Genomic DNA, 72,089 nt, shown 5'->3' on the forward strand with positions numbered 1-72,089 from the left:
TTTTATCATTTTCTCTTTCTGAGACAGTTAGTTCACTTTCTAAATTGCAGACATTGTTTTTTAAGATTTTTACAACTTTCTTGGATGATGTTAATTCATTTTTCAAAATTTCATTTCATTTTGAAATTCTTATGTTTTGTTACTTTATTTTTTTGACAAGTTTTTGAAAGTTTTTGAAAGTTTTGTATATTTTGATAGTAATCTGTAATAGGCTTCAGTAACTGAGTCTAAGTAACAAAAGTCTACCTCATTGGCAAAGTGTTCTGATGAGCTTTCAAGATCATTCACTTCTTTAATGCGTGTTCAAAACAACTATATGCTTTTCAAGTTTTCTATCGTTCAAACAAGATTTGATCGTTTAAGCCTTTCTGAAGAGATACTAAGTAATTCATAAAGGTATAATCGTTGGATGAAAATATCGTTTGGTACACACTATAAGAAAAAATGGAATTACATACAACCAAAATCCGTATATAAGACCTAAAATTCGTATATAACACTTGGTTACATACGGCTTACATACGGGCAAAAATTCGTATATAACTTATATACGGACAAATTGATGAACAAATCTTAGATCCCCGAAAATGGAGTCAAGAACTTGTTAACCCTCGGCAAGTGTAACCGAATCGTATCAAGTAATAAATCTGGTAAGACCAAGTATCGTTCTCCCAAAAGACTCACGGCCTAGACAGTTATGTGATTTATTGATGAATTAAGACTTGTGAAAAAATTGTTGTAAGTATCAAATGCAAAAGACCGAAAAGTAAATATGTATGCATGTATTGATCAATGGACAAGAAGAAACAAAACACGTGATTTGAATTATATGAATGAATATGTTGTTGGGGTTTATCAATTTCATCCTATCCACTCTCTTGTATTTAGGAATTCATCATTCTTTTCATTAATGTTAATGCCACTTTCTAAATTACTTAAAACTCGATGTCTCGGCGAAGAAAGCCTAATCATAATCACTAGTTTACAATGTCTTGTCTCCCTAGAAATTAATCATGCTATATAGTGAACAGAAGCTTAAAGGCAACCAACTATCATACTCCTATGTCTAGGTTGGTAATATACTTTTGGGAGAGATTCCTCAGATCTAGATTTCCCCGTATGTGTCCATTTCGACAAAACCAATAATCATGACATCGAATGAGTTAAACAATGCATGCTTTGAGCAAAGAGGAAAAACCCTAACTATTAATGAAAGAAAGCATGTATCATAAAGATGATTTTGAAGAACAAATTCCATACAAGAGAGTTTCTAAGGATTTACATTGATTCCCTAACAATAAAATAAGTTAGTTCACAATATTCATGGTGAAACTAGATGAAATACAATGGAAAAGTGAAGGATAGAACCCCAGAAAGTTGAGAAAGGAGCCTTAGCATCCAACATCCTCCTCCAAGGGGGTGAAAGAGTGTGTTTTTGCTTCGTTCCAGGCAACGATACAAACCCTAGGACGTCCTAAAGCTTATATACTATTCTAAAAAATATAGAAAAGTAGGCCCAAGCCCAGAAAAGTGCCGCTCAGTGGTAAATACCGCTCAGCGGTAGTAGCGCATTTCACTTCTTCCCCTCAGCGTCAGTTTTCCCCTCACCGGTTCCAACGGGTACTGAAAAGTGCCGCTCAGTGGTAATTGGCGCTGAGCGGTACTTGCTAATTCTCTTCTTTTGCACTTTTTGTGTCCTTTTTTGTCTCCATCTCTTTCCTACTTCACTTCTTTCATCAAATTCATCTCAAAACCTGCAAAAACAAGGAAATCAAGCATAAAACCTGTCCAACTCTGTTATTTCCAACAATTCAAAAAAATAATGAGTTCAAGCTAATTTCTAAGTCATAAAGGTTGTAATTGAAGTCAATTTTAAGTATAAAAATAACAGTTTTTCAACTGTTATCACAAATCCGTATGTAAGGTATATATGTTTATCCATACAATTATATATGAATATATATGTATATAATGGTACCAGAGAATGTAAATAAATGCCCTGCATGTAGTAGTACACCTGAACATGCACAATTCACACAACTAGACCTGAATATTATAAATTGCACATTGACAAATAAAACCAACCAGCAAACATTTCACATACACTTAATCCACAAAGAAGCATTGTACATGAATACATAAATATTTTTTACCTCAATATAAGTGCAACATAATAAATAAGTTGTAAACATTAGGTAAGTTCATAAACTGGTTCTGGTTTTAAATAAGTTCAAGAGTAATGGATATAAGTTTTGTAAAATGCCTAATAATCCCTATAATAATCATTTCCATCTTGTGGTTGTTGATCTGGTGATGGCTAGTCTGGAGGTTGTTATTCTGATTGGACATAATTGGGTGCCTTATTTTGAACTTGAGCATTTTAGAGGTTGAAAAATTCTTGTGCACCTGCGGCTACCGAAGGCGGAAGGTATTGCAGGATGGCGCCAATAAATCCTTCAACCCTTTGAAGTTGTTGATCACGGTGTTGTAATTGCGATTAAAGGTTAACAATTTCTTGTGAATTTTGTTGCTGAGTAGAAGAAGATGCATGTGTCTGTTGAATGTAACTATCGACACAATCATCTTGGGAACTGACATTTCCAATGTCGTATACACGTCCCTTGTATTTTCCATCAACAACCTCTAACCAACACCGGTTTCTCAATCTTTCCTCCTCCGCAAAGTCTAGAGGACTACATGTTGAGGCACCAACAGATGCAGTCTCAAATCTTATTTGAGAAAATTTTGCAAGAAATTGTTCCTGTTAAATGAATAAATGATTATCATTAAACGTAAGGTTTAAAATCCTTATACATAATATATAATACAAAATGTGATATAGTTAGTAGAAACTAACATGTATCCACCAAGAACTTTCATCAACAAATTCCCTTGTTGATTGACGAATATGTGTCTATTGAAAGATTTCGTCAACATGCATTGACCGACCAAGCTCCTGTGACTGCAAACAAAAAGAGTTGTTAATAAATATTTTTAAAGTTTATGATTAAAAATTTAAGAAATGAATTGCACAAGTCACATACCAAACAAATAGCATGGTCGTACATGCTAATAGATCCTCTAGTGTGCAAACAACCACCCTTTTCAAATGTTCGATTCTTCTTTGCCGTTTCACACTTTTGTCTATAAAGTGGCATGTTCCACTTTTCTAAAAGACCATTCCAAACATTGTCCCCCATCCAATCAAGTTTTTTCCCTTGAGTTTTATATTTTTTAGACATCTTTGAGACTCTACGAGATGCCTTTGTGTGAATTTTTTTTTTATCTTTTCCTCATCTTTAGGCTTCCATGAAACCTTTCTATGTTATATTAGAAATAATAGGTTTGAATAAGTAGGAGTGTTGAAATTGTTAGCAAAAATCAAAGATGAAGTTTTGATGATGAACAGATTTGCACAAGTCAAGATCCATAAAGACAAATTGAAGATCTCTGTATTTTATAAAGCTTTTATAATAATCAAAGTTGATGTAATAGTGCTCAAATATGTATTAGGGTTGATTCTTGTAATTTATATTTGATTTATTTACTGTTGAGAATCATCCACAAGCTGTTTTAATCGATTAAACCCAGTTTTAATCGATTAAAACGAGGCTGGCACTGAAAACCCAATCGCCCCTGTAATAATCGATTAAAGCTAATAATAATCGATTAGTTAATCGATTATTCCTGAGAATAATCGATTAACACTAGCCGTTGGGAGTTTCAGATTTGAAAAACTAGCCGTTGTACTCATTTTAATCGATTAATACTTGTGTTAATCGATTAAATGCGTTAGATGGCCCGTTTTCGAAGAATGGAAGGGTATTAGGCTGAGTCTATAAGATGGCTCACTCTTTATCTCAAAAACAACTCTTCCCTTGTGAAAAACATCTCTGAACTCTTTGAGAACTCTGTGAGATTGTTGAAGCTAAGGAAACTCTTGTCTGCAAAGTCCTGAAGTGCTACTGCGGTGAGGAGGAATAGCTTGTTCATCCTTGGTGTATCCGAGGAAGTGCCTGGAAGAGAATCATCCTTCGTGAAGCATTCGAAGGAGGTGGTCATCCTTTGTGAAGATTCAAAGGAAGTGTAAGTTCGTCTCTTGTGGTTTCAAGAGAGGTGGTATTTCTAAACTCTTACAAATTGTTTTTCTTTGTGATTAATATTTGTAACTGTTTTGTGTTAGTGAAAAAGGTTTATCTTGTTTGAGATAAGCGACTGGACGTAGGATCCGAGTGATCTGAACCAGGATAAAATCACCTGTGCAATTTTTCTCTTTCCCTTACTCTGTCATTTATATTTAATTATTGCCCAGTAAGAAAAATTAAGAGAAAAATAATAAAAGGCACAATAAAAGTATATAACCAATTCACCCCCCCCCCCTCTTGGTTTGTTCCACGCTAATAATTCCGTTGCAGCGATTCTAACAGAAATCTTTATAACATATATGTGTGGATGTGTAAGCTTATGAAAATATGCAATCAAATCAGAAAAGCAAATCAAATAAGAACTTAAGATATGCATATGATCAATCTTTATGTAGGTACCATGACAACCCAAAAGAAAGCTTGCAAAAGTGAAGGTTACTCATGGCTCTTCAGAAGCATCCATTAGCCTGTCCCATGCTTTGATACACTCAAAACCAAATCACCTAGTCCAAGAAGTTGAGTGGTCCCCTTTAATCCAAGAAGCATCCATTTAACAATATCTTTTAAACATTTTTTGTCATTAAGTTATTATTTTAGGAGAGTTTTGTAGTTTTGAATAAAATTAATAATAAAGGGAGAAGAGTATGTTTTGTTGCAGAAATTGGAGGGAGATTTGTTATTTAAAATGGTTAGTCTTTCGTGGAAGGTGTGTGGGAAAGAGGTCTCAGGCTAATTTCTCTACTTCTCATCCACCACACCTACTTTCAGCTACAAGTGAGCCATTCTCCACAAATGAAGATCCTAGTGTTCATCTATTTTAGAATACAAGGATAAGTAATTTAATGTAATGATTATTAGATAATAATAAGTAATAATGATGTTCTAGTAGTAGATTTTATGATTTAGAGATGAAAAGCTAAGATGTAAATCTATAAATTGTAAGTGTCACACAATGCGTTCCATGTATAGTTTGAAATTGAATTCCTTATTCACATGCATACCAATATATCTGCCATATATATTTATGCCATCTAGTATTTCATTATTCTTTTTATGTTTTAAAACACATGTGTCTATATTTATATTAAACACATCCGTGAAGGCTATCTATATTGCATATAAAAAAAGAAGAGGCTATTGAATTAATTGATATATAATTTCAACTTAGGAGCATTATATCTCTAAAGGGGATTAGAGCATACACCAATGATGGACAAATTTATGAACACCAAAATATGATGTCACAAACTTGTTTTACAATCGGCAAGTATGACCGAATCGTTCAAGTAATAAACTTGGTAAGACCAAGTATCGTTCTTCCCAAAGGACTCACGGCCTAGTTTAGTTGTGTGGTTTGTTGATTAGCTAAGACTTAAAGACGAAATATTTGGATTATATTATGCACAAGACGAAAATAAACATGTATGCATGAGGTTTTGATCAATGGCAAAAGCAAAAGATAAACACTTTCAATGAAATATATGTATGAATATGTTGTTGGGATTCAATTTCATCTTATCCACTCTCATATATTTTAGGAATTCAACATTCAAATCATCATTGTTAATGCCACTCTCTAAAGTACCTTTCAAGAAGGCTTCTCCCTAATTACGAGTTCATACGATTCCTAGCATTCCTAATAATTAGTTCATCAAGTGCAGGAGCTTAACGACAACCAATAGAATATTGGGAGAGATTCCCCGGATCTAGACTTCCCCGTACGTTCCCGTATCGACAAAATCAATAATCATGCATCAAATGAGTTAAACAACGCAAGCATTAAGCAAAGAGGAAAAAACCTAACTAATGATGAAAGAAAGCATAAATCTTAAATATAAGATGTAAAAACAAATTCCATATATGAGAGCTCCAAAAGATTACATTGATTCCCCAACAAACATACAAGGTTTAGTTCACCATATTCATGGTGAACCTAGATGAACAATAATGAAAGAATGAAAGAGATAGAAAAACCCGAGAAAGAGAAGAGGAGAGCTGTCACCATCTCCCAATCTACCCCCAAGGGGTGAAAAGAGAGTGTTTGCTTCGTCTTTGCCAAAGATACCTAACCCTAGGAAACCCTAAAGCTTATATATTATTCGTAAATTACAGAAAATTAGGTCCAAGCCCATAAAAGTGCCGCTCAGCGGTAAAGTACCGCTCAGCGGTGAGTGCGTGAGTAGTTTTCTCCCCTCAGCGGCCATTTTGCCCCTTAGCGGACCTCCCGTGACTTCCTGAGTGCCGCTCAGCGGTAAACTGCCGCTGAGCGGTACTTGCAGCTTCTCCTTTTGCACTTTTTGATGTCTTTTCTGATTCCATCTCTCTCCTTCTTCACTTCTTTCACTAAATTCACCTTAAAACTTGCACAAAAACACTGAAATCAAGCATAAACCTTTTCAGCTCTCTTATTTCTGAAAATATGAAGAAAAGCATGATTTCAAGCTAGTTTCTAAGTGTTAAAGGTTGCTTTTAGTATCAATTTAAGCATGAAAATAACAGTTTTTCAACTGTTATCACAACCCCAAACTTAGAACTTTGCTTGTCCTCAAGCAAACAAGATATAACTCAATCTTCAACCAATTCATATGATGGTTCACTTCATTCAAAAATCTTCTTTTCAATGATAAGTAAAAACTTCAATCAAACTTATGACCAAGATTTCAATCAAGATGTGCACATGCTTTAGTGTTCACAAAGTCATTTAAATTCCAACAAATGCTATTTTTCATGAATGATCAATCAATTAAGCATGGATGTTCATGTGTTCATGGAATATTTCCTCACTAGGTAAAGTGTTTCACTCACACACAAGTGTATAAGAGGTAATCACTCATTCACTCTACTATCACAATGTCACATGAATCAATTTTGCCTTTCATTTTACCATAATCAAAAACATTCACAAGCATGCATCATCACAAGGACTTTTCAATGGCTTATAATGTGGCTGGGCTAACAAGAAAATTGGTTTTTCTGGATCACAAAATCCTTGAGTTAAGAAAATCATAACAACACAATCATCTTATTCATTCCCAACTTTCTTTTGCCTTTGCATTGAGCTTTGCTTCTTTTTCTTTTCTTTTCTTTTTCTTTGCATATTCTTACTTTTTAGCTCTTAGCTCAATGCTTTTCCTTTTTCATGTTTTCCCAACAACCCCAAACTTGAACATTTAACAATATCACACAAGATCTTCTACTTAACTCAAGGTAAAGATTTTCAATCAAGGGTTTTCAGTGTATGTTCAAGGCTAAGGGTTCAAAGGATAGAACAATAAGTGTTCTCTTTTAGTGGGCTAATTTTATGAATTTGGCCAATAAAAAGGGTTCCAACAAACGGCCTTGATCATATGATGCAATACAAGCAATTGATTCAATCATAGAAAACCTGGGCAAAGTCATTCATGCTTTTAAAGTAATAGCATTCAATCAATAACAACTCTGGAGTTCAAAACCTCACATATAACTCATTCACATTTGACATACACATCCTGCTTAATCTCACAACCACAATCATGATATCCTGCATTTGTTCACAAAGCTTGTGAATCACCTGTATAAGCATTTCAATGTGCACATCATCTCAACCTCAATCAATCATAAGCATCATTCAGCATTACTTATCACACAATCTCAGTTAATAGCAAACCATCACAACAAACCAGGTGTTCAATAGAGTACATCAAACCCTAATCTAAAAACAAAAACCAATAAGTTCAGAAAACTTAAACCACAAAAGCATAATCATATGATAACATTTATCAGTAAATGCTATCTCAGCTCCTCATCAGTCTGAGCTGTCCTCTGTATCTTCCTCTTCCTCCTCATCTTCATCTTCTTCAAATGCATCATCATCAGCTTCATCTTCTTCCATCTCTCTAGCTGAAGCTTCAGCTGCTCCAGCTCCTCTCCATGCACTGGTTCCTCTGGCCAAGCTACCACATTATGGAATTCATCCATAGTCCACCTGTGGGCTGGAGGTGTATCATACATCCCCACAATCATCTCAGCAGTGGCCACCGGCCCTCTGTGAATGGACTGCAACTGAGCACCTATAAGAGACATATACATGTCCCTCATCTGGAATGGTTCTGCTTCATGTGTCTCAGCAGATGTCTGGCTCTGTGCTGGCCCTCTCTCTACGAGCACGGCGTGGTGGAACTGGCTGAGCTGTTTCCTCACCTCCACAGTACTGCCTGTAATAAGCCTCATCAATAGCTTTTCTTGGCCTCTCAAATGGTGGAGCAGAAGTGTCCACCCCAGCTATCTTGCAAAGATGAGTGATCAAAGAGGGATGTCCTAGTGGTGCTTTGTTGTTTGAGGTATTGGCGCACACACTAATCTCATCAGCTATCACCTGCCCAATATTAACATTCAAGTTTCTGATAACACAGTAGATGAATAGTGCCCTGCTGAGAGTAATATCTGACACATGTGAACATGGCTGAATGTTGGCATGAGAAAACGCCATCCAATACTTTGCAAGAGGAGTCAAATCTGTCCTCCTAATGTTAACCACTAAGCCAGATCGATTCCTTTGGAAGTGTCCTCCAGGTATACACAGTACTCTCTCCACATCCTCATAATCAGCACCTTCCTCCATGCAAAGAGCAAACTGTCATTGCTCACCAGCCCATACAGTATCCAAGAAGTTATTAATAGAATCAGGATCATACCTGATAGCATGGCCTCTGACATAGCCCAAATAATTCTCAGCTGGATAATCACCAATCTTCTTAGCATTGGTGTAAAATTCCTTTACCACAGCTATGTTGGCAGGTGCAGGATAGGTGGCTAGCTTTCCCCAGTCATTCCCTAACACTTGCTCTCCAAATTGAGGAGCAAAGTTAGGTATCATTCCAACCTTTCTCTCCATCAGAAGTCTCCTGTCCTGAACCACCCTAAAGTGTTTCACATGTTTCCTAAAGAGGAACCTGCTAGAATGGGGTTGCTCTGGTTCCTTTTCCTTTCTCTTGGTTGCCATGGTTTTCAATCTCTTTCCTGAAGAGGATGCCATTCCTACATTCAAACACACATACAAAACCACAGAACATGATGTTAATCATTAGTAAAACATAGAACACAACTCCTTTCGAAGCTAAACCATCGCTGAGGGCCAGAATTTCCCCTCAGCGCCACCAGTGCCACTTTCCAACACGCAAAAATTCAGAAAAACCAAATCTGGCAGAGTGCCGCTCAGCGGCAGTTTACCCCTCAGTGGTAACTCTGCAGATTTTTGAAAATCTTGTTTTAGAGCTGTCCTAACTCCACCCAAATGCAATTTTCAGTTTTCCAGTTCATAATCATGCAGTTTAATCGGTTCAAACATCAAATATATCATCAAATCATGCATAGAAATCAAAACCCCTAAATATTCATGCTTTGACAATCACATTCCAATTCAAGAACCCTAAAATGAACAAAATGCATTTTACTTACTTGGGTGGAGATACTAAATGCAATGAGAATGCTTCCAAGCTAAGATACTCTCTTCCAACCCCAAACTTGAATGGAACACTAGTGAAAAAGTGAGTGGAAGAGAAATTTTCTTAAGAGGAAAGAGTGAAAAGATGTGGAAAACCTTGGAGAAGGTATGTGGAAGTGTTTGTGCAGAGAAAAGCCTGAAAGTATTAGAACTTGCGCAGCTTAGGGTTTGAAAATACCCTAATGGGCTCGGGTTCCGCTAAGGGGAACTAAAGCCCATTCTGCGAGAGTACCGCTCAGCGGCACTTTCGTGATGTGCTCTTCTCCTTCTTTTCTTAACCTACGTGCCTCCCATACATGCCCCTCACTGGTTCCCTGCAAGTCAATGTTTAAAATGCTTATGCAAACCCTAACTAAAATAAACAAACAGAAATATTCAATCAACTGGGTTGCCTCCCAGGTAGCGCTTGTTTAACGTCACGAGCCTGACCCAAAATCCACCAACACCCATCAGTAGGTGCAAAATTTTCTTACCAACACCCATCAGTAGGTGTTACAAACATAGTATCCTTCAGTAGATACTTAACCACCTAGCATCCTTCAGTAGATGCTATCTCCAACAAAAATAATTACAAAAATAATGTTCACAAATTAAAAATTACAAAACCAAATCAAAAGTCTTTAAATCCACTGGTTTGCCACCCAGCAAGCGCTCTTTTAACGTCATTAGCTTGACCCAATAAAGTTCAAGTTCCATCTTCTTTATAGTTGATGTTGTCATTCCACCAACTCCTCAGCTGTTTCCTCTGAACTGTCTTGGTCCTTCTAGAATATGGAGACTCTATCTCTATCATCTCCTTCTCTTTAAAGCCCTTCACAACCCACAACTTGTTCTTGATTCTTACAGGTGAGCCAAGTTGGAGTCTTCTTTTCTCCCAGTCACTAGGAATTTCTCCTCTTCTTCCAATATTTTCTTCCTTGGGTACCTGAAACAACAAACAATAGTTACCTGAAACCTTGAGATTTTCATCTTTACGGCTAGTCATGGGTGCATCTTGAAATGCAGCTTTATAACTAGCTTCTTCCTCCTTTGCTTGCGTCTCATCTTTGAAGACGTCTACCACCACTCTTTCTTCTCTGTCCTGGAGCACCACTATACCTTCATTTACATCAATAATAGCTCTGGCCATTTTCATAAACGGTCTTCCAAGTATGATAGGTATCTTCTCTGTCTCCATCTTCATCACCACAAAGTCTGCCAAGAACTGGAGTTTGCCAACACAAACTATAATGTCCTCTACAATCCCACATGGCTCCTTTGAAGATCCATCGGCCATTACTATTTTAACCTTTACAGGTTTCACTTTAACATTGCCGATTTGCTCCAGTAAAGAATAAGGTATCAAGTTAACACTTGAACCTAAATCAAGGAGAGCTTTCTTCATCTTTTTCTTCCCTATGGTACAAGGGATAGAAAAACTGCCTGGATCTGTTGCTTTAGGAGGGAATGACTCTTTTTTAACAGTTATACACTCTTTTGTAGAGATTTCTTCATCAGATTTTGTGTAAACTGTGATTTGTTGTAGAATCTGTTCCCAAGGTGCTTCATTATCCACCATTCTGAATAATTCTGTGAAGTCCAGTTGTTTCCCTTGATGGATTGGAAAAGGAAAAGTACTTTTGCTCTCTATGTCTCTTCTCTCTTCTGTATCTAACTCAACTTTATCATCATCAACACTCTTTACCACCTTGCACTCTTCTCTGGGGTTAACCTCAGTATTAGCCCCAAAATTTCTATTTGGCCTTTCTTCCAATTTCTTGGTAATCTGACCCATTTGAATCTCCAAGTTATTTATAGCAGCTTCGGTGCTCTTTTGAGAAGATTCAGTTTTCTGTATGAATTGCTGAAGAGTTTCTTCCAACCTTGTTGATCTTTCATTAAGCATAGATAACCGTTGCCAAAAGGTGGGTTGCTGCTGCTTATTATATTGACTAGCTTGCCCAGTTTGTCCTTGACCAATGCTTGGGTGTGGTTTCCACCCTTGATTGTAATTCCCTTGATGGTATGGAAATTGATTGGCCATGAAATTAACGTCCTCTACAGCTTTAACTAGAAAGGCACATTGACCGTTGATATGGTCACCTCCACATAATGCGCACAACTGGGTTTGTACCTGTGCAGCAGTTTTCAACTCTTTGGGTAATTGTGCAAGAGTTTTAGTCAGAGTCTCCAGCTGTTGAGTTAGAATTTTATTTTGAGCTAGCAAGGCATCATGTGTTTGTAATTGGAGAACCCCTTTTTGTTGCATAGGAGCTCCTCTCTCACTGTGCAGCTCATTATCACTAGTAGCCATGTTTTCTATAATCTCTCTGGCTTCCTCTGGAGTTTTCCATTTAATATTGCCTCCTGCTGAGGCATGAAGCATCATCTTAGTTTGTGAACCAAGACCTCCAAGGAAAGTTAAGACTACTTCTTCTTCTTTGAAACCATGCATGGGCGTTTTTTGTAACAGGCTTTTATATCTGTCCCATGCATGCCCCAGTGATTCTTCCATGCCCTGCTTAAATGAAGAAATTTCTTGCTTGCCTTTTATCCTCTTTGATTGTGGAAAGTACTTGTTTAAAAACTTTGTTACCACTGCTTCCCACTCTGTGAAACTTCCTTCTGGGAAAGAATTAAACCAAAGTTTAGCATTGCCTCCCAATGAGAAAGGAAACAAACTAAGTTTGATCGCTTCATCTGGCACCCCATTAATTTTGACTGTGTTGCAAATCTCATTGAAGGTTGTGAGGTACTCATATGGGCTTTCATGAGATAACCCATTGAATTGGTTGCTTTTTACCAGTTGGATCAGTGCTGGTTTGACCTCCATGTTAGCTGCATTGACTCTAGGTCTAGCTATAATGTTAAAGTGCTGAGGTCCAGCTATATTGGTGTAGTCAGCAAGAGTTCTTCTGATATTATTGTTCTCCATATTTTCTGTGTTATGAACAGAACCTTGTGGTGATGGTTGTAACAGAGTTTCCGGAGGAGGGAAAAGTTCTCTAGATGTTCGGATTCTTCTCCTCCGTCTACTCTCGTCTAGACCTTCAAAAAGAAGTTCTGTTGTTTTCTTGCTCCTAGTTCGAATTGCCTCCTGCATACACAAGAACACAAAACCCTAGAATATTTGGTTAGCACAAAACGATATAGGAGAAGATAAAAACAGAAAACAGAAAAATACAAATAAAAACAGAAAATAAAAAAAAATAAAATCTAATCTAATCAAATAAAATAAAATAAAATCAAATAAAAACCGAAAAATAAAAAACAGAAAATAAAAATAGAAATTCAAAATCAAAGATAATCAATAAACACACAAATTAACCAGTTAAACCACGAGTCCCCGGCAACGGCGCCAAAAACTTGATGGACAAATTTATGAACACCAAAATATGATGTCACAAACTTTTTTTACAATCGGCAAGTATGACCGAATCGTTCAAGTAATAAACTTGGTAAGACCAAGTATCGTTCTTCCCAAAGGACTCACGGCCTAGTTTAGTTGTGTGGTTTGTTGATTAGCTAAGACTTAAAGACGAAATATTTGGATTATATTATGCACAAGACGAAAATAAACATGTATGCATGAGGTTTTGATCAATGGCAAAAGCAAAAGATAAACACTTTCAATGAAATATATGTATGAATATGTTGTTGGGGTTCAATTTCATCTTATCCACTCTCATATATTTTAGGAATTCAACATTCAAATCATCATTGTTAATGCCACTCTCTAAAGTACCTTTCAAGAAGGCTTCTCCCTAATTACGAGTTCATACGATTCCTAGCATTCCTAATAATTAGTTCATCAAGTGCAGGAGCTTAACGACAACCAATAGAATATTGGGAGAGATTCCCCGGATCTAGACTTCCCCGTACGTTCCCGTATCGACAAAATCAATAATCATGCATCGAATGAGTTAAACAACGCAAGCATTAAGCAAAGAGGAAAAAACCTAACTAATGATGAAAGAAAGCATAAATCTTAAATATAAGATGTAAAAACAAATTCCATATATGAGAGCTTCAAAAGATTACATTGATTCCCCAACAAACATTCAAGGTTTAGTTCACCATATTCATGGTGAACCTAGATGAACAATAATGAAAGAATGAAAGAGATAGAAAAACCCGAGAAAGAGAAGAGGAGAGCTGTCACCATCTCCCACTCTACCCCCAAGGGGTGAAAAGAGAGTGTTTGCTTCGTCTTTGCCAAAGATACCTAACCCTAGGAAACCCTAAAGCTTATATATTATTCGTAAATTACAGAAAATTAGGTCCAAGACCATAAAAGTGCCGCTCAGCGGTAAAGTACCGCTCAGCGGTGAGTGCGTGAGTAGTTTTCTCCCCTCAACGACCATTTTGCCCCTCAGCGGACCTCCCGTGACTTCCTGAGTGCCGCTCAGCGGTAAACTGCCGCTGAGCGGTACTTGCGGCTTCTCCTTTTGCACTTTTTGATGTCTTTTCTGATTCCATCTCTCTCCTTCTTCACTTCTTTCACTAAATTCACCTTAAAACCTACACAAAAACACTGAAATCAAGCATAAACCTGTCCAGCTCTCTTATTTCTGAAAATATGAAGAAAAGCATGATTTCAAGCTAGTTTCTAAGTGTTAAAGGTTGCTTTTAGTATCAATTTAAGCATGAAAATAACAGTTTTTCAACTGTTATCAACCAACAACTTGACTTCTTGGATTAGAGCATACATTAAAGGGGATCAGAGCATACATTAAAGGGGATCAAAGCATACACCAGAAGTTGATTAGGTCTTTGATGTACTCTAACAAAACAATCACCAGCAACAAAGCTTTTTCAATTTCAACAGCCTTGCACAAACTCAACATCTTATGCAGAAAGAAAGCGGATCAGATCTAGGCAAGCATAAAAATGCCACGAGGAAGGGAGCCAATGAGACAAGTTTCGCCCCAATAAATGTAAAGACCAAGGATCAAGGAAAAGATCAAAAGGATTATTTTAACTGGAATAGTTTAAGAATAAAAGCACATGATACACTGTGCAGAATTTCCTGAATCGACTGGTTGAAGAACATGGAAGCATTGACATTGAATGGCTGAGAGATGTTCCACTAGACAAAGCAAAGTAAGTCCAGTAGTTAACTAAACTACCTAATGAAATACTATTTCTCATACAATAAAGTCAACACTTATTGATTCTAGTGGTGAAACCAACATCTTGAACTCTGTCCATTCAGTAGTAAAACACACACAAGTGATGATACCTTTTTCCCAATAAGACAATATATTCATAATAAAAATGATTTGCACATACAAGGGATAATTTCTTAGTGTAAAAGGATTGGGATTGAAAAGTGTGTACCTTAAAATGGTCAAAGAAAACACCTCTATCTGACTTAGGGATTTGTCTCCATGTTAGCCATAGCTCATCAAACTGTTGCTTAATGGTGGCTGTGATTGCCTTCGATGTAGTTTTTGAAGGATAAAAACTAAACCAAAATTAAACTCAAACATTAGAATAATACAACAATGAATTGTCTATATATATTAATTGAGCTAAATTTTGTGTTACCCTCCTCCAACGGGTGTAATAATTGGACGACTGTTGAAACATTCTTCCACGTCATTGGCGGCTAAACTGGAATGTGGATCTGTATCCTTTGTACCAGGTGATGGTTCAATATTTATAGGAGTTGATGGGTTATAACCAACATTAGGAAAGAGTGATGCCAATCGATTAGTAGGCACTTGGTATGGAGTGGGTGTCAAGCCAAGCACTTCTAATGAAGGTGGAAGAGATGTACCAATGGAGGTAGGTGTAGATGTAGGAACTTGATGCGGAGTGGGAGACAAGTCAGGAACTTGTAATGGAGGTGGAAAAAATATACTAGTGGAGGTAGATGTAGGTGTAGATGACTGACTGCTTGAACCAATTTCATTATTGCTGAAGGTGGAAGAGGAGGGCCAAAACCACCTAATGTCATATTCTTGAACATAATAAATGAAATTATTGGTCATGGAAATGCACAACACATTGTATTAAACATATTCTATATTATAACTGCAACATAAATTAAATAGGATAATTCATAATAAAGATGATAATTTGGACCATCTATAATGTTAAAGTAGGCAAGGTTGTATGTTGCAAAATACAAGCCTAAAAAGCCTACTACATTGGAATACTACATTTCAAAAATGGACAGCATTATAAATGCAGCAAAAATAAGGAGGAACACGCCCTAACTCTATTTAGTGCTAGAACTTTGAAATTCATCTTCATTGTCATCTTCACCTTGTCCCTCTTCATTGTATTCTTCTGATTAAGTTATATCTTCATCCATTTGATCTTGAAATGATTAAATATTGTTGGGGTCCACTTCTTCAAGACCAACTTCTACATCTTGTAATCAGACAACTTCTTCAACTTCAATGACGTCATAACATGTGACATTTCCTCCACTTGGTATGGCACATCGACTTCTACATCATTAGAATCAATGCGACCTCTAGGCTTCGTCTTTATCTCAACACACCAACCTCGTTTATCTATGCGTGATGTAGGCTATGGTACGTAATACACTTGTTGTACATTATGTGCAATTATAAAAGGATCAAACAACACATATATTTTATCCATTCGAATATCCACAATGTCATAATTTGAATCTGATAACAGTTGAAAAACTATTATTTTTATACTTAATTTTGACATAAAAAACAACCTTTATGACTTAGAAACTAGCTTGAAATCATGCTTTTGTTTATGTTTTGGAAATAAGAGAGTTGGATGGGTTTTATGCTTGGTTTTCCTTGTTTTTGCAGGTTTTAAGATGAATTGAATGGAAAAAGTGAAGTAGCCAGAAGTTGGATTCAGAAAAGGAAGAAAAAGTGCATAAAAGAAGAGCCGCAAGTACCGCTCAGCGCCACTTTTACCGTTGAGCGGCACTCTGAAGTCCCGTAGTCACCGTTGAGGGGAAAAACTGCAGTTGAGCGTCAAATAGAAGAATCGCACTTACCGCTGAGCGGTAATTACCGCTGAGCATCATTTTAATGGGCCCTGGGCCACTTTTTTGTAATCTTTAGAAGGCTATATAAGGTTTCAGCCGAATTAGGTTTAGTATCTTTGGCCAGAATGAAGGAAAATCACACTTTCTTCACCCCTTGGAGGAGGATTTTGGATGCTCAAGCTCCACTCTTCAAATTCTAGGGTTCTATCTTTCATTCTTTCATTATTTTTCATCTAGTTTCACCATGATTATGGTGAACTAAACCTTCATTGTTGTTGGGGAATCAATGTAATCGTTTGAAACTCTCATGTATTGACTTGGTTCTTTAATCCATATGCTTTCTTTCATTAATTGTTAGGGTTTTTCTTCTATACTCTATGCATGCTTTGTTTAATTCAATCAATTGCATGATTATTGATTTTATTTGTATGGACACATATAGGTAAATCTAGACATGAAGAAATTCTCCCAATAGTAATATTGCCTAGACATAGGGATAGGAGGATTGGTTGCCTTTAAGCTTCTGTGAGAATGTAATGCATGAATAATTGCTAGGGCGACAAGACATTGTAAACTAGTGATTAGGAGTAGGCTTTCTTCACTGAGACATCGGGTTTAAGGTAAATTATAAAGTGGCATTAACATTAATGAAGAAAGATGAATTCTTGAATACATGAGAGTGGATAGGATTAATTGAAAACCCCAACAACATCATCATTCCATATATTTCAATCACGTTTTGCTTTTTTTGTCCAATTGATCAATACATGCATTCATATTTACTTTTTAGTCATTTCATTTAAATCTATAAGAATTCATTCACAAGTCTAATTTAATCAACAAATCACATAACTGTTTAGGCCGTGAGTCCTTTGGGAAACGATACTTGGTCTTACCATTTATTATTACTTGATACGATTCAGTTACACTTGCCTAGGGTTAACAGAATCCACCCTTATACCTACTCTAGATGGATCAAACCAATCGCAATAAAATAATACAATTTTCTTTTCAGTGGTAGTTGAATTGTATTCCAACTCATAGATGTGTTTAATGACACCATAGAAATCATCTTGACCTCCTTCTGTTAGCCCTTTAACATGAACCCCACTATTTATTGTCCTCTTGTCCTGGCTCCATGCATGGGTATGAAATTTGTATCCATTAGCAAAGAAGGTGTGTCATTGCTTTACACACCTTAAAGTAGCAAGTGATAAATCTCTAAGATGTTGGTTCCTCACACTTAAAGGATCGTTTTGAACCTACAACCATAAAGAATTAAGGAAGAAATGAATGTGTAAGAATGATTGGAAGTCGTACTTTTTTCATGAACCACAATGGGAAATTAGCATGTATGTATGCCGAACTGTTTGACTCAGATAATTGATAGGTATGTAAGAATGACCTGTCATCATGTATGACGAGATTGGATCAAAGATAATTAAATAAATCAAATGAAGTATTTGGGAAATATAATTGAATTTGGAGGCTTACTCAAGGTAAGGTTGAACTTCATTGCAATTGATCAAAACATGAAGATGAGTTGATCTCAATTCTTCATCACTTAACCAATGAGTTGATTCCTTCCTAGAATGACGACCAGGTTGGTCAAACACTGATAGTGTTGTCGTAAGGCTTTCTGTTTCAGTGTCTACTTCATTTCTACTGTTTTGTGGTGTTAACATGAAGTTTTTGAAATAGTGGCAACAAAAATGAGTAAATGTGATTCCTACTTCACTATAACACCATATAATATAATTGTTTGTTCATTCATTGTACCCACATATATAAATGTGAAATTATATTATACATCCTTTTTCAACTCTTTTGGTAGCTCTTCCACGTGATAAAATTAACAATCACTAATACAATATTACATGAATTCACCCAACACATTTAAACTATAATAAATTCATACAAATATTATTTATAATTATTCTTAATTTTTTTCGGGTCTTACATACTTGGCCTTTCCTTGGATACCATCTAGGTCTTTGAGGATACTTTCTTGTTATTATGCTTAGTAAGGTATATTTTCTTCATGAATAATTCTATTAAAGTACTATTGTCAACAATTTTTAGGAAAAACAAATAATAATAATAACTTGATCTGAGTTGCATTTTAAACTTCATTTGAGTTGTTTTCAGAGTTGAAATTAATTTAAAGTATTGTTGATTGGGAAGTCATTGTATAATAGACATTTGAATTAGTTGAAGGATTGTGAGGTTTGAGGTTGTCTACTATAACTAAATAGATTAGGTTGTTAGAAATTAATAAAAAGTCAAGTTGATTGAGTAAGGTCATGGTATCCATTAACAATCCAAAATGATGCTTATGATGACATAGTTTAGTGCTATCAACATGATTTTTAATTTTCAAATATTATTTCTAAGAGTTTAAAATATTGCCTTTAGTTTTTGAAATGAAACTTCTGACAAACCAACAAGGTAATAATGTCATGGTAGCTTAGCATGTAGGGATGCAAATTGAGACAACTTTGTGACAATGACACCTACATGTTTAAGATAGCATTAACATTAACATACATGTATTCAATCTGAAATATTTCTAAAACATGTATTCTCCATTGATGAGTGTTAAGTCCAAATATATATGTCTTGTTAAAAGGTTTCTTCACCTCGTTCCAACAAGTTTGAGGATAAGCAAATTTTCATATTTATTAGGATTGAAGCTCTCCTCTTCCGATTTGAAGTTGCATAATAAGTTTTAAGTTGTAATGTTGTTTCCATTATTTTCTCCCTACATTTCAATTGCATTCATGTTGGAGAAGTTTAAGGAAAACAAAATATTAAGAATTAAGTTTACTTTTTAATTTATAACAGGATTGAACATTATAAATAATGAATTTTGGTATGATTGAGGAATTGAAAAAAAAAGTATCACTTTGAATAATGCATGTAGTAATGATGTTTGCAAAAAATTTAAAAAAAAACATTTTGAAAAATTCATTGAATTGCGATGATGAGTTTTTTCATGTATGTTGTGTATACTTAAAATTTGATTATTCAAGAAGGATTGAAGATATTTTAGAGTACTTTAAATCAAATTATGGAAAGTTTCAAATATGTTAAGGATTCTAAGAATAGAATGATTAAACTTAAACCATGCTTCCAAAACTATGAGACATTGATGCATCAAGTGGGTTGTGTCTAGATGATCCTCCTATAAGGTTGAACTCAACTTTTTTTAGTTTTCGAAGCTATGTACCAATGAGTTTTTGAAAGTTTACACCTAATTGATGAGATTACAAGTACTACCCATATGAGAAAAAATGGAAAAGAGCAAAAAAAAAATCAGAATTTTCTTGTAGCTGTTTTATGATATTACAAGCCTGATTTATGTGTCAAGCTATCCTACATCTAACATACGATTTTTACAAGTTTAAAAAATTCAATGCCTTTTAATGAAAAGTGCAAAATATGAAGATGAAGTTATAAGGAATATGACAGAAAATATGATGATGAAATTTGATAAATATTAAAATTAATATATTGTTGTTCTTGCATTTGGTGTTATTTTAGACTCATTGATGAAGTTAGAAACATTAGAATTCTAATGTGGAAGGATGTACCCTCTTTGTTAGGGAAGTAAAGTTTGAGAAGATAAAGGAAAATAAGTGTAGATGCTTTTCTCTCAGTATTGTACAAAGAGTTAAATTCAAATGTTCTTAAGCGTAAGCATAATGATTTTTTATCTTCAATTGCTTTCATCAAGTCAAGCCTTTTTTATGTAAGTTATTTACTTTGTTTTAATTTAATTATTATCTTTCATATAAATAAACTTAATTTTGATTTATCATGTTAGGAATTAAGAAAACATAAACTTTAAGTTTGGTTCTAAAATAGGAAGAAATCAACTTGATATTTATATTTGAATTAGCCAAAATTAGATCTTGATTTTACTTAACATATGGATGTTCTTCAATGATGGAATATTAATCGTCTATATTTTCAAATCTTTCATTGATGGTTAAGGACTTGATAAGTATCATATTATTAAAGTTGCATTTGAATCTATATTTAACACTGTTTAAGGGATTCTTAAGAAGTATATAAGTTGTCTTTTGCTAGAAATGTGAAAGCAATTATTTGTACTACCAATTAGAAACATGATTTTTGTAATCGTAATTTCTTTAATTTAAATTTCATTAACCTTTTTATTTTGATAAACAATTTTTTATATTTTGACTTTTTTTTCAAGATGATGAAGAAAGTGATAAAGATGGAAGAGTAAAATCGACTTGTTCTAATATATCTTTAATAATCTTGAAAAGTAACATGATTAATGACTTGAATTTCAACAAATGTTAAGTTGTTGGCTTTGACTTTATTTTTATTTATATTTAATTTAATTAAAGTATGTTATGTTTATTCTGACTTAATTAAGGATAACTGAATTTGAATCTGGTATATTTGATGATTTTCTTATTATATTTGTGATGTATTGTCTTTATTTGTAATATTTTTAGACAAAATGTTATGCTTTTGGAATCAAAATCGATGCTTATTAATATTTTATGTGAAACTTTATTTACATTAATTAATTAATTTATTTATTAGAGTATTATTGGTATTGACTTTATTTTGTTATTAAACCTTGTTTGACTAAAATAATAAAATTTGATTCAATTTTATTGAGATCCCTTACAATTATTATTGTCTAAAAAATATATATTACTAACAACAAACATATAGATAGGCCAAAAGAATGCAAAATAGAAAGATTTAAAAAAAATGAAAAATGATGAGTCAAGAGTCAACTTTAGACAAGAGGTGGAAATGATCATGTTGGAGTATAATAGGGGTAGAGAGAAGTTTTAGTGGAACATTGAAATGCATAAAGATAGGAAAGAGCACTAACAATAAAAACATTATGTTGGGTCAACACTGATACTGAAAAACAAAAGCTAGCAGTAAATGATGGATACTAGAAATCCTCTTGAAAGAGATGAAGGCCTTCAAGAATACGAACACCGGTTATGCATAGGTGTCGTCGTCAACTTATGAAATGGGTTAAGTCTCACGAAAAGTACCATTCATTGGGTTTGAAATCCTAAATAATGTCGATGATAAGACAAAGGAAGTGGAGAATAACATCAAGTCATTATACCTCAGTCATTTACAACTTTCAACCCGTATAACCTATCAAATTGGGTGTGACCCAATCATTTTTTACAAACCACCGGTCAGACCCAAACAAGACTAACTAACGTTGTCACCTCTAATATGATTGTTTTACACATTATGTACTCATAATAATTATAAAGTTCATCTGGTAAATTTTTTTATTTATTTTAAACTTTTATAACATTTTTATAAAAGTTGAAATTTTTAAAATGAAAAGAAAAATTGATTCATAAATACAGTAATAATATAACCTTAAATCAATAATTCAAAAAAGTATAAAAAAAAACAGTCAGGATTCTTCCAAATTTTAACCAAACACCACCAAAACATTTTTTTCAAACAGTTTAATCTATACTAGTACAAATAATTAACTAAAAATTACTCTAAATATAAATTCTAATAACCTTTTTATACATATGTATATATAGACAACGTAAAAAGAAACATTTTCACTATCAGCATATTTTAATTAAATTATAAAAAACAAATTACGTAAATACTGCATTAAATTGATGCTATCATTGTGTTAAAAATGTCCAGCAGCATCCATGGAAAAGGTGATGTCCATCTAAATGGTATAATATCCATCCAGCAAAACCCTATCAGTGTTTACACGTACAGACCAGATTATTCTACCTATTATTTTTGACACGTATAATCCCACAAGATACATCATTCCATAACTTAACACAAATGGCGTCCCCTAAAAGCTAATGATTTAACAACGCATTACAATTTAATGTACTCTACCTCACCCCACAACTTAAAAAAGAAAAGTAATTGGAGTGTAATCTAACGATCCTGGAGAAAGTGTCTCAAAGGGGTGTTTGATTCTGTTCAGACCATCCTTTAATAATTTAAAGAGAGTGCGTGCAGGCATTCTGATCGACTTTCACAAAATTTCATCTTGGTTTCCTTCTGATTATAACAAATTAAACTTTCTTGATAATTTGAACCACATCTTCATCTTCCAGTTCATGCTCCTGTGACGCAGCAACATATTCCATCTTAAACAATAGAAGAATGAAAGTAGAAGAAACATAGAAAGGTTCAAAGAGAATAAACTAAAACAATATAGTAAATCGAGTATGGTATCAACCTTGCCAACTCTTTGAGGCTTGTGTTTCGCACTTGAACCCCAGACCAAGGCACTGCATCATTTATAGTAAAGCATTTAATAAATGTATGGAAAAACATAACTTTTAGAGGGCCCTAGGCAAGGTAGATTTACTGAATCAACTTTTTCTTTCCATGAACAAATGCCCATTATAACGATTAGAAATTTATAAACGCGTGCTTCAGACAGACACACATGTATTATTGAAAAAAATGCTATAAAACAACTATAATTCAGGACTTCAAGTTGACAAGCAAATTTAATCTTCATATGCATTTGCTCCTCGTTAACATATGGAAAAATCCCTCAACATTATGAATGAACAAAGCTAAAGATATTATGTTTTGGGAGAAGAGAAGGTACTCACTACTTAAACTGTTTAAGCATGTCCTTGTGAATACGATTGCAGAAGTCCTCAACTGTCCTCTTCTTTGAGGATAATATTACAGGGTCTTCATAGTCCGGATTCATGCCTTTAGGTTTAGTATAGATACGGGTTAAGCTGAGATATTCCCAGATTTTGTCCAGAAGACCATCCAGGTTCCACTCCAGGTGGGCACTGAAGCATAGATAGAAAATTGCACATACTTTTATTAAGAAAACCATTTCCTCAATCAATTATAGTAAAAATCACAACAGAAATGGGGAAACATGACAGTTGCTAGTCCCAGTGCTCTACGCTTTCCTTTCTCTTCTGCATAGTCCTAAAAAATTTCGTCTCAAACAAAGATACTTCACATAGTAATCCGTTCAACAATTTTAGCCTAAAATATTATAGATGCAATACAAAAGGGAGAGCACCTAACATCAATTAAAGCCACAAGGATGAAACTACTACTTAACCCAATCTAAGGAGTTTGTTAGAATGAGTGTGAAGAAGATTGAACAGGCAAAGTAACTATAGTGAGCGGGAACCAAATCAATGCAATAAAAGAGACCCTAACAAAAATAAAACAACAGTAGAACAAAATCCCCAGTATTTTCTGTTGTGTTCAAATACAACGAGAATGCTCCAAAATAAAATCCTAAAAAACTGAAAAACAAGAAATAATAACTTAAGCACTTTCACATAAGGATGTACAAAATTATTTTAATTTTCTTTTGCTCAAAGGGAAAACGGATTGAGGTAACAACATGACCAATGATTTGAAGAATTACCTGATTGGGCAGTAATGAGGTAGCTTATCCAAGATCTCCAGTTCCTCAAGTGTGATCTGATCAATCTTGTTCACAACATAGATACAAGGTATATATACTCTACTACCCTCAATGACATCTATAAGGTCATCAGCAGTGGCATCATACCGAAGAGTAATATCAGCATTGTGAATTCTGTACTCACTACATATAGCCTTCACAGTTTCAAGATCCAGATGTGTTGTGGTGGCAGTTGAGGTGAGATTGATTCCACCTTTATCTTTCTTCCTAAAAGTCAAATTTGGTGGCTCTTTGTTCAACCTACAGTTATAAAGAAGGAACAAATTGTGATGAGGATGAAAATAGAAATCCAGAAAATCTTAAATACTTAATTGAAATACATGCATAGAGTCCATAAAAGAAAAAATCAAAACGAAGTATCTACTTAAACTGAATTCCTCTCCCAACTGATCCTACCCCGGCCTGCCAGGTGCACAGTTGGTTACACGCAGCAGTAACACTTCCCTTGTTGATTATTCAGAGGTATGACCCCCTGCAACACTTATATCCCTCCTTTTTTGGAGCAAAGTACAAGTAGGATGTCAAATAGAATCTGAGACTACTAACAGTACAACCAGTACAACAGTACATTGTTGGTTAATATCTTAACAAAACAGACAAGGTTGTTGAAATTTGAAATACTAAAGCCAATTCATAAGTGGCTGCCTCCATCAAGACCCTCCATCAAGACCCCGTAAGAATCAAGCCTCAACAAGATTCAAATATTATCTTCCAAAATCATAATTCACCACATGATCATCAAAACATCAAATCACATTTGACCCCATAGGTGCAACTGCCCGTCATCCTAACCACTAAAATCTTCATTCATCACCATATCATGCTACATTGAGAAATATATTTTAAAAATAGTATAGAATAAGTTAAGTACTCATTCAAATATAGGCTGCTGCACACATAGACCCCAGCTTGTCCAGAATATTGGTGACATAATATAAAACATACTAAATAATCAACATATCATGTTACCTTATACCAAATCCCTCCAGCTCTTTTTCTATAAGACGCTTATGAGTTATTGGCTTTATTGCATCTAGGACAATCAAAATGCAATTGCATGTCCTTGCAGTACTAATAACCTGCATTTGCAAACAGTATAATAGAAAATATGAGTGTTTGTTGGTGGATGTGTGAATGAGGGTGGAAAATGAGAGGTCCATTGGGAATATAATCCTTAGTTGCTGCATATGAAATATTTTGTAGGCAGAACCTGAGAGCTATATCATATACCTGTAAAATTTATTGTACAAGTGATATAAAATATTTAATGCAAACGAACTTGATAAGCATAAAACAAAGACTGTACTAGGGATGGCAAAAAAATCCGCGCCCGCGGATATCCGCGGATAAAATCCGCGACGGATAGTTGGTACCCGCGGATATTTACTATCCGCGGGTTGCGGGTAGCGGGTTTTTTAATACCCGCTTATAAACGGGTCGGGTGCGGGTATTATACTATCCGTATCCACGGATATCCGCTACCCGCAAAAAATAAAAATAAAAATTTAATTTATATTTTATTAAGTTAAATTTAATTAAAATTAACATTAATTTATATTTTATAAAGTTAAATATAATTAAAATTAAATTTTAATTTATATTTAATTTAATATATATTATATTTTATATATTTTTTGTAATTTTATTTAAATTTTATTATAATATTTTATAAAAATATATTTTTTTAAATATTTATGGGATATCCACGGGTATCCACGGATATCCGCGGGTTTTAAAATATCCGCGGATATTTTTTAAGCGGATATCCGTGCGGGTAGCGGGTCGGGTAGCGGGTGGATTTTTTTTTGTCGGGTCGGGTTGCGGGTAGGCACTATCCGTGCCCGACCCGATCCGTTGCCATCCCTAGACTGTACCAATGTCTTACCAAAACAGCTTCCACAAATCCCCACCCATTTCACATTGGGTCTGTTTGTTTAAAGTCTTTCAGAAATAAAGTGTTTTTTAAATAAATAATCACTTGTTATGATTTTTAACTTGTTTGGGCAATGTTATTTAAACAAAGCAGAAGCATAAAAAAGAAATTTTCTGCTTTTTCTAGTGCAACTTGGAGTTGCTTATCACAACAAGCAAATGCGGTAGAAGAGAAACTTAATGTTAGATATATTATATCTTTTATCTTTTAGTTAGTTTGTTATTATTTCTCATTTGTATTTTGGGCTTAGCCCATATTTCTTCTATTATAAATAGAGAACCCTATGTATGTATTTTACACAAAGGGAGATTAATCTAAATATAGTTTTTCACGATATTCAACATGGTATCAGAGCAGGTTCTCTGATCTTCTTCTGGTGTCTCTGCTATCTGCCGGCGGCTGGCCGCCATGGCCGCCGGCAGCCCCTAAAATTTCAGTGGGCAACCCTTCTCTCTTTCTTTTTTCTCTTAAATCTGTGCCACAGTCAGCACCGTGCAGTCAGATCTCTCCACTATTGATCGCTGTCCAGGTGCCGTTTCCGCTATCCGGCGCCGTTTAGTTTGCCGCTGTTCGGCACTGTTTGCCACTTTTCGGTGCTAGAGTTAGCCCGATGTTTGGCCCTGTTTGCCGCTGTTCAGTGCTAGAGTTAGCACTGTTTGCTGCTGTTTGGTGCTAGAGTTAGCACTGTGTTCGATGCTAGAGTTTAGCCCGATCTTCTTGTGATACACGGCTGAGTATCACCACTTGGGAGTTGTCCAGCAAGGAATCTTGGACCTTCAACATATCTTGATGTCTTTGTTTCAGCATTGTAGCTTAATATTTTGTTTTGTTTTAGTGGTTCAGCAACTGTGATCTTTCACATTTCCACCTTCACACTAAGGGGGAGTACGTTTCCAAGACACTGCAAGTCACATAAATATGGGTGTAGTCCCTGCAGTTTTGTAGATTTCAGCTACTACTGTTGATCCCGTCACCCATCCATCATTGATGAGGATTTAGTGTAGTCCCTGCAGTTTTGTAGCTCTTAGCTTTCAGCTACTACTGTTGATCCCGTCACTCATCCATCATTGATGGGGAATCAGTCCTTGCAGTTTATCATTGTCCACACGGCTCTCCTTCATCCACTTTTGAAGTTGAAGTTTCACAAGCTGCTGTTAGTCCATCTATGTTTGCCTCACACTCTTGAAGACAAATCATCTAGTTCAACACTGAGTTCATCTATTTCAAGCTTAGTTCATACAATTTGTATGCTCCAGCTTGAGGGGGAGTGTTAGATATATTATATCTTTTATCTTTTAGTTAGTTTGTTATTATTTCTCATTTGTATTTTGGGCTTAGCCCATATTTCTTCTATTATAAATAGAGAACCCTATGTATGTATTTTACACAAAGGGAGATTAATCTAAATATAGTTTTTCACGATATTCAACACTTAAAAACACATTTTTTAACTGTAAACAAAGACATCAATTTCTACTTATATAAGAATCACTTTAAAACAAATGGCTTTTTAGCAATCGCTACTTTTAGCACAAACAAAAAGACCGGTTAAGACAGAACACAAACCTTCATGTGTCTAAATATGATACAAATGTCACCTCAATTATACACATTGAAAAAAATATAAGAGAAACATTTTCATTTTTTAAATATATTAGGAACTTTCCACTCTGAAAAGAAAAAAGAAATGATATTTTGACTGAACTTTGACTACACCCCAAACTTTACTTACATAAAATGCTTTGGCTAGGTTAATTGAAACTATCTAATAGCATTGTTACAAATGATAGAAAACGTAGTTTAAGCATTACCAAAACAAACTATTTTTTCTTACCTGCCTTCCTCTACCCTTTCCATCCTTAGCACCCTCAATAATTCCAGGGAGATCCAACAACTGCCACACAAAATTGAACAATTACTACTTAAAAATTGAACAACTACATCACAATCATATTAAAAGTTGTACAAATGATTGTCACGCAACAGCACCCAAGTTCAAATTAATTGAGGCTATACTTTCAGCGTTGGAAATTTTATGTTGAAGAAAACAAAAAATATTCAGAGGACAAGAGTTCTCACATAATACTTTAATGCCTAAATTAGTTATATAGAGAAACAGCGAAAAAAAAAAACCTCTGCTTAGTAATAGAAAATCTTCAAAAAATTTCATGCCTTATTTAACAATAGAAACAGACAGTACTGAATAGTACAAGTATAAGGAATCTAAAGAGATATTCTTAAAATTTTAATTTTAAAAATCTACAGACAAATCAAAATAAAATTCCAAAAATATATCCATTTGTAATATGAATAAAAATATCAACAGAAACAGTCCAATAACAGAAGATCAAACTTTCATCACTTTTAGGCGTTTATTTCTTCAAGTGGTCTAGGGATAGCTCGTCCAAACAACCAACACAATTTACTAATATGGAAAAATGAACATCGAGAGGATGGAGAAATAAATTCACCAAAACCTGTACACTGGTGTTCTTTAAAAAGCTGAGAACGACTGCAGGTTATATTCAGAAGCTACAAATATAAACCAGCAGCATTCACATATCCCCTTAATTTTACCTCAACTAATACAAGAACAGGTATAACTAAATTTAGCTTTAAGCATCCCTAGTTTTTCAACTCAAACAGAATACCATGAGGTTGTATGGACAAGTTTCACCAGGAGGACTTCTAAGAGAGTAAAATATCTTCGTTCCTAGATGTCCCCACAGAGAAGCTCATTCAAACAGGCACCTTGTGCAAAGTAACGTTACGATTTTATCAACATAGGATACCTGGATTTTAGCTCCACGATAAGTTATCACTCCTGGGATGCAAGTTAAGGTAGTAAACTCATAGGACGCAACCTATAAACAAAACAAGTAAAATCATCAGAAAAATCCTTAATTGTTAACACAACCTAAACTTTATATAATTTGGAAAACCCTTATGCATCCCACCACCACCACCCAAGATACCAAGCATTAAAGAAGAAAATTTATAACACCTAAAATACATCCATACCTCAGAAAATGTCCCAGTCAACTTATTAAGTAAAGTAGATTTTCCAACTGAAGGGAAGCCCACAAGACCAACTCTTGAATCCCCACTTTTAGTGACATCAAAACCTTCACCAGCACCACCACCTCCTTTTGTTGAAGGGGTGAGGAGCTCCCTTCGCAGCTTTGCAAGTTTAGCCTGGCAACAAATAGTAGTGAACCAATCCTCAACAAAAACAACGGGATACAGGAAAGAAGAACTTGAAAAGGTCAAAGAAGGGAACAATCAGGAATGAATTATAAATATGAGCAGAATACAGAAATCACTCATCTTGCGTTCAATTCACATCAGAAGACGTTTACATGAAAGATCCACTTGATGTAGAAACAGGAAAATAAAGACAAGCAGGATAAGATTCCATACATTCAGAGTTGTATGCACTTATGTTAGATATAAACATATGTTTACCCAAAGGGTTATAAGTATACAAGCAGCATGCACCCAAATTATGAAGATATCGCTAAACACAGCAGTGGGAATTACTATAATGAATGGAGTGAAGACAAAGTAGGCAGATCACACCGGCAGAAAGTATCATGATTAAAAAATACCACTTCCACTATAAATATAGAACTGGGGATAGAAATGAGTAATACGAAATTTAAACTAGAATCCTTACTATATACGGAGAAAAACTCGGTCAATTGTATTAGTAGAATGTGGCACGACGTCTAATATATGTACAGGACAATAATCGGTGAACAAGCTACATTTCCCAATGCTTACAACCAAGTCAAACAAGACCAAATGAATATTTCAGTACTTGAAAGGGCATTTTTTTCTCTAAGTTTGAAATAAAAAGAACTAAGGTATTACATTGTCTTCAATAATCAACCACAACTACAGCCAACATACAAATAATCAACCACCAAAAAAATTCAGACAGAACACAGGCAATGAACATAATTGATCTCTTTTTTCTTTTTCAAAATACTATTTAACACCAAACCCACTTAGGTACTCACCTTCAGCAAGCCCAAATGATGAGCAGTTGCCTTGTTTTTTTGGGTCCTTGCCATCTGCAAATAGCAAAGTAGAATTTATCAATCATATCGGAAATAAAAACAACGAAAACAGGATAGAGCGTAGCAACTATGCAAATAAAAAATGAAGAACAAACAGTCGCTAATAAACAGTTATATGGCAGAAAAACTCATAATCCTTAATCAAATATCAAAAAATATAAAAAAGCAATGTAAAAAAAAAAGGAAAAGGAAAACCCTGCTGCGGCACAGTAACATTAATCTCATTTTTTTTCTAAATTAATAGAGTGCTAAATCAGCAGTACAAGAATTGTTAATGTTCCGCTTGAGTAAATCGAACGTCCACAATCATTCCCCTTATTACACTTCGAAAAAGTACCTCATCTTCGATATCTTTGATTCTCTGCATCACCGTCGCCATTTTTGAAGAAAGATAAGAACTTTAGAGGCAACGCAAAAGCGATTCAAATTTACGTGGCAAGAAGTGAAATGCTATCGGACTTGGACAACTCAACAGTGGTAAATTGCTGCGGCGTAGCGTTGTGTTGCGACGGAAAATAGATGAACGACACAGAAGGTGCTAGAACAAATATGCAGAAATGCTTACGGTGGGACCTAGGGTAGAGTATTTCATTCTCGAATCCGAAATTGAAAACAACTAACATGATCATTTTTCATACTTGGGTAAGCCCAAAATCACTATCTTGTAAATTATTTGGGCCTGGATTTCTTTTTGACCCAATTCACGGTAAAATAAAATAAAATGTGCACACAAATAATTAAAGAACCAAAACTTATTCCATAAGTTGATAGTTGAATGTGTTTAAGAATAGGTCCTAATTTTCTTTTTTTTGTGAAAATAAATTTTAATAAAGAATTCAAGGATAAAAAAGTCCATCAAAATTTATTTACATCTAAATACGAACATAATTTGATCAAATCAGATTTAAGACTATGTGAAATGAAATATAATATTTTTATATGTAAATCTATCAAATTTATTAATGTACGACGATATAATTTCGTCAATGTACACGTAATATAATTAATTAACATTTCATAAATATTATTTTCTAAAAAAATAACAAATGAAGACAATTTGTAAAAAGATTATTATATTTTAATAACATTATTTAAAATATATAAATATAATAACTTTTTTAACGTAATATATAGTATTATGTAAGTTGAAAAAGTATTGAAAAAACATTAAAAAAATGTTCACGTAGAATAAGTTTGTTTAGTTGAATTTTTCTAGAGATGTTTCCTTCACTTGTCTTTCTATTATGAAACATTCCAAAACAGTGTCTTAAGAAATTCAATTATCACATCCAATCTTTTTGACAGAGTATGTTTTAGCAAGATATTGATCATCCTATTTTATATTTCATATATTTTTCTCGTATAATTTCTATTAGCCATAAATTATTTTGTTCCATTTTTTACATTTTTTAAAGTCTTATTGTTAAAGCTTCCTTCTATTCTCTATTCACAAACCTTAATTTATCAAGACCTGCCTAAAACTCACATATTCAACCATACATACTCATTACACCCGTAATCATGTTTCTCTAATAAATGAAATTTACCAAGTTTCCTAAAAAAAGGCACAAATATATTGTTGGAGTTGAAAATTTTACATTACAGACAACATGAATTCCTCTCTACTCCATGTGAATGATTTAATTGATACTTAATGATTTTGCATCTATAAGTATTTTTAAATTAATTGGTGTTCAAGGATTATGAGATTGTTGGAGAATTGGAAGAGAAAAATGAACAGTGAAGTGTCTGTCTTATTATGATACTGCATTAATGTAATTTTATATACAGAACATACAAAGTTTATCACGAAAGAAAAACTGATAACAGAAAATAACCACTTGACTTGTTACAACCAATACTTCCCCTCAAGTCAAGCATTCACAAGATCTAACTCTAATATCCTTCCTCAACCATTCAAACCTTTCAATCTTTACTACTTTTCTAAAAACATCCGCTAATTGTGCTTCAGTGTTGTAGTAAATCAATGTTATTCTTCCTTTGTTTACTATGTATATAAGGAAATGGTACTTTACTTGAATGTGTTTACTCCTGCCATGACTCACAGGATTTTTAGATAGATTTATGGCATACATTATTTATTTTCAACTATAATGGATTTTTTATAGGAATCAACAATTCTTTTAGGACTTCCTCAAGCCAAACCCCTTGACATGCTGCATAACTTCCAGCTATATATTCGGCCTCCCAACTGGACAGTGCTACCATTGGCTGCTTCTTCGAACACCATGAAATAGGAGATCCATTTAGCATGTATAGGTAGCCTGATGTGCTCTTTCTTTCAACGCAATCACCACCATGATCAGAGTCCTTGAAACCAACAAGTTCAAAGCCTTCCACATCTACCTTCTGCCTCCTAGTTTGAAATAATATTCCAAAATCTGCAATGCCTTTGACATACCTCAGCAACCTCTTGGCCATAAGCATGTGTGACTTCTTTGGGTTGCTCGTAAATCTGTTTATCAACTCACACTAAACGATAAGTCTGGTCTGTTATTGCACAAGAAACACAAAGAACCTACAATATGTTTGAACATTGTTTCTTCAGCATCCTCTTCAGTTTCATTCTTAGTCAACTTCAGATTGACTTTAATTGGACTCCTTGCTAAGTTGCATGCAGTCATACTAAATCTTCCCAGCAACTCCTTAATATATTTTCTTTGATGTAAGATCAAACCTGCTACAGTGTAAGTGAACTTCATTCCCAAAAAATAGCTCAACCTACCCAGATCAGTCATCTCAAATTCTGACTGCAAAACTCTCTTAAACTCTTCTATGTGGTCTACATTTGATCCAGTGATGAGCAGATCATCCACATACAAACAGATAATCAACAAATCTTCTATTTTTCCTCCTTTTACATATACACCATGTTCAACAATACATCTGGTGAAATTGAGATTAAGCAAGAATGAATCAATACATTTATTCCAAGCTCCAGGGCTTGCCTCAACTCGTATAACGAGTTCTGCAACTTGTATACTTGGTGTTCTCTACCTTCGTTAATAAATACAGGCCACTGTTGGACATACACCTCCTCCTCCAAAGGACCATGTAAGAAAGCTGACTTCACATCAAGCTGGAACAAGGACCAACATCTTGCACACGCCACAACGATCACCAGCAGAATAGTCTCCATTCGTGCTACTGGTGCAAACACCTAAGTAAAATCAAAACCTTGCCTTTGAAGGAAGCCCTTTGCAACTAGTCTGACTTTATACTTAGAGACTGATCCATCGGGCTTTAGCTTTCGTTTAAACACCCACTTCACTCCAATAATCTTCTTCCTAGTTGGAAGATTAACAAGCTGCCAAGTTTTATTCTTTTCAATGGACACAATCTCTTCCGTCGTTGCATTTCTCCACACTGGTTCTTTCAAAGCTTCAACTTCGTCTATAGGTTATGCTTCTGCTAGTAGAGTCATATGAACCAGATCCCCCTCATCACCGATTTGTGCGTCTGAATATACTTCACATTCACCAAATCTTTGTGGTTGCACACGCTGTCTTCGTGGTCTGCCAACTTCAAAATTCTGCATTCCTCTCCTATTTCCAGACGTGATTCCTGGCTTTGTTGAGATGGAATTATCATCATCTTCAACTATTTTTGTCTTCACTGGACTGGTGTGTTTCTGATTTCAGTCCCAACTCTCATTTTCTAGGATCAACACGTCTCTACTCAGAACAAACTTCTCTTCAATTGGATCGAAAAGCTTATAAGCACCAGTGGGGAGATATCCAATGAATAACATAACCTTACTTTTATCCTGCAGCTTCGATCTTTTTTGATAAGGTACATGCACGAAGGTGAGTGAACCGAACACCTTCAAATGGACAAATGTCGGCTTCTCACCTGTTCACGCTTCAATTGGCATTTTTCCTTCTAATTTCTTCGTTGAACATCTGTTAAGAAAATGGATAGCTATGGACACTGCCTCACCCCACAATTTTCGTGGCAACACCTTATCCTTTATCATACTTCTAGAATGTCGAGGATCATCTAGTTCCTCCTTTCTGCAAGCCCATTATGCTGAGGAGTGTATGGGGCGGTGATCTCATGAGTTATTCCATACCTCTGGCAGTGGCTCTCAAAGGCAGTGGATGTATATTCTCCTCCTCCGTTTGTTCTAAGAATGTTTAGTTGTCTTCCACTTTCCCTTTCAACATTTTCTTTGAACCTTATAAATATTTCCAGTGCGTCACTCTTCATCTTAATCATGTACACCCAGATCATTCTACTGTACTCATCAATGAATGTAATGAAGTACCTATTTCCAACAATTGTAGGCACCTCAATCAGACCACAAATGTTTGAATGAACTACACCTAGGCAATCTTTTACTCTCATGCTTAAATTTGTTTTAAATGATATCCTTGTCTATTTCCCAGCCATGTAAATTTCACAAACCTTTTCTGGTAGTATGATGTTAGGCAATCCAAGAACCATCTCCTTCATATTGAGTTGTTGCAAACTCTTGAAGTTCAAATGACCATAACTCAAATGCCACAGGCAGCTTTCATCACTAACCTTTACTGAAGCTATACACTAATAACTTTCCAGTGCTTCCTTATTGATCTGGAATGCTCTGTTATTGGAAATCTTGCTTCTCAAGATTAGGTTCTTGTTAACATCAAATAGATCGACTTTGTTGTCTTCCATCACTACTTTAAAGCCCCTTTGGATCAACTGGCCAATGCTTAATAAATTGCACTTCATGTCAGGAACAAGTAATACACCAGTGATCACAACATGCAAACCATTTCTCCTTCGAATCACAACATCAACAATTCCTTCAACCTTCAAAGTACTATCATCGGCAAACTTCACTCTACTCTTCTTTGTAGCATCAAAATTGATCAGTCATTCTTGATGGCATGTCATATGGTTTGAACACCCAGAATCTAGGTACCACAAGTCAGCATGCGAATTAGAAGTTTCAGTAGAAGTGGTTACCATCAAGGTTAGTGGCTCTGAATCTGAATCCTCTTGAGCAACATATGCTTCCTTCCTTTGATGGTTCTTCTGCTTTCCCTTATCAGCATAACATTCATAGGAGTAATGTCCATACTTGTGACCGTTAAAGCATTTGACACTTCTTTTATCCTTCTTTTGATAATTTTTCTCTGATCTTCCTTTCTTCTCCGCTGATATAGACTTGTCATCATGATCATCCTTGGTCATATTAGTTTTCAAATTTCCTTTTATACGTTTCCCTTTCCAATTCCCTGTCCACCTCTTTTGTTTCTTCTTCTCATCATTTCTGGAATTCTGCACTTTCAAGGCTTGTTCATCATTCTTGATAGGATTCCTATCAACCATTCTCATTTCATGTGTTTTTAAAGAACTTTGAAGCTCTTCAACCTTCATCTTGGAAAGATCTTTCGACTCTTCTATCGCAGCCACTATGTAATCAAACTTCTGTGGCAATGATCTCATGACTTTCTCAATAATCATAAGATCATTGATAGCCTCTCCGCACCCTTTCATTTGATTTGTTATGGTCGAGAATTTGTTAACATACTCACCAACTCTATCACTTTCCTCCATTTGTAGTAGCTCATACTACCTTCTAAGGGTTTGGAGCTTCATTTTCTTTATCTTTTCCCCTCCTACGTGACATCTAACCAATATACTCCAGGCTTCTCTCGCAGTAACTGTGTTCTGTATTTTCTCAAAATGGGCATCATCAACACATTGATGAATAATGAACAATGCCTTGTTGTCCTTCCTCTTGGCTACAACTTTCTGATCTTCTGAAGCACCAAGATCAAGCTCTCGACCATCCCCTTCAATAACATCACTCACATCTTGAAATTTGATCAACACTCTCATCTATGTGCTCCATCTATTCCCATTTTTCTCTGTGAGTATTGGAATGTTAGCCGTTGAAATATCACTTCCCGTCATTCCTCAATCGCATAGACTTCTATCAAGAACCCAAGTCTTTGACAGCCAACGTTCTTCTTTGCTCTAATCCCTCTAACTAGCTGCACTGTGATCGTGATTTCTGAAGCACCACAAGTCTTTCTACAACCTGACTCTGGATACCAATTCTGTTAGAGAATTGGAAAAGAAAAATGAATAGTGAAGTGTTTGTCTTATTACTGATACTGCATTGATGCAGTTTTATATACGGAACATACAAAGTTTATCACGAAAGAAAAACTGATAACAGAAAATAATTGCTTGACTTGTTACAACCAATAGAGATGAGATATCTATGTGACGTGAAAGTTGTTCTTTAAAAAGATATTAATAATCTAATACATGATACCGAAAAGATGTTCCCCGGAATTGGGAATGAGTAATTTGGAGAACTAAAGCATTATGTTAAAATATTATCGTACTTTACAATGTGATTAATTTTAAAAAAAGAAAACAATGAAACCATTATCTATATTTTCAATAAAAAAATATGTAAATTGAATGTTGTTTTTGTTTTTTTAATAATGTTAGTTATTAGTATTTGTTAGGAAGAGAATTTGTATTCAGTTTTCCTTTTCAAACCTACCAAATCATTCTTATATCTCCATATTGTTAGTGGGAGAGTTGAATTCCTAATTTCTCTCGTTTTCTCTTCCAATTTTATCACCAAGCTAACTTTATTATGATTAAGGATGTGGGTAATATTATCTCTGACTTTATTGTTTTGAAATTTTTCAATATTCAAATTATGGAGAGTAAGATGGTTTCATTTACAAAAGTGATATTGTAAGTTTGACGTACGGATTGACTTAAGGTTTGATATTACACTTATGCGTTATCCTGATTTAGTTGTGTTAGTGTTTTTAGAGAAATTATGGTGTATATTTCAGTAGATTTTCATCTTTTTTAGGAATACAAACCTCCATTTATGTTGATTTTATGATAGTTATTTATGCTTTTGAGCACGTTTGACGAGATGACTTTGTAGAGGCCTTAGTTGGAAACTTTCAAAGGCTTTAGTTGAAGAGTGATCCAACTTTAGTTGATCATGGTTTCTTGGATTACAGGTGTTCTCTGGAGTTTCAAAGGGAGATGATGTCGATAGTTGCATTTTTATAAGCATATGCAATTCTAAAAATTTTATGTTTTTTGTGAAAGGAAACATTATGTTTATAAGTTAACTAATTTGACTTTTATTTATATATAAATAGTTTAATATTTTACTCCATGCTTTTATATATATATATATATATATATATATATATATATATATATATATATATATATATATATATATTTGTTAAATTATGTCTTTCATCTTCACTTTTTTAAGAAAATATCAAAATAGCTCCCTTTACTTTTATGCATCTCAATTTGGTTTTTATTTTGAAAATTTTGATACATGTCGTTTATTTGATACAACGTTAAAGAAGTATCAAATGTTAGTTCATGATTTTCATTTTTTTATTTTTTTTTTAAATTATCATGTGTCAAGTTGACGTGTCACATGACAATGACAATGTGATGTGAAAGTGACAGTGTCACATGTCATTGTCACATCAAGTGTGATTGTCTTAGTTTGAATTTGGTTCTTATATTTTTATTGTCTAAATTCAGTTTCATTTAATTTAAATTGAACAATTTTGTCACTCTCCAAATTTAAACTAAATTTAATTTTGTATAAATGTTACACAATTATTTTTATTAAACTTGATATTTTTATTAAATATTTTTAACAAGATTAATTCTATTTTAATTTATATTTTACATTGAAATTTATTTAATTTTTTTTCAAATTTTAATTTTATTTATTTTAAATTGTTATGAAATTGGTTAAAATTTTACACTAGAATTTATAAAATACTTATTTTTAAACAAACTCAAGCATTAGTATAGAAGTTATTAAACTTTTGTAAGGACCTAGAAAATAGAGTATTATAGAGCAGATAGGTGTATTAAAATAATGAGACAAATTATTTTACTTTAAAATAATCTTATAATATAAATAGAATTTTATAAACACTTCTCATTATTCTAAGAACATTTCATCTCTCTAGAACTCTATTCCTCAGAGTTCTCTGACTTCTCTCTACAATCTCTCATTGTTGAGTTATCTGTTCGACGATCAGGAGGTGCCTAGGCGATCCTGGAGTTGAAGGCTTCGTTTTGGACAGATCAATTTCTTGTTCTTCAGTTGGTAAGTTGTTTCCATTGTTATCCGTACCTTTTTGGACTGTGAACATGCATCGTTTCTACTTTGCATGTGGTTAGCAGTTTCCTCCTTCATATTCTAGTTAAATTCAAGCTCTAAGAGTTGTTTTCTATCACCAATTGGTGAGTTGTAGGTTTTTGTTGAGTTTCCTTACATTGTAAGGCATTGTTAGAGTATCTCTGTGAGTTGTGCTGTTAATCTTTGAGGTAAGGGGAGCTAGAAACTTTATCTCAATTGGTTGTATGATATGTGTGTGTTAAACTAATTTTTGTCGCCTAAAATCAGAACAAACCCAGTTTCCCCACTAATGAAGTATAGGGATAACCAAGGATCAATCCAAGGACTTGGCAAAATTAAGTTTTAAACTGTAGAGTTAAGTCTTCTACTATTTTATTTATAATATTTACTAATTATTATCTACAAGACAAGGTGGGGAAAGAAATTTATTGTAAAAGAAATTTCAAAAGAAAAGAAATAAGAAAAGAAATTTGTTTGAAAAGAAAAGAAGAAAATAAAATGTAAGGAAAAGAAAATAAAAGAAAATAAAAGAAAATAAAAGAAAATAGAAATTTAAACTACCTAGGATAGAAACAGGACCTAATTTCCAAGCATTACTAAGATCAGTTACAATTGGAAATATCAAAACAGAAACAAGTAGAAATCATTACTCAATTCTAGAACCTAATTCATCATGAAAGAATAAAAAGAAACATACATCTTCCAAAGCTAATTAGGATTCAAAAACACTAACCAAACCTGCATCGCATAAGCTTGTTAGGTGATTTCGGCAAGCGTACCGAATCGTTCAAGTAATAAACCATGGTAAGACCAGGTATCGTTTTCCCAAGAGACTCGTAATGATGGTATCAGAGGGGGTATTTTTCGAAGAGTATAGCGCAGCGGAATTAAAACTCAGAGAGCGGAAAGCGTGTTCGATCACAATTAAAAATAATTTGGTCCTTTTAGTAAAAATAATTTTCTTTCAGAAAATTAATCAAACAGTTGATATACGTAAAATAATATGAGTGTAGGGCATAAGAAGATCAACACAGAATTTTTATCCTGGTTTGAATCAAAAGATTCTACGTCCAGTCGTTAATCACTATAAATAGTGATTAACCTTTTTCACTAAAAATGGTTTAACAGATTACAAGATAATGAACAGGAATAAAATGAATAGAACCACTCTACCAACTTGAAGAGAACCGCTTCAGCAATCGACCAACGATTCACAAGCTTCTCCTTTCACAAGACCAAGCAGAGCACCTTTCTAACTTGAAGAGAGTCTGCTCCGACTATCCACACACGATACGCGAGCCTCTCCTTTCACAAGACCAAGCAAGGGAACAATGAACAAAAAGCTTTCTGAGAACGTTCCTCTGACACACAGTGTTCTAAGCTTTCTCAGTTCAAAAAACGTTACCTTCTGATTTCTCCAAATCAAATTATATAGCCAAGTACACTGAGTGCCAAAGGTCAGCTCTCAACTGCCATGAATAATCGATTATTGTAAGTGATAATCGATTATTCAAGTCCGTTACAGGTTTTCAAAAATGTGATAATCGATTATATGAAGTGATAATCGATTATTCAAGTATGACTTGTGATAATCGATTATTGCTTAACCATAATCGATTATTCTAGTAAAAATTACAATGTTTAACATTTTCCTACTACATTCAAAATCTACAGGTTGCTTTTTGAAATATTTTCCTACTACATCCAAAATCTATAAGTTGCAGCATCATCAAAATACATCTTCAGGTTTTACCAATACTCCTTATTGGTAACAATCTCCCCCTTTTTGATGATGATCAAAAATTCAATTTTAAAAGCAAGTTTGGCTTACCTACAAAACATACAAGCTAACAAACAACAACAAGGTTAGCAATACCTGTAATAATTTATACTTCTCCCCTTGTATTATTCTTCTCCCCCTTTTTGATCAGAAGCAAAAAGATCGGATGTTAAAGGCTCCCCCTAAATATGATCTCCCCCTCAATTAATCAAAGGATGCATATAATCAAGAGATCATTTTATTTATGAAAATAAAGATTACATTATAAGAAGACACATAACAAACAGAATTATAACATAGATGAAATGGCAAGTAAACAACAAAACAGTCTAACATAGAACCTATATCTAAAACTCAGGACTAGGAGATCTCTCGGGAGGTTGAATGTTGAGATGATTCTCGATGTTAGATAGACGAACATCAAGATCAAGAAATTGATCAACCATGTACTCATCAACAGATCGTTGCCACTCATAAATCTCCTCAAAGTGAGTCTTTTGTGCAAGACTCATATCCTCCAATTGTTTAGATAACCTTGCAAAATGTTCTTCCATAGAAGTTGAGGAAGAGGAGGGTATGTTGGATGGTCCAGCATCAGACGGAGCAGCAACACTTACTGGGTCAGCCATATGAGTGTCCATGTCATCATCTTCATCTACATCAGGATGATCATCATCTTTGTGAATAAGGACTCTGCCTCTAGTAATGAATCCCATTTGACGAAAGGTAGTATCTCCAATTTCTGATCCCACAGCTTCAATATTTTGAACGAGTTCTCCTTCAACAGGTACACCTTTGAATTCTAAAATCCTAGAAACAAGAAGGGCATAGGGAAGTTGATATGAATGGGATTTCTTGGCTTTTACCATTGTGTAAGCAATGAGAGCAGGCCAGTCGATGTGTATGTGATTTAGAATCCCATACAACAGAAGTAAATCCTGCTCAGAGCATTGAGCATGGTTAGTTGCTCTAGGACATAAAATCCAGACAATCAAGTAGTGGATCATCCTTTCTTCAACTTTAAAACCTCCAACCAGTAATTGCCTTCTATTTGTTTGCCGGTCAGGATGACGTAGGAAGGATTGAAAAGTCATCATCCGGTTGAAATCTTCAAGTCCTAAATGGACTTTGACAGCATCATCCCAAATGGAAAGTTGAGCAACATTGGTCCATACATCATCATCTAAAATGATGCATACTCCCTTGACCTTAGTAGATATTATCCCATCTCGATAGCGCAAGTTGAAGTAGAAGACTCTTATAAGATCAGGATAAATGCATCCTTTTTGTTCTAACAGATGCGTTAACCCCTGCTCAGCAAAAGTGTTTGGAAATTGAAAGCCATAGAAGCGGAAAAAGTCAAGACGAATAAACTTTACCGCCATGATCTTCCTTTCTTGCCAAGAATTAACAAAGTCTGCATGTTTCCCTTGATCTGAAATCCATCCATCTATGTTTGCAAGACGTGGTTGAGAAGAAGAGGAGGCTCCAGCTGTTCTGCGATGGTGCCTTCTTGAGTCAGCCATGGAGGAAGAATGGGAAAATGATATTTTGAGAAAGTGAAGGGAAATGAAGAAGATTTGAGCTCTAGATTTGATTTCAGCAGTATTTGGTTGCAAAGGAGTGTCTAATAATCGATTATGGGGGGCTATTTATAAGAAAAATGGAAAAACTAGCCGTTTATGGTCGTTTATAGCCGTTATGGGATGCTCCAACGGCTCTATTTTTGAAACTGTCAGCGCGATAATCGATTATGGCTCGTGATAATCGATTATCAGTTCAATAATTACTGCCCAGAATTGCATGAAAATCGATTATGCATAATGATAATCGATTATCTGCTCAAGATTTTCCAGAATTGAATTTGATGCATGAATAATCGATTATAACTTAGTGATAATCGATTATGAAGCGTTAAGTTTACGAAAAATGCAAAAATTTGCATAGATTTTGATTCTAAGATATGTCTAACACTCGTAACTCTCTTCTAAGCTCAAAAAATCTATCTTTAGGTAGAGCCTTGGTAAAAATATCAGCTAATTGATGTAAAGTATCAACATATTCAATTTGACAATCCCCCTTTTGAATATGATCTCTTAAGAAATGGTGCCTAATTTCTATATGCTTAGTTCTTGAATGCATGATGGGGTTCTTGGTCAAATTTATCGCACTAGTATTGTCACATTTTAGAGGAATTTTGTCAAGGAAGATATCAAAGTCTTCTAATTGTTGTTTCATCCACAAAATTTGGACACAACAGTTTCCAGCTGCAATATATTCAGCTTCGGTGGTAGACAAAGCTACACATGCTTGTTTCTTTGAGTGCCATGACACTAAAGAACATCCCAAGAAATGACAGGTTCCACTAGTACTTTTTCTATCAATTTTACAGCCACCATAATCTGCATCAGAGTATCCTATTAAACTAGGTCAGTAGTCAGAGGGATACCAAAGTCCAAATGAAGTAGTTCCCTTAAGATATTTTAGAATTCTCTTAACTGCAGTCAAATGAGATTCTTTAGGATTGGCTTGGTATCTAGCACAAACACAAACACTCTGCATAATATCTGGTCTACTAGCAGTTAAGTATAGCAAGGATCCTATCATGCCTCTAAACATGGTTTCATTCACTCCTTTTCCAATTTCATCCTTGTCTAAATAACATGAAGTACCCATGGGTGTACTAGCTTCCTTGCAGCTATCCATACCAAATTTTCTAAGAATTTCTCTACAGTATTTAGTTTGGGAGATGAATGTTCCACCATTCATTTGTTTTATCTGTAGTCCTAAGAAAAAATTTAACTCACCCATCATAGACATCTCAAATTCACCTTGCATTATTTTTGCAAACTCTTCACACAAAGAATCATCAGTTGACCGAAAAATGATATCATCTACATAAACTTGCACGATTAAAATGTGTTTTCCTACTTTCTTAATGAATAAGGTTGAATCAACCTTTCCTCTAGAAAATTCATTTTCAATTAAAAAAGTACTAAGTCTTTCATACCAAGACCTAGGTGCTTGTTTAAGACCATAAAGGGCCTTTTTCAATTTGTAAACATGATCAGGAAATTTAAAATCTTCAAAGCCAGGAGGTTGACTAACATACACTTCTTCTTTTATAAAACCATTCAAGAAAGCACTTTTTACATCCATTTGATACAGTTTAAATTTCATCAAAGATGCATATGCAAGTAATAATCTAATTGCTTCTAACCTGGCTACCGGTGCATACGTTTCATCATAATCTATACCTTCCTCTTGACAGTATCCCTTAGCAACTAGCCTTGCTTTATTCTTTGTAATGTTTCCATCCTCATCCAACTTGTTCCTGAATACCCATTTTGTTCCTATGACTTGGAATTCTTCTTGTTTTGGAATAAGTTCCCAAACTTCATTCCTTTCAAATTGATTTAGCTCTTCTTGCATAGCAATGTACCACTTGTCATCTTGAAGAGCTTCCTTTATGTTCTTGGGTTCTATCAGGATACCATAGAGTCTTCTTTTCCTTTTGAAAAATTAACCTGCAAAACAAAACAATAGAGTTTTGGTCCCCATAATCTCATTTGGGTCCTTTGAGGTTAGAGACAATTTACTTTATAACAGGAATCCAAGCATATTTTCCATTTGGAACATCAAAATGTTTAATTCTACATTTGTTAGAAGTGTGCCCCTTTTTCATACAATAAAAGCATGTGACAACATTTGGGTTTCTATAAGACACAGTTCCTTTTTCAACCCATACCCTACGGGTTCTTTTAATTTTGTTCTTACTTTTAAAAACACTTTTGTTTTTATAAACCTTTCTAACAGTTATAGGCATTTCAACATTATTGTTTCCAGTTGCAACTTCAAGAAGATTTTCAAGAATATCAATATTAAGCATATGACTCTTACATGAAAGACATTCAACAGGATGCTCAACATTTGAAGACTCTTTCATTTCCAACTTGCAAATTTTATTTCTCAAACTTACTTCCTCATCTAATGCTTTCTCATATTTAATTTGCAATTGTTTAAATTCTTTTTTTAAAATTTTATGAGCAGCATTCAATTTCTCAGATTCATCAAGCAATTCAAGAAAAGCCTTTTGTACATCAAATTCACTAGATTCATAGCTATAAATACTTACTTGGCTTCCAGCATCATCAAAATTAGCTGTCAAACACAAGTTTACTTCTTCAACAGAATCACTTGAACTAGAGGTGGTTGATGCATTATCCTCCCAAGCAATGCGAACCTTCTTCTTCTTGTGAATTTTCTTTTCTTTTCTTTCCTTACTTCTTTTGTTGCTTGAACAATAAGCTTTCACATGGCCTCTTTCACCACGTCCATAACATTTGAAGCTTGAAGAGGAACCTTGATAGTCCTTCTTTTCCTTTAAGATTTTGCTTTCAGATGATTTATCGTTGGCCATCAAGCATAGATTTTCTTGCTCATTAGAATCGCTTGAGCTTGAGGAGTTTGATGTAGACCATGAGTTCGAACAAGTCAACTTAGCCACATTCAATACTTCATCATGAGTGACTCTTAAAAATTTCCACATTTCCTGAGCACTTTTATAAACAGATACTTTGAAAAAATCATCAATGGTTAGTGCAGATAAAATTATATTCCGAGCCTTAATATCAAATTGGGCTCGTCTATTTTCCTCAACAGTCCAGTTAACATAAGGTTTTTCAGTCTCTACACCATCAACAGTATTCATAGGAATATAAGGGCCATTTTGTACAGCTTCCCAGACACCTCTATCAACAGACCCCATAAAAATCTCCATTCTAACTTTCCAAAAAGCATAGTTATCACCAGTAAACAATGGAGGTCTGTTAATGGAAGCACCCTCAGCATATACATGGTTTTGATTGTGACCAACCATTTTCGCAAATTTTGAAAAACTATCAAAGCAAGCTCTGATACCAATTGATCGTATCGGAGGGGGTATTTTTCGAAGAGTATAGCGCAGCAGAATTAAAACTCAGAGAGCGGAAAGCGTGTTCGATCACAATTAAAAATAATTTGGTCCTTTTAGTAAAAATAATTTTCTTTCAGAAAATTAATCAAACAGTTGATATACGTAAAATAATATGAGTGTAGGGAATAAGAAGATCAACACAGAATTTTTATCCTGGTTCGAATCAAAAGATTCTACGTCCAGTCGTTAATCACTATAAATAGTGATTAACCTTTTTCACTAAAAATGGTTTAACAGATTACAAGATAATGAATAGGAATAAAATGAATAGAACCACTCTACCAACTTGAAGAGAACCGCTTCAGTAATCGACCAACGATTCACAAGCTTCTCCTTTCACAAGACCAGGCAGAGCACTTTGCTAACTTGAAGAAAGTTTGCTCCCACTATCGACACACGATACGCGAGCCTCTCCTTTCACAAGACCAAGCAAGGGAACAATGAACAAAAAGCTTTCTGAGAACGTTCCTCTGACACACAGTGTTCTAAGCTTTCTTAGTTCAAAAAACGTTACCTTCTGATTTCTCCAAATCAAATTATATAGCCAAGTACACTGAGTGCCAAAGGTCAGCTCTCAATTGCCATGAATAATCGATTATTGTAAGTGATAATCGATTATTCAAGTCCGTTATAGGTTTTCAAAAATGTGATAATCGATTATATGAAGTGATAATCGATTATTCAAGTATGACTTGTGATAATCGATTATTGCTTAACCATAATCGATTATTCTAGTAAAAATTACAATGTTTAACATTTTCCTACTACATTCAAAATCTACAGGTTGCTTTTTTAAATATTTTCCTACTACATCCAAAATCTATAAGTTGCAGCATCATCAAAATACATCTTCAGGTTTTACCAATACTCCTTATTGGTAACACGTAATACTAGAAAATTGTGCGATTAACAACTCATCTAGACTCAAGAACAACTCATCATTTAAGAATATGTGCAAAAAGATAAATTCACAACTAATTACAAGGTTGGACTTTGGTATTGAAGGCACTTGGAAATGGAAAAGACTAGAAATGGTATGAAATGACAATGTTAAGGTTAGTTTTCACCAATGCACTCTTGTGTATAACCAATTTCATCTCCTCTCTATCAATTTACTAAAGTCAATCCACTAAAACACTCTAGCCCTAATCCCTTAGGTGAAAAAGCCTAGGTTTTCCTTATCAAACTCCAATCCCTTGGACAATCCAACAAGCAAACCCGCATTAAGAACTAGGATCTAAGACAACATGTGAATCATCTTCCATCCCTAGAATCAATGATCACAAGGACTCTTGTTTCAGTTCAAGATTTCATCTTACGTCCCCATAATCCATGAAACCCCAAAATCAAGTCATGAACGTCCCCATTACATGCAAGCTTTAAGATCGGAAACAAGAATACTAGCAATTGATAGAAAAGGCATATATATAATCAAATCATTCAACAAATACACAAGAATTCAAAGGCTACATCTATCCCCAACAAGATGGGTTTGGCTCTCCATTTCCATGGAGAGCCTTTAAGCTTACAAAACGGCCATGGAAGAAGATGGAGAACCCAAGAGGAAGAAGGGAGTGTTCCCACGAGCCCTAGCAGCCCTCTAAGATCTCCTCTGAGTGAGATGCACCTCCAAAGAACCAAAGACCCCAAATGCTTCGAGACAACTTGAATAAATAGGCATTTTGACACATCAGCAACGTCACCGCTCAATTGAACCCCAACGGCAGCATTCCAGAGAGCTGGCGCTCAACTGCACGCCAGCTGCACCCCAGCGACAGCATTCCAGAGAGCTGGCGCTCAGCTGCACAAAAACTGTACCGCTCAGCTACAACAAGTATGGTCGGGTGGCGCTCAGCTGCACAGAAACGGTGCCGCTCAGCCATAGCATTCCAAAATTCTCTCTTTTTGTTTTACTTGCTTTTGTGGCTGGTTAAGCTCTATACATTGGTGGAGGTTCTTCCAAGCATAATATTAGCTACAAAATACGGGGATTAGTGATGATAATACATCAATGTAGCCTAAAACACATTTATTTAGAAAATAAGACAAAAGAAGAGGATTAAACAGGTTACAAGTTAGAAAGGAGTTGATTTTGCTACTAAAATGATGCTTAGATAATGGTAAGAATTAGCATTATCAAACTCCCCCAAACTTACAACTTTGCTTGTCCTCAAGCAAAAGTACTTCACCTAGCAAACAATTCAATCACAATGGTCTAGCAATCCAAGAATCAATTTAAATCAAAAAAACAAAATCAATCATGCTTGCTCAACTTGGAAATTACATTCAAGAGATAATATGACCTTAGCAAGCTAAACTTCAACCATGGTGCTCATAAATTAAAAGTCACAAGATAGATGCAAATGATAGATCAACAAACATGGCAAGTTGTTTTCATTGAGTGCATGGAACCAATCCTCACCAAAGAAAGTGTTTCACTCAAGCACAATGGTGTATAAGGATGTGTATTTAACTCTCAAGTATCATAATGTTGCACAAATCAACTTTGCCTTTCGTTTCAACAATATCAAACATATTAACAAGCAAGTTACATCACAAGGACTTTTTGAAGCTTGTATTGTGGTTGGGCTAAGAAGAAAAATTGGTTTTTCTGGACAACAAAGCACCTTGAGATAAGAGACCAAACAATTTAATTCATGATGTAGCATAATCTCTCTTTTGCTCCAAAATTGAATAAACCACTTCTCAACCTATTTCCCAACTCTTTCTCATTGAATTCATGTTTTTTTTTCTTCTTCTCCTTTCTTCTTTTTCTTTCTTTTTAACTCAACTTATTGTTTTCTCAATGCTCCCTTTTGATAATAAGAACTCCCCCAAACTTAAACCATGCTTCTCATCCTAACATATATGTTCATCTCAACTCAAGGTAAGGAGGTTAAGGATTTTTCAATAAGCTTAAGGTTTCGGGAATGAGAAAGTTTTCTTTTTAAGGTTCAAAGGTTTAGCATTGGCTTTCAGGTTCAAAATGTAGAAGAGGTGGAAGAACAAGATGGCCTTGATCATTTGTAAAATGCAAGTAACTAGTTCAAATAGAGAAACTTAGGCAAAATCAACTGTGAGTCCAAAGTAACAGCATTCATCAATAAACTCTAAGGCACAACATCTCACAAGTTTACTCAGGGTTCCAAAATTTGATAAACATCATGCCAAGAATATTGATCACAATTAAAAACAAGCATCTATCTAAACAAATACAAGCAACCACAATCTCTGTTCAACAAGCTCAATCACATAATCTCAATCAGATTTTCAAAACAATTATCATGGATAAAGAGCAAACACAAGAGATTTGCATTCATTTCAAGCTTAACATATGATTCACTCAAATCACCAGATCAATTGCGCAAGAACTATCCACTAGGCAAGTCAAAAATAAATACAAATAAAAAAAACTGAAAGCAAATAAAACTTGAAATTAAAACTGAAAAACCAATTTAGGTGGACTCTTAGCAGCTTCACAACTATTGAACACTAGCTTTACTTCCATGTGAAACATCTTCCTCCTCCCAGTAGCTTATGCTCTGCAATTGCTCCAACTCCCCCATCAGTAGGGGCCTGGCCCCCAGGCCATGTGAAAAAGTCATCAAGCAAACATCATGGTTAGTGTTTGTAAACAAGTTTGGAACAAAAAATTAGCTCTTAACTAGTGGTATAGAATCATGTAGCTTGATAAAACATGTAAAACAAAAGGCTAGCAGCAAGCCCCACTTATAACAGAACCAAATTGCATAGAAAGTAGGAGTGCTGTCCTGGTGCGCCATAGCTGAGCGGCACAAGTTTTGTGCAGCTGAGCGCCATATCAGTAAAATGCAGAGAAAAGCCTTCTGCTGATATAGTGCGCAGGTGCAGCTGAGCGGTGGTCTGGCAGATGCAATTTTTCAGCAGTTTGGACATTCAATCTTGGACATTTGACATTTTTCATGCATTCACACTCATTCAAAACTAGATGTTCATGTTCCTACTTCATAAAAACACATGGAAATCACAGTGAAACAAATTAAATGCATGAATCTAAAACATGAATGCCATATTCAATACACCTAAACCTTACACCTTAAAACCAGATTTTTACACAGAAACACACCTAAACATATCATAACATAACAAAGCATACTTAATCACACCAAAACAAATGAAAACAGATTGAAGCACTCTTAAACCACATTAACTCACCAAAACACTCAACATTACACCAATGTAACTATTAACATCACATAAGTTAAATTGCAAACTAACATGCTCCAAAATAACTAAATACAGCTAAAACACTCTAAACCAAATTCAAGCAATCACATCACGCTCAAACAACAAAATCACACATAAGAAAAGGTCAGAAAGTTGGGTTGCCTCCCAAAAGCGCTTGTTTAACGTCATTAGCTTGACGGATTACTCAATGAAGTGCAAATGTTGTTGTTGGTGTGCTCCTTTCACCAACTCTTCTTGAACCACTTTCTAGTCACCAAATCAACTCCCTTAGCATAATTCTCTTCATCTTAGCCCTTCCACTACCTTGACATCTTTAAATACTCAATCCTCTTGATCAACTTTGGCTTGCTAGGCTTGAGCTCCTTGTCTCTATTCAAAGGGTGGTGCTGACTAGTCTTTCTCTTTTCCTTCTCCCTTTCTTCTTCATCTTTCACTTAGCACTTGGAGCATCTTCAAGGGAGGAAGAATTTGGGGCAGCTTGTGATGCTCAACATAGTTGTCTCATTGTGTCCTATAATTCGTTCAATCTCAGGGTCTTCATGATGCTTTTGAGGCTGCAGTCCTCCTTATGTGAACATCTCCCTACATACGCTTAGACACAACTAGGATAAAGCCACAAATTAGCCCAAATAAAAGTGAAAATCTATTTACAACAAAAGAGTTAGTTCTATGTACAAAATCAAGTCTACATAAGTTAGAAACCTCACAAAAGTCTAGTATTGACACGAGTCTCCGGCAACGGCGCCAAAAACTTGTTAAGCGATTTTGGCAAGCGTACCGAATCGTTCAAGTAATAAATCGTGGTAAGACCAGGTATCATTTTCCCAAGAGACTCGTAATACTAGAAAATTGTGCGATTAACAACTCATCTAGACTCAAGAACAACTCATCATTTAACAATATGTGCAAAAAGATAAATTCACAAGTAATTACAAGGTTGGACTTTGGTATTGAAGGCACTTGGAAATAGAAAAGACTAGAAATGGTATGAAATGACAATGTTAAGGTTAGTTTTCACCAATGCACTCTGTGTATAACAAATTTCATCTCCTCTCTATCAATTTACTAAAGTCAATCCACTAAAACACTCTAGCACTAATCCCTTAGGTGAAAAAGCCTAAGTTTTCCTTATCAAACTCCAATCCCTTGGACAATCCAACAAGCAAACCCGCATTAAGAACTCACTACAAGAAAAATCGTTATTATCTACCGCCAAAATCCGTATAAAACCTCAAAAATCCGTATATAAAATAGTATTACATACAGACTATATAAGGAAAAAAATCCATATATAAAATGATCGTAGCTACTATTATATACGAATTTTTCCGTTCATAATTACATACGAAAAAATCCGTATATAATTATATACGAAAAAATCCGTATGTAATTATATACGAAAAATCCGTATATAAAATCCGTATATAATTATATACGGACAAATCCGTATATAAAATTTGTATATAATCATAAAAAAAAATCCATATATAATTATATACGGAAAAATCCGTATATAACATTGTTTATAGAAAAAATTGTTCTATTCAACACCTGCACATACATTAATTACAAACTTGTAATATACATACAATCAACCACTACAATAACTTTTATTTAACACCATATCAAACATTTCACACTAAAAATAGATATAAATTACTTAAAAATCATTATCAAATAAGTTTACAAAATATCTAATATTCATAAATAGATTGTGCAGTTCCTAAGATGTCAAACAATATAAATTCTACAATTCATAAAATGTCAAACAACATAGAATGACAAGTCTATAATTTCCTAATAATCACTAAGGATTTTGTTCATCTTGGATTGACATTGTCGTTGCACTCCATCACCGTGATAACAACTTCACCACGTTGCTTTTTCCCTTCTCCTTATTAGATTGTGCCTAGAGTGGAGGAGGTGGATTAGGACCACTAGATGCCATATACTGACAAAAACAAATGCAATTGGATGGTCATACATAAAGTTGACAGACTCTATTAAACAATTAAGAAGATCAAAACCAAGAACATTAAGATGAATTTAATAAAATTCATAACATTATAGGTATTTTACATTACGTTAGGATAAGAAGAATGAAAACAAGATTGATGCACAGGTGACCCAATCTACCAGAATGTGATTTAAATGTTGTTGGAGACCCTTCTATACAGGGATATGTAAATAAATATAATTGCGATCTGCACAAAAAAAAACAATTATAATAGTATATCAGAAAAGTAGGCATCAATCATATTAAAAAGTCAGGCGACTACGTAAATTCATTACTATTTTTTATTGAAAAGCTGATGCGGGTTTATACTAGAATACTACTCTACTTTTTAATTAAGTTACATTCAACAAAACTTTATTAAATATGTTTATAATTTAAATGATTAAAATTTGATTCTTTATTTTTCCCTTTTTTATAAAATTAAAAAATACTATTTTTTAATTTCTAACATTGTATGATGCTATTTAATAAATTATGAATTAAAATAAAAGTCAAATCATCATTTCAAGTAATACATAAAAGTATCGTGATATAAAATCGACATATAATACTTCGAAAACAAAAGAAAAGTTGTGAAAATAAAAGCAGTAATTTAATAAGTATTAATAATTAATAGAAATTTAATCCAACCATGCGTAACTTGGATAGAGATGCAGGAGCAATGAAAAATCTTATTCTCTGGTTTTTATTTCATTTCATTACAGGTATATTACAAGATATGAACTAAAATTAGTCATGAAAGAATATTAGATGCAAACATTAATGCAATCATAACTAATAAGTGGTTATAATAAAAAACTTAACAGGACCATTAAGCATTGATGCAAACAGAGCAACCCAATTATCAGATGATTCATGCACTTACAATATTCAAAAGCAACCAGAAAAAGCATAAATTAAATTTAAAGTAATCTTCAAAAGCTTTATTCTTGAAATTTTTCACTACTTACAAGAGAATATGGTCTTAGAAATCCTCTGACAGCACCAATTGCTTGAAATACCTGATAGAGCAACTAGATCAATTAGGGTTAGTCCATGTGATGCAAACATTTGGTTCATTTAAACGGCCCTTTTATCCTACGCAAGATATGAACGGGATGAAGCTATTAGAAATAACATTAACAACAACCTTGAGTTTGAAGTAAGAAAAGTAATGCAAGAATTACAGCCATGGCCTAGAACTATTCAAAGAGATGATCTGTCAAAAATAACATGTAAGACAAGTCCATACCACATCATAGCAACCCAGTCTGATAACAGCTCTCCACAACCTGCAGCTAGTTGAAAAGTAAGGGATCCACTATCAGAACAATGTAATAACACATTCAAATATCAAGGAGGTCAGGCCAACTTAAACTAGCCTTTAGAATGATTATGAGAAAGGGGTTACACCCTTGCGTCACAGGGGATATTATACATACTTAAGGTAATTTAGAGGCTTTCCGTAAAACATAGGAGGCTTAAATTCCAAGGACCGCTGTCTGTAGAAATTCTCAAGCTCTTTCATAAATGTTTCACGGTCCAGAGGTGTGCCATACTCATCATACTCAGTCATCTGTGCATGAAAGGCAAGATAAATAGAATGTACAAAAGAGAAATAACAAAAACTCTGCCATCTTACTGGAAGTAGGTACCCATAATCTCCACTAAGTTGTACATGATCAAGTTGTAGGAGTCTTAGTCTCTTCATTTTCTTGAAAGAACGAGGTTCCAAGCAATCTCTAATGCTGGAACGCAGTTTCAGGGACAATCCTTCGATAACTCTTATCCCCTGTGATGAATATAGGAAAGATAAATAATTGTTGATTATTGATGCTTAACGTTTAGTTTAACAAGTTAACAACACAACACATCTTTCACTTGTTCTCCTGAATAGCATTTGTTTGCAATTTCTTCCAAACCCTGAGAATCCAGGAATACTCCAAAAACGGAGAGGATTCGACGCGAAGAACCCTAAAACCCTAGGTTGACGAAGGAAACCTAAAATGGATCGATTAATCGGTGCAAATGCAAGATTGATCGGTGTAAATGATGCTAATCGAAGAATCAATCGGTGGAAAGGCTTTTAATCGATAGAAAAGAGGATTTAATCGGTTGAAAATGAAGAAAATGGTGAAAAGAGGTTGGGGCCCTAACTAGAGATGTAGATCGACTAATGAATCGGTAGAACAAACGTTCGATGGTTGCAAAGGCTATGGAAAAGCTAAATATGAAAGAAGAAGAAGATTGTGTAAAGAAAAATGGTTTGTGAATGAGGAGCTCTCGAGTGGAAAGAGGAAACTCGAGGAAGACGAAATGTGAAAGATGAGAGCAAACCTGAAAGGAAGATAGTGTTCAAGACGAAGGAGAAAAGCCACACGCACGCACTGATAAAAACGAAGAAAAAGCTCGAAGGAGGGCCCAAGAAGTTCACGTCTTATCGAAGGAGAAGCATGAAGAGGAGTAAAGATGGGGAAGAAGCTTAGAGAATAGAGAAAAGTGAAGAAGGTTAAGGAAAGAGGGTCGAGGAAAGAGTATGAAACTTTGATTTTTTTTTTTAATAATGATTTTCCAAAATTCGTATATAAAATCCGTATGTAATATTTGAATTACATACGGATTACAATCCGTATATAAATATTTGTATGTAAATGTAATATTTCTTGTAGTGAACTACGATCTAAGACAACATGTGAATCATCTTCCATCCCTAGAATCAATGATCACAAGGACTCTTGTTTCAGTTCAAGATTTCATCTTACGTCCCCATAATCCATGAAACCCCAAAATCAAGTCATGAACGTCCCCATTACATGCAAGCTTTAAGATCAAAAACAAGAATACTACCAATTGATAGAAAAGGCATATATATAATCAAATCATTCAACAAATACACAAGAATTCAAAGGCTACATCTATCCCCAACAAGATGGGTTTGGCTCTCCATTTCCATGGAGAGCCTTTAAGCTTACAAAATGGCCATGGAAGGAGATGAAGAACCCAAGAGGAAGAAGGGAGTGTTCCCACTAGCCCTAGCAGCCCTCTAAGATCTCCTTTGAGTGAGATGCACCTCCAAAGAACCAAAGACCCCAAATGCTTCGAGATAACTTGAATAAATAGGCATTTTGACACATCAGCAACGTCACCGCTCAGCTGCACCCCAGTGGCAGCATTCCAGAGAGCTGGCGCTCAACTGCACGCCAGCTGCACCCCACGACAACATTCCAGAGAGCTGGCGCTCAGCTGCACAAAAACTGTACCGCTCAGCTACAGCAAGTCTGGTCGGGTGGCGCTCAGCTGCACAGAAACGGTGTCGCTCAGCCATAACATTCCAAAATTCTCTCTTTTTGTTTTACTTGCTTTTGTGGCTGGTTAAGCTCTATACATTGGTGGAAGTTCTTCTAAGCATAATATTAGCTACAAAATACGGGGATTAGTGATGATAATACATCAATGTAGCCTAAAATACATTTATTTAGAAAACAAGACAAAAGAAGAGGATTAAACAGGTTACAAGTTAGAAAGGAGTTGATTTTGCTACTAAAATAATGCTTAGATAATGGTAAGAATTAGCATTATCAAAGCTCAACAGAATTATCAAGAAAAATGTCCAAAGTAAAACTTAGAATCTAAAGCAGACATAAAAACTAAATTCTAGAATGAAGAAATCAAAATTCTAATCAAGAAAGAAATTAAAACATGAAATCATAATAGTGTTGCAAAGAATCAATTTTAAATGGCAGAAAATGAAAGACAAAACAAGGAAATTGAAAAGAACTAAATTTTATTATAATTGAAACAAAATTATAAGAACACGATACCAGAGAACACCAAGAAACGATCCACGATCTGTCACTCCGTGGAACTCCTCTGCACAATCCAGTAGTCACTAGAAATCTAATCAATGACAACAATGAACACCTATCTCTACGCGAAATCGAAAGCAAAGCGGAAAAACCCTAACTAATCGCTCAAGAACTCTCTCGCGGAGCTAAGAATGGTGCCTGTCACCCACCACTCGTGTCTATTTACATGGTGAAAGCCCTTTTTATAGGGTCTGAGAAGTGGAGAAAGGAAAAAAATGGGAAAGGAGAACCTTGCTCGAGAAGCTTCATAATCGACGACCACTGTTCATCCTTCTATTTAAGCCCTCTGATCAGCTTCCATCTTTGCTGGTTCAGCTCCGGTCAGCTCTCCAGGCAGCTCCTTCTTCGGTCCAGGTCATCTTCTTCATTTTCACCGGTCAGCTTCTTTGCAGGGCAGGGTCGTGACTTCAACTTCTCTTTTTCTCGCATTCTCTCCAAGCCCTAGCTCGTGGGTGTTTGTTTTTCCTCAAGGTGAATGGCTCGAGCAACTTTGCAAAAGAGAATGAGGGGAAGAGACCCCTATGGCAGCTGCTGCCAAGACGCACCAAAACGGCGTTGTCCAACTTAATGCAGCCCAAGTCCAACACTTGCAGTAGTGGTGACCCAATCTCCCAGCACAACAACAAATTTCAATTCATTGCAGCGGTCCAAACAACGTTTCAGTCAGTTCAAAGTTGAGGCCCAATTCTCCTAGTGGCAACCGTGCAGCACCAGCATTGCAAGGCCGAATCTGCACCAATCCAACAAAGAAAAAAAAATCAAAATTAAAGAAAGGAAAGAAAATCAAAGAAAAGAATTTTTACCAAAAGATTTTCTAAAAAATATGAATTTTCTACTTATTAACAAACACTAAAAATTATACATAACAACTTATTTTTAACTAAAATTCTACAACTCTAAAGATTTAACAGAAAAACCTAAAACTAATCTAATTCTAAACAATTAAAAAGAAAAAAATTCTAAGAAAAGATTTTTAACCTAGAAAAATATGCAAATCTAGAGTGTTATCAGTGTGTATGATAAATTCTGAATTAATATGCTGTTTTGGGACACTGTTTGTATGCTGAGTAGATTGAATAGTATGTACTGGAATGTTTAATGTATGAAACTGTATTGTGATGTTATGAATTGAGTTGGATGAATTTATCAGTGGTGATTTAACTGGTTGGAGGTATTTTATGTGAGAAACTTGTTGTGGTAGGGTTTAGATAGAAAGTGAAGTGATTTGAGCTTGTTTAGTGTAATTTAGAGAAAGTGAGGTAGTGAATTTGAGCATTTGAGGTCAAGTGATTTTATGGTCTGCTGGGGCAATTTAGATAAGTCATATGTGACTTGTTTGAGTCATCAAAGTGGTAAATGGGAATTTGGGTCTCTAAGTTGATGAAATTGAGGTTTTAGAGTAGGATTTGATGCATAAACACTTTAGATTGATGTTAGGAAGGTTTAGAATCACTTAGTCAAGTTTAATTAAATTTGTACAACGATTTAGGAGTGTTAGAATTTGGGAAAATTGAGTAGAATTGGTAAGTTGTGGTTGAGTTGCACAATTCTGCAGAATTTCAATTATGCAAATTATGCAGACTCGCTGTGCGAATAGATTCGCATAGCGAGTCACCTTGGCGAGGTGCTCTCTGCCAAGGCATTCGCACAACGAATAGATGCGCTGTGCGAATGGATTTAGAGGGTTGCTCTCTGTTTGTCGATCCGCATAACGAATCAAGTCGTTATGCTACTGGTTGGGGTCTGGGACTATTATTCTTTTTATTCGAAAAGGGAATGAGTTTTGCTCTGCGAGTGCTTAAGGAGCATGAGCCACTGTCTGAGGTTCTCGCATAACGAGCTGGGACACTATGCGAGGGGTCTAGGGTCTGATTCAAGTCATGGTTTATTTGCATAGCGAGTATAACCGCTATGCGAATGGTTTAGAGGGTGTGGTCTCTGTTTGAGGATTCGCACAGCGAGATAGGTCGCTGTGCGAGAAGCCTCTAGTTTCGCTATGCGAATGTGTGCATTGTGCGAGAGTCTTAGTTCTAGTTCACTTTTCTTTTGATCTTAAGTTGTTCTAAATGAAACATTGAGTGCTGTATGAAGTAAGTTGAAGTTGTATCATGTAATATCATTTGTTATTGATGTATGTTGTATTTCAAAGTGTAAGTTGGTGGTTTCAAAGTGTAAAGTTCAAAGTATGGTTAATGGACATAATTCCATGATCCTCAAGGAGAGGAGACATGGTGGTGCCCTATGTTGTGATTCAAAGTGAAATCTCTAGTTAAGATTCAAGTAAGTTTAGAATGAATGCAGGAGCTTAGGTTTTAGGGGTTATCCTGAAACTCCAATGGTCTTTCATTCTCAAGTAGAGAGGATTGATCCATGTCGTGAGGAGTAGCAGAAAATCCTAGTCTTGGGTGCTTCCAGTATGGCCCAAGGTGAGTGATAACGGACTAACCTCGTGAGTGCGGTAAGGTGAAACCCATTGGCAATGGCTTGGCAAAGCAGTAGAAGCCACCACGAGTGCACGACCCGTCATAGCTCGACAATCATTCTAAGTCCGAACAGTCAAAGTTAGTGTGGTGTTATGTGTGAAGAGTTTATGTGATGTGAATGAATAGTATGATTGTATGAAGTTAAATATATTGATGTATGATTAATCTTTGTTTAAACTAGCTTACCCTGTTGTGTGCTTGTATTTTGTATGTTCTGATGTTCTTCTTCTACGATGATCATCCTTTGGATGTGAGTAGCGGAAGAAGAAGTTTCTCTGGAGCAAGCTTTGGATGGAGGTGATATTGTTGAGTAGTTGGCTTAGTTTAGTAGACGTTTGTGTATAGTTTTGGAGTATTCTTTAGTATGTATATATAAAGTTTAAATTTATAGTTGTTTTTGGATGACTATAAAGGTAACACTTTATACTTTAGATGAATAATTTATCATGCATGTAGCTTCTCTTTAATATAGTTTATACTATATATTTTGGGATGTTACAACTTTACACATTTTTAAAATTTACAATTATTTAAAATATAAATTCAAATAAGAAATTAATATAAAAGTATAATGTAATGAAATATCAATACACATAAAGTTTACAAAAAATATAAATTTTAAAAGAATTGAAAAAGTTGATAAAATTATTTGATTTTATGAAATGTAATTGATAAAAAAATTTAACATATTTGTTAGTTAAAATTAATTTTTAACTTTTTCTATTATAATTATTTTTATTAACAATTTTAAAACAATTTTAAATAAAATTTAATGTAAAATATAAATTTAAATAAACTTAATTTTGTAAAAAATATTTAATAAAAATATCAATTTTAATATAAATATTTATATAAAAATTAAATTTGATTTTAATGTGAAAAGAGATAAAAATGCTCAATTTAAAAAAATGTAACTAAATTGAAATAAAGTAAAAATAACATTCCAAATTGAGACTAAAAACAAATGTCAGCTTTAACACATGATAATTTTTTGCTTTTAGAAAAGAATTAAAAAAAATAAACAAAAGATAATAAAAAAATTAAAAAATGAACGAACAAACACGTGATACTTATATTATTAATATAATACTAATATAAAGGACTTGATTGCGTCAAATTTTCTAAAATAAGAATGAAATTGAGATACATCAAACTAAATGGATCTGTTTGAAATTTTTCTAAAAATTGAAACGAAAGATCTAATTTAACATTTTTTTTGAAATAGATATAGTTATCCTATGTTTGATTAAGTGTATTTTTTTAATCATGGTTTGATGTAGTCCTCCATAATTTATATATTTTTATTTTTTATTTTAGTTATTTTTCATATGATAACAAATGACCAATAAATTTTTTTAAATATTAATATAAATCAGATGTCAAATTTTATAATAATACCTAAAATGAATTTATTTGGAATAAATAGAAAAATATGAATCTCACGTATAATCTTGGACATGATTTGATAAAGATTAATGTTTAAATAAATATAACTAAATCTTGTACTTTTTCTATCTAGCGTTTATGTTTGAAAATTATATTTTATTAAAATATTTAAATCCTTACTCTTCTATTTGTCCTTTACTCGCTATATAAATTTTAAACTCTAAATCCTATATAAATAAGGCAAGATATCAAGTCATCAAAGTCCCTCTTCTTTGTAAAATGTATCCTAATAGATGAGAAAATCAATAAACAACTACAAAATTTAAAATCTATTAAAATTATATTGAATTGCAAACACACTGTTGTTGTCGAATAACTATATCAAATATATAAGGACCATGTATTATCAATGAAATAAGAAGTAAAAGAGAAAAATCAAGAACTCAATACATAAGTTTTACACCAAAATTTTCTATTCCCTTAATCTCGTTTTTCTATATATTCTTTTGACTCTCTTTAAATATATTAGCTATATTTAAATAAATTCATTCAATTTTTTATTACTTTAATTTATTAAAAATTAAATTTATTTTTATGATTTAAAATTAAAGTCTCTCCCTTATCTTCAATTCCAACAAAAAAGTTCAGATCTCAGTGACCAAGTTCCAATCCCACCCCCCAAAAAAAAAAAAAAAAAAAACTTGAAATTTTAATCGAAACTATTGCTTAAATTCAAATAACATATGAATAACCTTGGTTACATCCACCTTTAAAGTGAATAAGCTCATTTATCTGGTAAATATTTATGAAGGTTATAAGAACAAGACGAATTATTACTATGATATCTAATCTGTAATTCATGTGTATTTAATTACCAACCATTGGTTCGAGGTTCACTTACGTATTTTATCACTAATTTTTGTCGTCTTGCTCCAAAATTTGTTTGGTCCACTTTGAATCATGGAGACATGAATTTTATTAAAGTGTGAGTGTGCCATAGTTGCCAATACAAAAAGTGGCTCTTCATTATTCGAGTCGGCCGACACCATTTTTTTATTGTACAATCACTGTCTAGTTTACTCATGAATTCCACAGTTTCACGCTGAAGCGCCATGGAAGCTAAAGCGGTTCAAGCCTTTCAGTTTTCAACAATGAAGCGTTCCACGAAGCCTGAGAGAACAGGGCCAAATGACTCTCTCAGAAGGTTTGGTGGATTTAAGAAACAGCTTTTTGTTTCGTCAACGTTTCACCCACCAAGACCTTCAACAAAGATACTGCGAAGGACAAAATCTTTGGTGGTTGCATGTTCGCATAACAATATTCCAGGTTGTTGTGGAAACCATTCACACTTTGACTATTTGTACGAATGCCATTTTTTCTTTCTGCCTTTAGCCTTCAAACTTACGTGTATATCTGTTTTGTATGTTATTCGTGCCAGTCACTGTCAAAATAGTATAATGATAATGTCAATTTGTACAAATCAAAATTAATTAATACATTAGTGTTTCAAACGAGGATTGCACTCTTGCTCTTTGATATTTAGTGTGACTGACTACAGAAAGGAATTCTATAATTTGGACTGGTCATTTTGCAAATCAAAATTTGAATTACTTACTACTGATTACATCTCAGCTGATATTTAAGGGAAGGCATGTGTTTGACCTATATCAGGTTTGTAGATGTTATGAACAAGTGTTGCCAGTGCTAACATAAATTTTCAAATTTTACTCCTGTAGCGAGGACATTGGAATCTGAAACATTTCATGCTCCTGTTGATGAAAAATTTATTTTGAAGGTATATAGCACGATACCCTTCGTCACTTTCGATTGATTTGAGGCCTTTTAGTGTACTGATGTTGCAATCTTAAGTGATAGTACATCTGGTCATTATCTGACTCGAATCCGTAAAATTGCAGAGTAAATCACAAGAGATCGAGCCATATTTAAATGGGCGCTGTATATATCTTGTTGGTCAGTCTCTTGCAGAAGTATTTGTGCTTAATTACATTGCAAGTACAAAATATTTTGAATTTGAGATGCAGGAATGATGGGATCTGGGAAGACAACTGTGGGGAAGATATTGTCACAAGCGCTTTCTTATGCGTTTTTTGATAGGTTAGCGTGTTAAATGCTCCTCCTTTCTTCTTTTCAAAATGAAAAATACAGTATTGAAGGTAACTGAAGCATAGAACATTTGAATAACAGATTGATGTCATCTGACTTTAGCATAAATTAAATTTCAACTGGACATGTTCTACGATCTCTTTTTTGGCATTTATGAGAACAGTGATGCATTGGTGGAGGAGGAGGTTGATGGAACATCTGTAGCTGATATATTCAAGCACTATGGAGAGACATTTTTTCGTACTAAGGAGGTCAGTTAAAGAACACAATATTTCCAGATTACGTGTTCCTCACTCTTTAGTATATAGAGGACTTTAGTTAAGGTTTTGGAAGTGTTAGGCTTTCCTATTTCTTCTTTCCTATGCAATCCACTCATTTTTCTTCTATCCAAATTTAATCTGTACAGCACGTGCACCTTTATAAAGTAAGTTGCAACAAGGAAATCATAGTTATTCTAAAGTACCAATTAATGAACAGAATAGCCACTTTCAGTTAATTTGATGGAATACCTATCCCAGATACTAACTCCTCTCCTTATATAATACATATTTACACTTGCAAATTTGGAATTTGGAAAATAAAATTAGTTCGGTTTGGTGTTAGAGAAATTAAATATAAACTGTCAGGGGCATGAATCCTGCGTTAAGCCTTTTAAGACAGTGATATATTGTACTGTATTATTCAAGTAAAGTGATGGAAAGAAAGAATGAGCACTTGATTCTTGGAAGAAGAAACACTTCAAACCTAAGCTTAACCCCCAGAGGAACTCCTCTCATGTAGTATACTGAATGAGTTCTGTTCATCCCTTCCATATCACAATTTCCCCTATTTTACCTCACTCCTCTCCGTGTTTAAGTCACACCCACCTCATCTATCCATGCACCCCTTCTCCTCCCCTTTGTGGCATACCCCTCCAGGCCCTCTAGCAATATGAGTTATCAACCCTAGCCACAAAAGCTTTTAAATGGTGTTGAAGTTGAAACCTAACAACAATCCTATGAGAGACATATGTATTTGCTCTAGTTCTACAGTTAGTTTGATCACTAAGTTCATGATCGTTTCTCTAACAGTTTGACTGATATCAACCTAAAGTTAAATTTTGGTTAATCTGTTAAATAACTAATGGTTAGGCTCACTGAATATTGTGTTAGCTAAAGTGGTTGGCTTACTATCTAATGAATACATGTGGGAACAAATCTCAGATGAATCTCTCAATTACTATTCTTCTGACTCACAAAAAGAACATTTAGGAGTGCTTTGAATTCCTCTGTTTTTCCTCCAGGTTCAACTATCTCATTAACTGTTCATTCTCCTTGCTTATTTAACCGTTATAGACTGAGATATTGCGGAAGCTGTCAATGATGCATAGAAATGTTATTTCTACCGGTGGAGGTGCTGTTGTGAGGCCCATCAATTGGTATAATAATTAACATACCAATTAGCAAAGTTTTACCTCCTATTGTGCATTAACTCTTCTCAATTTAGCTTCACACATGCTTATATATGGATTGCCAGGAAATATATGCACCAAGGAATTAGTGTTTGGTTGGATGTACCTGTAGAGGCATTGGCTCAGAGAATAACAGCCGTAGGAACTGATTCTCGCCCACTTCTAAACTATGAATCGGGAGATGCATACACAAAGGTAAATGATTCCTCTTCCATGACAACGATCTAAGTAGGGTAATAGAATCAACTATTTTTTTCCCACTAAATAATTTAGTGTTTTACATCTGGAATTCACCTGCAGACTTTCATGCGTTTGTCTGCCCTTTTTGAAGAAAGAAGTGAAGCGTATGCAAATGCCAACGCTCGGGTCTCCTTGGAAAGTATGTCTGCAATGGTTATTCCATTTTTCAAAAATGAAATTAAGAATAGTGATTCTTTCCAGAATCCTTGTGAATACAACATGGAAAGGAAATGCTATTTATAAACTCTTTTGACTTCTGCAACTAAACTTTTTTGGTCTTGAGTTCTGGGTATTAGTCTTTAAAGATTGTCAAATGCTAAAGCATGGAAATTCATATTGCTTTATTAAGTTATGTTCTTTTGTACAGATATGGTAGCAAAACTGGGTCAAAGAGATGTGTCAGATTTATCTCCAACTGCTATTGCAATGGAGGTCTTCCACTTCTGTTCCGTCTTCTGAACTTCATTTTAGTTTGCTCGGGCTAACTAACATTTCCCAGAGCAAAAATTGTTTCTACATTTTGCATCATTGATACTTATTGTGCCTATGTATTTCTCAGGCGCTAGAACAAATCAAAGGCTTTCTTATGAGTGAAGATGGTTGTTAAGCACGTTCTGGCAGAATCTTCAAAACAAGCATGTTTTGGTAATGCATAATTCTCTCCCCAAATTAAAATGGATATGAGAATGGCAGTGTGGTGTATCCTTTTGTTTGGGAAAATAATTATGCATGCAGATATTCACTGTTTATGCGTAATTTGTGTAAACGTAATTTGACGGCATGCAGCGTTTAATTTTCACATCTTCTGTGATGTTTGTAGTAATGTGAATTGGAAAAATCAGTGTGCATGCCTTATTCGCTGAGTTTGCAAGACAAGGGGTGCTGGCTCAATTCCAGCGTAATAAACAAAACTTTAATGATTGACTTCATGTTTGGTCAAACGTTTGAACTCTATTCACATATTGGACGTGAAAAAGTCGTGTTCATAATCTACATTTGATTAGATTTGACAGGAAACCAAACACTAATTTTTTTAGACTTGATTTTGAATCTTACTGAAATTCGGTCTAATTTTTTTTGAAGCGAGTCTTTATGTATTTAAGATAATGTAGTATTCGTGTTTTAATATTTTTATTATTATCTTACAATTTTTTTCTGCTATTTTAACGTAACTTCATTAATTAATTGTTTTTACTTTAAATTGGACGAAGTCTAGTTTGAACTACTTTTGTAAGTAGAATACGCTATGCACTACTTTTATTTATTATTAGATTATTATAATTCACATGTTATCTGACGAGTTTTTTTAAGTTGTCTCAACTAATACTTCACTTAACATTGACTAAGCTCCCCCTAAATTGATGGAAAGGAATCTTTATATTTGTTTTTGTTTTAAATGGATATATCGTATATAATAAATTGATTAACATGAGTTACATTCTAGTTTGTTTATGCTAATCTCCGGTTATTTATGAGAAAAGAAAGACCCAAAAGGTATGAAACATTGTCCTAATGAATGTTGAACATTTTAATCAAGAGAGTCATTAGACAGCATAGTCCCATCCATTGGTTGGAACTTGAACCAATGTTGTAAGTAGTTAACCACATTTGTGTTTACTTAATTCTTGCTTCAAGTTCATTGATTCCTTAGTGAGTGTGTATGATAAAATGAAGGTGAGGGAAAACTCGCAAAGAAATCTTTTGTTAAAAGTATCATAACAGAGTTATTTTATTGAGGTGATATATGCTTGAATGTAAAGAGAAAAACCAAGCAACTTAATCTATTAAAGACATCTTTATCAATATAAAAAAAGGAGAGAAAAGATCAAGATATCAATATCAATCATAATATAATACAATTAATAAAACTAATAGAACGAAAAAGGAGACATCAAGGATATTTCCATCACTCTCTCTTAAGATGAGTATGAAGATTATGAAGCCTAACTTTGAAGTAGTAGTTTGGAAGGCAGAAGGGATGGCTTGTAAAAGGAACATGAAAGAGATGTATTAGACCATTAATAACTTTTGTTTGATAATGTGACAATCAATCTCTATATGCTTTTTTCTTTCATGGAAGGTATGGTTCTTAAGATTTTGAATGGCTGAATTATTGTCACAAGAAATGGAGTAGGGAGTTGGAATGGAAAAGTGCATACCCTAGAACAAATACTAAATTCATTGCTGCTCACGTGTTAAGGAAGCCAAGGCGTGGTATTAAGCCTAAGAAGAAGATGTGGGAAAAATAATTTGTTTCTTTGATTTCCTAGCAACTTAATATATACCTAAGAACACACAAAAACTAGAGACAGAGCGTGTGGTAATGGTATATGTTGCCCAATCGATAATCCACAAGGTTTGTCACATGTGCGGTTCTTTTGAAGAAAAGACAAATTGGGTGAGTTATTGTATAAAAAAAATTAATATTGTGATAGCTACCTCCTTAGTTAGGTTGGGTCAAAATTAAGAGATGTGCATGAAGATAGTGTTTCCTTGGATGATGAGTGCGGAAATGGAGTGGGAAAAAGGTCCAAGGTTACATAAGGTGATATGCTCACGATTTTGGTGTTTATGGTAATGGTGAGGTGTTGTTTGATGGCTTCAAGAGAGGTGAGGCCAACTCAAGGAGGAAGGTGACAAGAGAGGCCTCTGGGTTGCTCTAGTCTTGATCTAAGAAGTGTATGGTCATAATTTGACAGCATAACATTACATTAATCTAAGATGAAATATAAGGGTGGAAACACCTCAACTTTTAGGTCAAGGGTGTCTCATTCTAACCCTAAAAGCATGATCTCCTATCTTTGCTCTCATTGGCAAAAAATAAGGCTTTATAAGGAGTGAACAAGTGTCCACAAATCCTCTCCAATAATGGGAGGACATGTGGCAACTCACAAAACACAATTTTCTCCATTCTTAGAGTATCTCAGATCACCTTAGTCTCAACCTGGACGTTTGAAGACTTCAAATCAGCTTTATCAAACGACATTGGTACTTCTCGAATATCTGATTTCAATTTAAAGGTAGGTAAATGGGTGGAATATATGTTTCGGTATTCTGTTTTATGCGTTTCAAATTGATAATGCTAATTCTTACCATTATCTAAGCATCATTTTAGTAGCAAAATCAACTCCTTTCTAACTTGTAACTTGTTTAATCCTCTTCTTTTGTCTTGTTTTCTAAATAAATGTGTTTTAGGCTATATTTATGTATTATCATCACTAATCCCCGTATTTTGTAGCTAATATTATGCTTAGAAGAACCTCCACCAATGTATAGAGCTTAACCAGTCACAAAAGCAAGTAAAACAAAAAGAGAGAATTTTGGAATGTTGTGGCTGAGCGGCACCGTTTCTGTGCAGCTGAGCGCCACACGACCAGACTTTGTAGCTGAGCGGTACAGTTTTTGTGCAGCTGAGCGCCAGCTCTCTGGAATGCTGTCGTTGGGGTGCAGCTGGGGTGCAGCTGAGCGGTGACGCTGCTGATGTGTCAAAATGCCTATTTATTCAAGTTGTCTCGAAGCATTTGGGGTTTTTGGTTCTTTGGAGGAGCATCTCACTCAGAGGAGAGCTTGGAGGGCTGCTAGGGCTCGTGGGAACACTCCCTTCTTCCTCTTAGGTTCTTCATCTTCTTCCATGGCCATTTTGTAAGCTTAAAGGCTCTCCATGGAAATGGAGAGCCAAACCCATCTTGTTGGGGTTAGTTGTAGCCTTTGAATCTTGTGTAATTGTTGAATGATTTCAATATATATATATATGCCTTTTCTATCAATTGCTAGTATTCTTGTTTCCAATCTTAAAGCTTGCATGTAATGGGGACGTTCATGACTTGATTTTGGGGTTTCATGGGTTTTGGGGACGTACGATGAAACCTTGAACTGAAACAAGAGTCCTTGTGGTCATTGATTCTAGGGATGGAAGATGATTCACATGTTGTCTTAAGATCCTAACTCTTTAATGCGGGTTTGCTTGTTAGATTGTCCAAGGGATTGGAGTTTGATAAGGAAAACCTAGGCTCTTTCACCTAAGGGATTAGGGCTAGAGTGTTTTAGTGGATTGACTTTAGTAAATTGATAGAGAGGAGATGAAATTGGTTATACACAAGAGTGCATTGGTGAAAACTAACCTTAACAATGTCATTTCATACCATTTCTAGTCTTTTCCATTTCCAAGTGCCTTCAATACCAAAGTCCAACCTTGTAATTACTTGTGAATTTATCTTTTTGCACATATTCTTAAATGATGAGTTGTTCTTGAGTCTAGATGAGTTGTTAATCGCACAATTTTCTAGTATTACAAGTCTCTTGGGAAAACGATACCTGGTCTTACCACGGTTTATTACTTGAACGATTTGGTACGCTTGCCGAAATCGCCTAACACAAATATGCTAAATTCTTTACTTGTCTCAACACTAATTACAAGTCTGTTTATTAGAATGAATGGTGGATTAAACTTTGCATGTCAATAGTTTTCTCAGCCATTCTTTAGTTGATAATTTTTTAAATGCAAAGTTCACACCCTTGGCTTCAGTTTCATTGACTCTTCATATCTTTATCTAGGAAAAACGTATTATTTGTATTCAGTTTCAATTTAAATGGTATTTGTGATGTAATTATTTTTTATTTTGTTTTCTTATAAATGAATTGACAAGTACAAGCTGTGAGTGTGAAAAGAGATAAAGATTGATGTTGCAAAAGGTTTGTTTGGTGGAATAAATGTTGGAAAAGGAGAAAAGAATAAATATTACTAATTACTGTGTAGGTCATGATCAGGGTAAACTTAGGACATCAGAGGATGCCTTTTCCCTTTTCCCTTTTCCCATTTTGAAAGCCTTGCCAAATTCATTGACTATAGTACTAAGTAACAAAAATAAGATTTTTCAGTTCTTTCATATATTATTTCATTTATATATATATATTTTGTAATAAAAGCAGTAAAAGATTAATAAATAGATGTAAAAGAAAGTGAAAGAGAGATATTTTTGTTACATTAGACGTGGATGGTTGATGATAATTGTGATCATGAAGAGAGAAAAGTTATGTAGGGTTTTAGGTGTCATCATTGAAGTAGTACTCGAGAAATGGAAAACCTTAGGAGATATTTGATTTTGATTTTGTGAATATATGAACATTTTCTTGACCTTTAAATAAGATGACAACATCAATTCCACAACTGTTTAGATATTTGATGTTGATTTTTCTCATGTTCCTTTCCATTCTCTAGATCTGTTGATCATAGCGCTGTTTAAAAGGACCATTCTCTTTGATCATGTTTATTGATAACAGTTGAAAAACTGTTATTTTTATACTTAAAATTGATATAAAAAACAACCTTTATGACTTAGAAACTAGCTTGGAATCATGTTTTTGCTTATGTTTTTGGAAATAAGATAGTTGGACAGGTTTTATGCTTGATTTCCTTATTTTGCAAGTTTTTGAGATGAATTGAGTGAAAGAAGTGAAGGAGCTAAGAGTTGGATTCATAAAAGGAAGAAAAAGTGCAAAAAAGGAAGAAGCCGCAAGTATAGAAGTCACGCACTTACCCCTGAGCGGATTTTTTCCCTTTGAGCGGCATTCTGATGGGCTTGGGCTCACTTTTATGTAATTTTTAGAATATTATATAAGGTTTTAGTTAACCTAGGTCAAGTATCTTTGGCTGGGACGAAGCAGAAACACACTATTTCACCCCTTGGAGGAGGATTTTGGATGCTAAGGCTCCTTTCTCACTTTCTAGGGTTCTATCTTTTCACTCTTTCATTGTATTTCATCTAGTTTCACCATGAATATGGTGAACTAAACTTTTATTGTTGTTGGAGAATCAATGTAATCCTTTTGAAACTCTCATGTATGGAATTTGTTCTTCAAAATCTTCTTTAAGATACATGATTTCTTTCATTAATTGTTAGGGTTTTTCCTCTTTGCTCAAAGCATGCATTGTTTAACTCATTCGATGTCATGATTATTGATTTTGTCGATATGGACACATACGGGGAAATCTAGATCTGGAGAATCTCTCCCAATAGTAGTATAAACCTAGACATAGGAGTATGATGGTTGGTTGCCTTTAAGCTTCTGTTCACTATAATGCATGATTAATTGCTAGGGAGACAAGACATTGTAAACTAGTGATTATGATTAGGCTTTCTTCGTCGAGACATCGGGTTTAAGGTAATTTAGAAAATGGCATTAACAATTAATGAAGAAAGATGAATTCCTGAATACATGAGAGTAGATAAGGATGAAATTGATAAACCCCAACAACATAATCATCCATATATTTCAATTCACATGTTTTGTTTCTTCTTACCATTGATCAATCCATGCATACATATTTACTTTTGAGTATTTGCATCTAAATCTTAATCAATCGGTTTTACAAGTCTTAGCTAATCAACAAACCACACAACTGTCTAGGCCGTGAGTCCTTTGGGAGAACAATAGTTGGTCTTACCAGGTTTATTACTTGATACGATTCGGTTACACTTGTCGAGGGTTTAACAAATTTTTGGTGCCGTTGCCGGGGATCAAAAATTTGTTCACCACTTATCCTGAATTCATGTTGAATGGTTTAGAAATGAAATGAGTTTATTTATCTGGAAATATTATCAGAAGTTGCCTTTTTATAGTTTTGTAACATTTAACTCTACAATAAATGGTAAGTGTGATTAAGATGGGTGTGATAAGGGAGATTAAGATAGTTTTGACATAAAATAGGAAGAAATGTACTTAGTTAGAAAAGTGTTATATAGATAGATAGATACCTTGATAAAAATTATACTCATTATACATATCTGCATCAATTGCTATATCAGAGGGTACACTCCCTCTTCCCGTCATTGTTGCATAAGGTCGTTTCAATAGTTGCTTTAAGAGTCTTGGACCTAATTGATGCCTCTTTTTTTTTCTGTTTTAGTTCATTTATCCCTTAAAAAGAAGATGCAATGAAATGAACTTGCCCAAAACCAATAGTTAAAGTAGCAACCAATAGATCTGGAAACAACTAGAGTATATACACAACTCCAATAGCTGCTGAAATAAGAGCAGATACATATTGGACAAACTGAAGAATAGTTTTATAGTTTTTTTTTGGGGGGGGGGGGGGGGGGGGGGGCGGAACGCCCTTTCTCATCCCAACTATGGCTAATCAGTTTTAAGTTTAACGGGTTGTTTTCTAGGTCACTGATAACAGTTGAAAAACTGTTATTTTCATGATTAAAATTGACACTAAAAGCAACCTTTACACTTAGAAACTAGCTTGAAATCATGCTTTTCTTCATATTTTTAGAAATAAGAGAGCTGGACAGGTTTATGCTTGCTTTCAGTGTTTTTGTGCAGGTTTTAAGGTGAATTTGGTGAAAGAAGTGAAGAAGGTGAGAGATGGAATCATAAAAGACATCAAAAAGTGCAAAAGGAGAAGCCGAAGTCACCGCTCAGTGGAAGTTTACCGCTGAGCGGCAATCAGGAGCTTACGGGAGATCCGTTGAGGGGCAAAATGGCCGCTGAGGGGAAGAAACGTCTCACGCACTTACCGCTGAGCGGTACTTTACCGCTGAGCGGCACTTTTATGGGCTTGGACCTAATTTTCTGTAATTTACGAATAATATATAAGCTTTAGGGTTTCCTAGGGTTAGGTATCTTTGGTTGGAACGAAGCAAACACTCTCTCTTCCACCCCTTTGAAGGAGGATCTTGGATGCTGAGGCTTCCTCTTCACCTTTTTAGGGTTTTATCTTTCATTCTTTCATTGTTATTCATCTAGGTTCACCATGAATATGGTGAACTAAACTCTGTATGTTTGTTGGCGAATCAATGTAATCTTTTGAAGCTCTCATATATGGAATTTGTTTTTACATCTTTTATTTAAGATCTATGCTTTCTTTCATCATTAGTTAGGGTTTTTCCTCTTTGCGTAATGCTTGCATTGTTTAACTCATTCGATGCATGATTATTGGTTTTGTCGATACGGGCACGTACGGGAAAGTCTAGATCCGGGGAATTTCTCCCAATATTATATTGGTTGTCGTTAAGCTCCTGCACTTATGAACTAATCATTAGGAATGCTAAGAATTGTATGAACTCGTGATTAGAGAGAAGCCTTCTTGAAAGGTACTTTAGAGAGTGGCATTAACAATGATGATTTGAATGTTGAATTCCTAAAATATATGAGAGTGGATAAGATGAAATTGACTCCCAACAACATATTCATATTTCATTGAAAGTGTTTATCTTTTGCTTTTTGCCATTGATCAAAACTTCATGCATACATATTTAATTTTCGTCTTTTGCATAAAAAATCCAAATATTTCGTCTTTAAGTCTTAGCTAATCAATAAACCACACAACTAAACTAGGTCGTGAGTCCTTTGGGAAGAACGATACTTGGTCTTACCAAGTTTATTACTTGAACGATTCGGTCATACTTGCCGATTGAAAAACAAGTTTGTGACATCATATTTTGGTGTTCATAAATTTGTCCATCAGTCACGTCTTTCCCTTTTCAAAAGTAGTTTTCCTTATATCTTTATTGAAGACCTATAAAAAATATTGTTCATTTATCTATACAGTTGTGTGCAATAGCTTTTAAATATGGACCACCATAAGAGTAACCCTTTGATTTTGGTTGATGATCTTGCATCTGAAACTCCTGGTCCATCCGAGAGTGCTACCATCAATAAAAAGGAAATCTCAAATGTTTGGAATTTTTTCACAAAAATAGGAAAATATGAGGATGGCGTTGAAAAGGCTGCATGTAAAAATTGTGGTAATAGCTACAAAGTTGGAAAAAACCCGATTACTAAAAAGAATTATGGAACTTCACATTTAAGTCGACATGTCCATGTGTGTAGAAGTATTGCAAACTTAGATGTGGATCTAAATCAAGAAGGAAAGTTTGGGACACGAAAAATCAATCAAAAGATTCATCGGAAGTTACTTGCGAGAGCCATAATTAAACATAGTCTTCCTTATAATTTTGTTGAATATAAAGGAATTAGAGAATGGATAAAATACATTAATCCTAATGTTGACATGAAATGTAGGAACACTATTGTATCAGATGTGGAAAGGGAATACATTGAACAAAAGGATAAAGTTAAGCAAATCATGTCCAGGATTCCTAATAGAATTTGTTTAACCTCTGATGTTTGGATTGCAGTTACTTATGAGGGATATATTTGCCTAACTGCACACTTTGTTGATGAAAACTAGAAATTGACAAGTAAAATTCTTAACTTCTGTCGAATGAAACCACCACATACAGGTGTTGAACTAGAAAGTGTTGTGTTTGATTGCCTAAAGCAATG

The 72,089-nt window shown here is 34.5% G+C and overlaps 3 protein-coding genes across 4 annotated transcripts; 1 reads left to right on the forward strand and 2 right to left on the reverse strand.

Annotated features, from left to right (window-relative positions):
• Window positions 1–22,230: 22,230 nt before the first annotated feature.
• Window positions 22,231–30,683, reverse strand: LOC124820925 (GTP-binding protein-like protein). 2 transcript variants are annotated; one of them, XM_088106352.1, is made up of 10 exons: window positions 30,430–30,683; window positions 30,033–30,086; window positions 29,032–29,205; window positions 28,803–28,874; window positions 27,845–27,904; window positions 25,047–25,156; window positions 24,018–24,317; window positions 23,227–23,418; window positions 22,838–22,893; window positions 22,231–22,759 (listed from the first exon to the last, which is right to left on the reverse strand). In XM_088106352.1, the coding sequence occupies exons 1-10, from the start codon at window positions 30,469–30,471 to the stop codon at window positions 22,665–22,667; spliced, it is 1,155 nt and encodes a 384-aa protein (XP_087962478.1). In that variant the 5' UTR covers window positions 30,472–30,683; the 3' UTR covers window positions 22,231–22,664. The 2 variants fall into 2 exon arrangements, with proteins under 2 accessions (XP_087962478.1, XP_047148673.1); XM_047292717.2 differs by having other exon boundaries at window positions 22,231–22,725; window positions 22,842–22,893; window positions 30,430–30,680.
• A 20,714-nt stretch (window positions 30,684–51,397) lies between these two features.
• On the reverse strand, window positions 51,398–52,957 carry LOC148203549 (uncharacterized). The gene is made up of 5 exons (XM_088107552.1): window positions 52,889–52,957; window positions 52,689–52,822; window positions 52,499–52,538; window positions 52,218–52,280; window positions 51,398–51,454 (listed from the first exon to the last, which is right to left on the reverse strand). The coding sequence occupies exons 1-5, from the start codon at window positions 52,955–52,957 to the stop codon at window positions 51,398–51,400; spliced, it is 363 nt and encodes a 120-aa protein (XP_087963678.1).
• A 7,025-nt stretch (window positions 52,958–59,982) lies between these two features.
• Window positions 59,983–63,724, forward strand: LOC124820678 (shikimate kinase 1, chloroplastic-like). Its single transcript, XM_047292420.2, has 10 exons — window positions 59,983–60,307; window positions 60,718–60,776; window positions 60,898–60,952; window positions 61,024–61,096; window positions 61,269–61,356; window positions 62,440–62,522; window positions 62,621–62,750; window positions 62,856–62,934; window positions 63,163–63,227; window positions 63,355–63,724. The coding sequence occupies exons 1-10, from the start codon at window positions 60,094–60,096 to the stop codon at window positions 63,400–63,402; spliced, it is 894 nt and encodes a 297-aa protein (XP_047148376.1). The 5' UTR covers window positions 59,983–60,093; the 3' UTR covers window positions 63,403–63,724.
• Window positions 63,725–72,089: the final 8,365 nt, after the last annotated feature.

The sequence above is a fragment of the Vigna umbellata genome, chromosome 2 (genome assembly GCF_029865625.1).
Source record: "Vigna umbellata cultivar VRB3 chromosome 2, Vumbellata_1.0, whole genome shotgun sequence".
NCBI lineage: Eukaryota > Viridiplantae > Streptophyta > Magnoliopsida > Fabales > Fabaceae > Vigna > Vigna umbellata.

Excerpts from the sequence above, each read along its gene's own strand:
- LOC124820678 (XM_047292420.2), top strand. The coding sequence starts at position 60,094 with ATGGAAGCTAAAGCGGTTCAAGCCTTTCAGTTTTCAACAATGAAGCGT. Across the intron at positions 60,308-60,717 it reads TTCGCATAACAATATTCCAG|CGAGGACATTGGAATCTGAA; the intron begins GTTGTTGTGGAA and ends TTACTCCTGTAG. Across the intron at positions 62,523-62,620 it reads GTTGTGAGGCCCATCAATTG|GAAATATATGCACCAAGGAA; the intron begins GTATAATAATTA and ends ATGGATTGCCAG.
- LOC124820925 (XM_088106352.1), bottom strand. The coding sequence starts at position 30,471 with ATGGCGACGGTGATGCAGAGAATCAAAGATATCGAAGATGAG. Across the intron at positions 27,905-28,802 it reads ATCGTGGAGCTAAAATCCAG|TTGTTGGATCTCCCTGGAAT; the intron begins GTATCCTATGTT and ends TTTGTGTGGCAG. Across the intron at positions 22,894-23,226 it reads ATGCTTAAACAGTTTAAGTA|TGCCTTGGTCTGGGGTTCAA; the intron begins GTGAGTACCTTC and ends TAAATGATGCAG.
- LOC148203549 (XM_088107552.1), bottom strand. The coding sequence starts at position 52,957 with ATGAAGAGACTAAGACTCCTACAACTTGATCATGTACAACTTAGTGGA. Across the intron at positions 52,823-52,888 it reads ATTATGGGTACCTACTTCCA|ATGACTGAGTATGATGAGTA; the intron begins GTAAGATGGCAG and ends TTTCATGCACAG. Across the intron at positions 52,539-52,688 it reads AAGCCTCTAAATTACCTTAA|GTTGTGGAGAGCTGTTATCA; the intron begins GTATGTATAATA and ends AACTAGCTGCAG.